Genomic DNA, 70,660 nt, shown 5'->3' on the forward strand with positions numbered 1-70,660 from the left:
CTCAGGCTTTTTGAGTGACTTTCTGGAAAATCACAACCATTCAAATACGTTCTGCACGAATCTCAACGCTCAAATTATACTGCCCCTGAACTGTCCCCGAGTAGGCGAATTCACGCAAAATATGAGATATCTGACGATAGGCACTCCTTGTAACGGTGTCGTGCGACATTCATTGATGTTCTAAAAAATAAATTGACTCTGGATAGCGACGTTGGGAGAATTTTTTATTTACAGAAAAAGGAAATATTATCTTAAAATTTAGAATCATAGGACTGGAATATTTTTTTTTTCCTTTGAGCTTTTGAATTCTTTAGAGTCTATTTGGCAGTCTAAAGAAAACGGAAACGGAAACGAGGATGAAAATTTTTGAAGGCTGAAATACTCTACGTGTGGGCTGATTTTTGCAAACTCTTATGATCTTGAGCAATTGTTACAACAAGTTATACAATGACATTACAAAATAAATAAGAAATTGAATTCACTTATCTGTGTGGGGGAGGGTACAGAGGATTTAAGACAACCTAAAAAGAAAAAAAAATCACATTAACACAAGAAACTTTTCCAGTTCAAAGTTCTGAGCGAAATTTTTTCGATCCATCTATATATCTAAATATCAAGATAGTCTTTCTACTTTTTTCTATTATTTTGTAATATAAATAAAAATCCTCCGACATCGAAGCAAAAATAATGTTGTGGGGTCATGGAGTATAGTGTGACTGTGTGACAAGTGCTCTCGTAAGAAAAAAAACAATAATTAAAAATCTGAACTGCGACATTAGGGCTGTTTGGAAGTTGCTGTTTACGTGGTAAAAAAAAATTCACTCTGAATTTTTTTTTTTTTTCAATGAAGTGAGCATTAGTCTTATTATCAAAATTTTTTTTTTTTTCACGTAAATAATAAAAATCAGTTCAAAATTTTTGTATTCCTATTTCTATTCTCATTCCCTTGATTCTGCCGAACAGGTCCTTAAGACGTGTTTGGCGGCAATAAAGAAATTACCGTTCACGTGAGAAAATAAAAAGTCACTCAGATTGAATTTTTTTTTTTCCCATGTGAATAGTAATCAAATTTTTTGTATTCTTATTCTTGTTCCCATTTCACCGGTTCCGTCGAACAGGGCCTCAGAGAGAAAAACAATGTTTTGGAATTTGGAGTGTAGTGTGACTAGGAACAAAAGGAAATTACCACCTAGTTACACAATTAGTCGAGCACGAAACAGTTTCTGTGCTCTCACTTATGATTGCCAAGTTCGTAGAAAGGGGACTCCATTTGGCTCATCAGTCATCCCAATAACAGAGAGAAAACATTAGATAGCTCTGGATGAATCTGACCGTTCATTTTCCAATCTGATCAAAGTTAATAATATCAGATCTATCGTATGCAACACATACGCAAACCATCTCAGCTGCAAAATTTATATCTTCCACAAGGAAAAGAAACAATAGTTGTACAAAATTCAATACATATATATTTTAATTTATATTTCCCAAGCATGACCAATAATCAATATTACGACCTCATGATAGCTTACAAATAATTCTCTATCCACCTCCCAAAATAGCCAACTTATCACAGAAATCTCTAATCACTCTTTATTTCAATAGTTTAATCGATAACCATTCCAGAAAGCTCCGCGCTTGCTTTTCTAGTTGCGCTCTAGGAAGTGCTGGGCAACAATCCGCCGTTGGATCTTCCCTGTAGCTGTTTTGGGAAGCGAATCGGTGATAAATATCCGTTTTGGTACCTTGAAAGAAGCTAAATTCTTCTTGCAGTACGCGGTCACATTATCTTCAGTTAAATCCGTGCCATCCCTCGGGATCACCGCGCAATTTATCTAGAATCAAATCAACGGCTTAGAACAAATTTTAGATCTCACCATATTGAAAAATGTGCTAAATATTTTTTTTACAATTATCTTAAATACATACAAAATTACTGTTTTTATAATAAAGATTGTCAAATTCAATAATAATTTAGCATTAAATCGGCTAAATATTATTACCTCTTCGCCGTATTTTGGGTCTGGTACACCAAATGCCACGGCTTGTGCTATGTCTGGATGGCCCACCAACACCGCGTCCACTTCTATTGGTGATATCTTCTCTCCTGATAAAGAGTAATTATTTATTTAGTAATATAAAGGAAAGCAATGGAGAATAAAATGAATTTAAAAGTTCTAAAATTATAAAGATCGCAAATGTAACACAACAGTGAGTTTTAAAAAAAAAATGAAGCACATAGACAATTTGTAAAAAAAATATTTTTATTTACAAAAATTAAATTCACAATTGAATCTCTTGGAAAAAAAAATAAGATAATTTTTTTTTAAAAAATAAAAAGGACTAAAATAATTTTCATGAAGGCCAATTAAAAATATTTTTTTGTCCTTGCTAATTTTTTTCTAACTAAAAAACAATCTATCACATTCGATAGATTTTTCTAACTAAAAGACAATATAGTCATTGGGAGGAGAGGTGTGGGTGTCGTTCGCATATATGATACAGAACTCCAAAGAAAATGCTTTTATTTATTCCTAAATTCTGACAAATAGAATTCACTTACCTCCTCTGTTTATCAGCTCCTTGATCCGGCCAACTAGGTGCAGATAACCATCTTCATCCAGGTACCCAATATCGCCCGTGTGAAACCACCCGAACAAAAAGGCCTCCTTATTTGCTTCTGGGTTGTTCTTATACCCCTTTGTTACATTGGGCCCACGTATGCATACCTCACCGGCGACACCAGCCGGCTGTGGGACACCCTTGTCATCCAAAATTGCTAGTTCCTGCCCCACCGGCTTGCCAACTGAACCGGGCTTATGCGGCCCGTCCTGTGGCAATGGGTTTGAACACATTAAATGTGATGCCTCTGTCATGGCGTATGCTTCCAAAACCGGTGCATTAAATGCCGATTCGAGGCGCTCTAAAATGGCTGGTGCAAGAGATGCACTACAACTGCGAATGAATCGAAGTTTTGGAAGGCCATCTTGTTCAGGTTTTGTGGCATGACGATCAAGTAGGATTTGATGCAGGGTTGGTACTGCTGTGTACCAGGTAGCATTGGTGGCCCGCATGTCAGCCCAGAAAGTCGAGGCTGAGAACCGACCTTGGGACGGCAGAAAGACTGACCCACCAGCAGAGAGTGGTGAAAGGAGCCCGGCCAGGAGACCATGCACATGGAACAGAGGCAGAACCGCAACGGTTGAGTCAGAGTCTGTAAACCGGTACACTGACTTGATGTTTTGTACTGATGCAGCTAGGTTATGTTGGGTCAGGGGAACCCCTTTGGGCCGGCTCGTAGTGCCGGAAGTGTGCAAGAAAAGCGCCATATCAGATGGATCATTCGAGAAATCTTGCACCAGATCATGATTCAAATCACCGTTAAGGGTTGGCACAGAGATATGTACCGGGCCAGTCGGGTCGGCTAGAGAAACTGGGACTTGAGTGATGCCGAGTTTTGATGCTGCGGCTTGTGCTTTAGGATTACCTACCGAGTCTATCAGCAGTAATTTCGATTCCAAATCAGAGAGGTAGAATTCGAATTCCTCTTGTGTGTATGCAGCGTTTAATGGGGCAGCTACACCTCGTGCCCGTATCACTGCTAGAAACATAATCACCAACTACAAAAATAGTAAATTAAAGGAATTTAATATTGAAACATAGAATACGATATTCTTTTCTGTGATTATTTTATTTTCAGGTCTATTGTCAGGACTCAGGAAGTCGACACCTATACTGATACAATTCTCAATCGACTATGTAACCACTTCAATACCAGAAATGTAACGAAGAATTGGTTGAAAAATTATATACCTCGATTGAATTGGGGAAGGTTAACGCGACAACATCGCCAGGAGATACGCCCGCGGATCGAAGAACAGAGGCGGAGTAGTCGATCAGCTCCTGGAGACGCGAATGGGAGATTTCAAATTTTCCAGCGAAGGAGAGGGCCCGCTTGTCAGGGAAAGATACGGCGGCCTTCTTGAGAAGTCCAGTGAGCGTGGGGGAGGCTTCGTGGATTATTGCCATGGTGCGCTATTTTGATGATTTTATTTGAGGGGTTAAAGTTACGGGGTTGATATATTTATAAATGGAGAGGAGCAGGGGAAGGTTCATCTGGGTACGTTGTCAACTTTGAATTCGCATCCTATGAGATATCTCATATTTTGCGCGACTTTTTGGAAAATCTCAACCGTTGCAATACGTTCTGCGCGAATCTCAAAGCTCAAATAATACTGGCCCCTACGTCATCCCCGAATAGGCACCGGCCATGTCGGTCACGCAAAATATGAGATATGTCAGAGGACACGGACTCGTCAACTTTATGATGCGTTTCGCTTTCGTAATCATCTACGTCGATACGGTATTTAATTGGTGAGCAAAAGTCCTTTTTAAGCATAGACGAATTTTTAATTTTTAATTTTAACGGATTTGTGACTAGCATAGGAACAATAATATCTGTGAGCTCCGTCTCAAAATCCGACCTGTTTAATATTTAATTTTTATGTAGGTAGATTGTAATTAAAGCGGATCGAACAAATGGAATGAACTTAGAATTCATCGAATTTACAATAGATATGATATTCATTTAACCTAGTGCTCTCATAAGTTTTAACCGGCCATTTTTATTAATAACCCAAAAAAAAAGTATTTAACAAAATAACCCAAAATCCTGAGTTTTTTCAAATCTGACCAAACCGCCAGAATCACTGGCGGTCCAGTTCCATACCAGACCGCCAGGAACATCGGCGGTCCAGTAGGGACCAGACCGCCAGAATCACTGGCGGTCCAGTTCCATACCAGACCGCCAGGAACATCGGCGGTCCAGTAGGGACCAGACCGCCAGTATCCCTGGCGGTCCAGTATTCATTTTTTTTTTTAACCCGAACCCTCCCCCCCTCTGTCTCTGTTTACTCCGCACCACAGACCCGCGAAAAAAAAAAAAACCGACGACGCGCGCCCGCGCCGCCGTTGCCCGCCGCCCGGCTCCGCCCAGGTGCCTCTCTCTCTCCCTCTCTCTCTCTTTCTGCCTCTCTCTCCCTCTCTCTCTCTCTAAGCCATTTTGACTCTTTTTGCCCCTCTCTCTCTCGTAGTGGTGTCTTTGTGGTGCATTGACCGTGATTTGGTGATTTCGGAGAGGTTTGGAGGCGAAGCGAAGGATCTCGAAACCGACTGCAACCCGCTGACTCGTTGTGTGTTCAAGCTCTATCAGGTAATTATGTAAATGAAAACTCGTTATGAATTGGTTGTTCCGAATTGCTTGTGACCTTGCCGGGTTGTTGATTTTCCCAGAAGGCGACCCGATTAGGGTTTAGGGTTAGGGTTAATTGGTTAAATTTGTAAATGAATTGTGTTAATTGGTTGGATTTGTAAATTAATCGGTTGAATATGTAAATTAATTGGTTTAATTCAAAAGATTGTGGTTGGTTGAATTTGTATGGAATTGGGGCCATGACTTAATTGTTGGGCTATACTTTATTTTTATGGTACACAACCTTCCACTGTTGGGTTTTCGATGGTTCAAACCCATTGATTTAGATTAAGGTGCGGAAAGAGTAAAACAAAATTTTTTTACATCTACCTTAAGCTACGGATTAAATGAATCAAGAAGATCCATTTAATCCTATTTACAGATCTACTCCATAATTGATTTTCTTTCATATGCTTCATTAAGCAGTCGTGGAAAGGAAGTCTTGAATACGAAATGTGATCTCCATTAGTTTATGTTCTTATCAGTACCTCTTTGATACGCTTAGCTTTGTTAAGCAGTCAGTTCTTGTAACTGACTTTGGACATTCTTACAGACACGTGAAAGTCGTCTGCCAGAAAGACAACGGTAAGTTCCTTCACAAATCTTTCTTTGACATCACGTTCTTTCACGGTTCCTTGAAAGCGATAAATCTAATTTATTCATTTCATATCAAAGCAGTAAATCTAATTTACTTATATACAGGACCAAGTCAGGTATATTTATTTATCAGTTCCTAATTCTTTATTTTGCAGCTATGCTCAGTTCTTATTCATACCATTTTAAAGCATATAAACAGTTTACAGGTTTTAAAATCAGATATTTTTTTCGGTCCATAAAGCAATTTGGTCATGTGACAAAGTTCCTTTTCGGCCAGCCATTAGGACATGTAAAAGGGGCTCCCAGGAAAGATCGGGGTCACGAGGACCGCTTAGACTCAATCCTTCCTAGACAGAACCATCTCTTTTACGGTGTGGAAATGATAGCTCTTACTAAGGTACTTTATTGCTTCATCACATTCTTCGATGAACTTTACTTATCCGAAGGTTTTCGAAAAGGTAAAATGTTACACTAAATTTTGCCATTTCAAAAGCGTTAAAGCAATTTGGTAATGTGACAAAGTCTCCTTTAGGCCAACTATCAGGACACGTAAAAGAGGGTTAGACGAAAAGCCGAGACTTTTCTTGTCATTAACCTTGTCTTTTACGGGTGGAGATTAACAGCTCTTACTCAGGTACTTTATTGCTTCATCACATTCTTAGATGAACTTTAACGCAATCAAAAGTTTTGAAAACGAAAACATAAAGAAAGCATAAAATCCTATTTTATCTTTCTCGGTCGAAAAACTGATCCAAGAAATGTAAAAGTTTACATTTCATAAGAAAGCATAAAGAAAGCTTAAATCTAATTTAACTTTCTTAGTCGGTAAAACCGAACCAAGAAAATCTCATTTCTAATCGGTTTTGGACTTGTGCTGCAAATGTAAGAATTTAAACCGATACGCGGTATATGCACCTTATTTGCATAAGTTATAACTTTTAGAAAATCAATCAGCGGGAGAGCCTTGAGCTCTGATACCACTGTTGGATTTTCAATGGTTCAAACCCATTGATTTAGATTAAGGTGCGGAAAGAGTAAAACAAAAATTTTTACATCTACCTTAAGCTACGGATTAAATGAATCAAGAAGATCCATTTAATCCTATTTACAGATCTACTCCATAATTAATTTTCTAAAGCTTTAAATCTATTTACCAATTAAATAGATTAATATAACAATTTATACCTTGTTTCCAAATCACAGTTGGAATGCAGACCGAGCGAGAAGAGCTACACCAGGGAAGGAATCGACTCGGAGTATCACACGTGTGATACCTCTATCGGTTATCCACCAGGACTAACCGGAGAGCGGTTTATTTCTTCTGCCAGAAATACCGTAAACTGCGGAATTCTGCAGAAACACTATTCACCGAAAAAGGGACAGATTAAATATATTTAAGACTCCAAGTTATTCCGTTTCACTTAAAAAGCAAAACAAGAAATACCGCAGAGTTTGCAAAAATATATTTTTCTGAATCTCGTAATAACCGAAATCAGGGAAGAGAGAAATTCCGATTAATGAATTAATCAGATTAACATGTGAATTAGTAAGTTTTCTCTCTACCCTCACCCCTCTATTTATAGTGTTTTGAGGAGGTTCGCAAAAGACCGAAATACCCCTCAAAACAAATCTATTTACCAAAAACCCTTGACACCTCATCCTTTAATATGTGAAAAGACCAAAATACCCCTTCCACACCCTTCCACACTCTTCTCCATGCTTTTACACCCTAAGGTGTCATGCAAGGTGGCATAGGTGTGAAATGACCATTTTGCCCTTGGCCCATTAAGGCATGAATAGTAAAAGGCTTTGATTTTGGGCTTTGACTTTGGGCTTTTAATTTTAATTAAGGCTTTGATTATTTTGGACTTTTAAACCCATAATTCAAATCCATAATTAACAAATTAAAATCCAAATCAAATATATATAATTGTCATATACAATTATATTTCTTTTCGGTTGTTGTTCGGTAACTTTTATACAACGTAACGTGTACGTTTATAAATTAACCGTTGTTTCTGCTTGTCATTCTAAATGCCATTTATAATTTAATTATATCACGTATAATTAATTATAACCATCTTAATATTAATTATAATCAATTTATAATTAATCAGTAAGATTCTCCGAGTAGCTCCTATATGGTGTGACCCAATATGATCTGTGTTATGTTGGTAAACAGAGTTAAAACTGTTTTAACTTCTATAATCATGAGTGGTATCTGGCAACACATCATGACCATCCAATTACACAGATGATGCTGTACTGTACAATATCACGATCCAGTAAACTATTTACTTGTGTCAGTTCTTTTGTCTCATAGCTATCAGATTAGTTTCAAGGTAGATGTGTGTCATCCTTGCAAACTTAATCTTTTCTTGATCTTGAGCAGATTATCAAATATAATTACTCTTGTAATTATACCTCATGCAGATAATCTAACTCTACCAAGGGGCCCAGTGATGCTATAGCTCGTATAGAGATACGAGGGACAATAATACTTTTGGTAGACTATCACTTCCTCAGCTAAGCTATACATATGGGAATGCTACCGTTATGACTGCTTTTTACGGACAACGGTAGATAGCAATCACACATACATATTTCTCAGTGGGAACGATAAATACCTCATACTTTAGAACGTGACACTGAATGAAAACATAAATGACACGAACACAATTCTATTTAATGTCTCATTCAGGGTCTGTCAAATACCATGTTCTTAGAACATGTATCTATGTGATTAAAATGACATCTCGTGTCAGGTGGTTTGTAAAACTTAACCATCTTTTAATCCACATACTAACCTTATAGCGGTAATTAGTGTTCCTGCTAATTACCTTGGTCAGTGACCTTTTAGGAGTATATATCATCTATATTATGGAGTTTCACAATTTCAGTCATGAACTCGAAATGATCCATAAATGCAATAATACTCAAGGCAACAAAATGATAAACATTCAATTCATGAACAAAGCTTTATGATAAATTATCGTATTATTGACTTCTAGATTATTACAAACTAACATCCACAACTCCTCATCTGTATAGGAAAACTCACAAAGTAAGGTCTACCCGCCCCAGCCCGTTGTGTGTCAATTCGGGTAGCCAATTCTAAGTCATACCGGTTGGGATTTACACCAGTCTTTTCGTATACTAGTTGCTTAAGTTCAATAAATGTGGTTCTTTCATTAACTTGCAAGCCGAATGAGGCATCTTTCGAGTAATACACGCCCTCTACACCCTTAATTAGCTTACCGCCCACGTACAGTGCAACCAGCATTTTTTCCTTAACAAACTACATTTAAAAAAAAAAATTCATAAGAATTACAGTATAATAGATTCATTATTTTTTGCAATTTAAAAGTTAATTATAATATTAATTAAAGACTAATTTATAGTATTTACAGACTGCGGGTATAATAATTATTAATTAAAAATTAAATAGAAAATAATTAAATAAAAAATAAAATACCTGTAGCAATCGCCTCTAAATCGCCTAAAATCGCTTCAAAATCGCCAAAATCGCTCTCTCTTTCTTCTCTGTGGTTTAACAAATGAAATGATACTGTGTGCTGGAGAGAGAGAGACAGAGTGGTTATAAGCCAGCATACTGGACCGCCAGGGATACTGGCGGTCTGGTCCCTACTGGAGCGCCCAGGTTGCTGGCGGTCTGGTATGGAACTGGACCGCCAGTGATTATGGCGGTTTGGTCAGATTTGAAAAAACTCAGGATTTTGGGTTATTTTGGTAAATACCTTTTTTTTATGGATTATTAATAAAAATGGCCGAGTTTTAACCGTTGTTTATAGTTCTATGGTAAAAGATGGATGGAGACGAATTTTTTTTATAAACCATAATTAAAAAAAAAAAAATTTTGAAATCAACATGATTATTTTTTTTTACAAAAACTATAAGAAACGAAATGTCATTTCAGTCTTCGGACCGAAATAGCAATTCGGTCCGACATATTTTTACAATTTTTCAACATATTTTTCTCTCGAAATATGTGAAACAACTAGGACCGAATTATCATTTTAGTCAAAAAAAAAAATGGAACCGAAATGGTATCTCGGTTCTTATAATTTTTGTAAAAAACAAAACAATCAAATTGGTTTGGTAAAATCTATTTTTTGTTTCATTTATGGTTTCTAAAAAAAAATCGATGGAGATCGATAGATAAGGACTACAACACTAATTTCGGATAATAAAGTCAGGTGTTATTTATATAGAGGAGGGTTCAAGTGCCTCCACTATGCCTCAATTTTCAAAACGTTAATAACTCAAAATTTAAATTATAAACTTCAAAATAAAACAGTTAGATGTGATCTATGCTATTTTATCTATGTGCTCAAAAAGTTTTATCACATTTCGGTTTTCTTTTTATGTGAATCAATTAGTTGAAAAATCAATGTCTAGAAATTGTCCACATTAGTATGTTTTTACAAGCTCTCGATGACAATCAAAATAAAGTTGAAATGTCATAATTTTTTACAAGTGCATAGATAAAATGATGTAGATCATATCGAATGGTTTTATTTTGACTTTTAAGTTTTAAATTTTGAGTTATTAAAGTTTTTAAAAATAGAGACATGATGGAGCACCAAAAATGGAGGCATTTCAACCTCCTCATTTATATATTGGTGGGGGAAGAATTAAAGGCCAGATGTAGAAGTATTTATTACATTTGCACAAATGCAACAAGCATCCCTAATTTTACTTTTTACTTCTTCTTTTTTTGCAATAAATAGGTTATCTGCCGGATATTTTTTTTAACAAATATAAATATCTAGCTTCTATTTAATTTTATATAAAACTAAATAGAAAATATCTATTACCACATTAAATTTATTGGTCATACGAATTCTCCTCTCAGTTGTTATATGTTACTCTCTATCATCATATTTCTCTATTATATAAAAAAAAATCTTTGTTATTTGTGAAGTTATTCCTCAAATTGTTTATCAATCAAGGAGTCATTTATTTCTTTTTTTAATTAACAAGTTTTTTAAATATCAACTTCTAAATTTATTATCCTTCATTCATGTTTTCTTCTAATTGTATACTATACGAATGAAAGAAGAAAACAAATATTTAGCATGTTACCCAATTAAATTTTGAAATAATATGCCTCGATTGCCACGTAGCTTTTTTGTTTTTTGTTTTTTTTCTATAGATGTAATTGCTTCCTACTTTTAATTATGTTACTCAATTGATTGAAAATTATATTGACAATATTTTTTGTTAATTGTAAATTATATAATTTAATTAAATCTTAGGTAATTTTATCTTTAAATATGATCATTTCAATTAATAAAATCTACAAATTATTATATGTTAATTTAAATATAAGTTTTCTTTTTGTTGATTGATAAATTGATTTTTCAACTCATTAATATGAGTTTTAAATTTTAATTATTGTCTTTCGTTCTTTAGAAAATAATGCATCTAGAGAGAAATATTTTGATTTTGGAAATAAAATGAATCAAAATCATTAAAATAAAGAAAGTATTGATTGCATAATCAAAAAGGCAAGTTATAGCAACAATAAAAGAGGGACAAAATTGTCTATACAAATAGAAAAATTAAAATTGTTGTGTTAATAAAAAAAATAGTTGTGTTAAAATCAGCACCCGGACAAATACAGTGTCAAGTTTGACTGACCAAAAGAGAAGTAAAAGGATAAGACGTTATTATTCTCGAATTGTAGGTTGTTAGCGCTGCAATATTTAATTAATTAACTCGTCGATTCAGTTAAAATCAGACGGCGACCTCTTGACCGTATAACATAAGAGGAGATATCCAATTATGACATTATATGTTTATAAATTATTTTTGTGATTTTATAATTTAAACAGTCGATCTGAACCGTTTAATATGATCTCATATTGAAATGTACTTGAAGATCAAATTTTACATTTTATGAAAAAATTTTAGTATTTATTTAGAATTTTTAAAGTTGATTTTTTTCAATGGTCCAGAATTATCTAGAAATCACAATTTTGTACACATCTTAATAAATATTAAAACATTTCAAAAAATGTAAAATTTGGTCTCCAATTATATTTTAATATGAAGATCATGTTGAACAGTTCGGATGGACTGTTGAATTTTGGAATCGCAAAAATAACTTATAAACATATGGTATCAAGATGGTGTAACTCATAATGATAATTGAATATATATATTTTTTTGAAGAACTTAAAATAATGTTTTGAATCAACGCAATTGTTTATTTTATTATGTTATTATTATATTGATAGTGTTAACCCCCAACATCCATTTTCTTGTAAATGCCTCTTGCAAAATAGAAATATGTGTCTTTATGCAGAAATACAAAGCCCATGATCACTATGCTAAGTCTAGGATTCGAATTATGTTTTTATTGCTACTTAAATTATCTTATGTTGAATTATAAAGAATACACTAAATACACTCTTGCATAAATATTGTTATTTTTAGATTACTATTGAGAACTTCTTTTATAAAATGTTTATTTTTAGCTAGTAGTCTAGGGGCACATATTCTAGCTATTGTTAAGTTTTGGTGTTCTAATAAAAAAATATAATGCACTTGAGAAACTAATATATATGCTACCTCGTGATGTTAAGAGTCTATTAGAAAGTTTGCTTACTATCTCTATGGAGGATGAATATGATACAATCTTTATGCTTCGAATAGGGCATTCGATGGTGGACAGGTTTGAAGATGAAGGCCTAGAAAGTTGAAGACAAGGAAGTTTTGTCATTTTTCACTAGTACAAGGGCCTTTTTGCATAACTGTGTAATAAGTGGTAGTGTTAGTAGGTGCTAGTTATATGTTTTCTTTGTAAGTTTCTTTTGCTGGTATTGCCTTAATGCCGCGTTTTATTGATCTCTATTTTGTTTGTAGTTGTTGTTTGTGATATCAGTGTTGGTACTAGTTTCACAAATACAATGTAATGTGATTTTCATTCTATTAATAGAAACCGATGAATCTAGACCCACTTCTTTCAAAAAAGAAAAAAAAAAATTGTGCTACAATATTTGTTAAAATGTTTATTTTGGCTTTTCAGGGTTCCATAGGACGCGAATATCGCAATGGTGCGAGTCAAGAAAAAAAATTTGAATTTACGGGAGAACGAGTCTTTGCAATAATGCAAACGAGGTCCCTACAAATAATACAGACTAGACCACTGAGCGTCTGAGTGTTACGGAAATGACACGTGGGTTTTGACAAACGAATGGATGAGTAAACCGTAAACGGAAGAGAGAAAATTGAACTGAACTACTTAGAGTTGCCACCTCCACCGGAAAAGAACTTCGCAAGTCGCAACATAAAAATCTTGCCAATTGCCATGTCACGTGCGCTGCCAATGTCATTGTCGGTAATTGGCATTGGCACACGAATTTTATTAAAAAGGGCACTAAATTTTTTTATATACAGATGGTTTGTTATGTGTCCCTTGTTCATTTGGTCTGTATGCATGATTTTAAAAATATCATATCACTTTCAAAAGTTTCTACTTGGATTAGATCTGTTTCACTGCTATTATTAGTCCATAAATTAGATGGAATATAATATTATATCATATTATGATTATAGAGTGAGGATTTGGTACTATGAATCTCACGGATTAGTTTATACTATGAATCAATATTTTTGTTTTTAAAGTCAAAATAATCGATTTGAATCATCAATGTGATTTCTATATGAAAATGTAGTTACAAATAAAATTTTATATTTTTAAAAATACTTTACTATTTCGTTAGATAGGTAATTTACTGGATGATCTAAAATCATGAGATCAAGTGATTTTTTATCTATCTTAAAAATAATAATAATATTCTTAAAAATATAGAATTTTATGTACAAGTATATTTTTGTATGGATACTATATTAAACGGTTCATATCAATTGTACAGATTTCGAAAATTAAGATATCAATCCTTAGGTTAGGGCCTTAGGCCAACATAAGCTATGCATATATAGTGGACTTGGCTACAGTGCTATGGGTTGCATAGAGGCCTTCCATGCTACGGCTCAATATTCGAGTTTTCAAAATCCTAACGGTCGATCCGAACCGTTCATCTTGTTCTCCATATTAATATGTGTTTGAAGACCAAATTTTACATTTTTTGGAAATTGTTTACTATTGTTTTAGATTTATTGAAAATCGTTGTTTTTCAGACAAATATGGACCATAAAAAACAACGATATTCAATAAATCTAAAAAATAGTAAAAAATTTCCAAAAAATGTAAAATTTGGTCTCCAGGCACAGATTAATATGGAGAACAAGATGAATGGTTCTGATCGACCGTTAGAATTTTGAAAATTCGAATATTGAGCCGTAGCACGGGAGGCCTCTATGCAACTCATAGCATATTAGCCAAATCCCATATATATAGTACCATAACCTCGTGATTATATATTGATTTGAGATTGTATGTAAAAATTGTCCATGTTACTTTTATTTAATTTATTATGACACTTATATTAAAAGCTAGTATTCATTAAACTGATATGTGCTTGTGTGGATAACTACGTCATTTATAACGCATATTGAAAGTGTTCATTATGAGTCTATGGCACTTACTTTTTTTAGTTTTGGATTTTGTACAGGCATAAGCGGATTCACTTTAGTACTGTATCATTGTACGCAATTTCAGTCGAACGATGATTTTTTTTAATCAATCGTAGATACACGGAGATTCTTAAAAATTTTACCAAGTTATTTAAGATTTGTGCAGGTTTAAACAGATGACCCAGGTAGAGTACTTTGTTGGATCTAGTGAATTGAAAAAACCCGGACGGGTCAGATCCGACCCGGTCGAACCGGTTCGACCCTAGCTAGTCCCTGGACTGGACCGGAGTAACTCTAGAGTCGGATCTAGCAAAGATTTGGACCAGTTTTTTGAACTAGATCTCCGAAAATCCGATCCGCCCAAACTCCCAACCTGACTAGCCCCAATCCGGACCAACCCGAGACCCGCCTAAACCCGGACCGGACCAAACAAACAAGACTAAACAGTAACCATAAACAGTCCACTATTTTTTTTTTAAAACAAAACCAGACCCGGACCCGACCCGTACCCAATCCGGACCGACCGATGCTAATTTTGGATCAAGAATCTAGCACGAGTTTGGTCCAACACTCCCAAATGGAATTCGACCCTAGCTAATCCGTAGACCCGCAAAACGCGAGGACCGTGGGAACCGTGGCCTGGACGGGTTCGGACCGACGGAACCCGACCCGACCCATTGGGTAAACACTAGTTGGATCTAAATCTCAAAGAGACAGTGTCCTTAGATAAAGGGAATGCGATTTTTTCATTTTTGATAGTAACTCGGTTTCACTTTTTCACCAGCTGCTGATAGAAAAGAATTGGTAACTTCGAATCATGGTTGTAGTGCGAAAGAGAACAAATTGAAGGATTTTGAGAGTTCAAAATAGACATGATAAGGTATTATTAGTATATCGAACACATTCTTTAAATAGACAAATTTGTCCTCTATGAGATATTTTTCTTCGAAACAGATGCTTCAAGTTGTTTTCAATAAATTACAATTTCATACAAATTATTTTTTGAGTTATTGGATTTGGTCGATTACTAAATAATTTCTTAGTTTTTTTTGTACTTATTTTTATCAGAGTTCTAAATAACTAGCCATAGTTGTATTATAGTATTTTTTGACCTTAAAAGTTATAGTGCTATCAGTTGTTTTCAGCACTATAGTTAGTTATTGTAACTATAGTTGTTATTTTAGTTTTTTTGTAATAACGTGATAATTGTTATTTAAAACTTTGTGTTTTTTAATATCATTTTTTTTAATCAAGTTTTCGTATTTGTTATTCCGATCTTTTTTTTTTTAATAAAGTTTTCATAATTGAAAGATCTGGCTCAGAAAAAAAAAATTAGAATCACTCGTTCTTTTGAAAGAAATAAATTGCAATTGAGATTTGGTTTGGAACATATTGAACGGTTGAGATTTTCCAAAAGGTCACGCAAAATATGAGATATCTCAGAGGATGCGAATTCAAGAAAAATGAGATGTGTTGTCGTTTTAAGTACCTGTCGAGGCGCCACCTGAGACTGCTGCTCTTGTAATGTTCCATCACAAAAAGAAGAAATAAATAAAATTGCCTAACAAGTTTGACCAGACCTATCGATATGTCGATTTTATATCCTTCAAAAAATAAAAATTACAAACATGCCTCTGATTCTGATATTTTTTTTATTTTTCAGAACTGTCAGAAATTGAGTAATAATTGAGTGGTAAAATTAATGAGTAATTGAGTAGTAAAATTGTTCATCAATCAATTGTTTTAATGATTGATATCAATCTTATAATAAAAATTCTAACTAAATGATAGAATAAAACAAAAACACTGTATTAGTTCAATTAGAAGATGAGGAGCATCTTTCTTTTTGATGGGAGTATATTAATGCTGCAACAATTGTACCCAATTATATTATATAATCCTTGTGTAATAAAAGAAATATAAACTTTTTCATGTTATTGATATGGTTCATGCATGCTGAACCATCTAAGTTATGTGGGAGCTTCTAAATCATGCATGCAACTTTCTGTGTAAAGTGATGTTTTAATAAATGAATATCTACGAACTTAACTAGCACCAAATATTACTTGGAACTTTTACAACAAAAGAATCCACCTTCCAATTTTTTCAGCAGAATGTGTTACTTGGTACTCCTGCCTCAAATATTACGTACTTTAAAATGACAAAACTAAAAGCAAGCAGTTTTTTTCATGCATGACTCTTGGTCTGGCACGAGAACATGGACTTTTATTAATTCGTGCATTGAAAACTAATTGATGTGTTCTTAATAAGAAAAAGAAAAGAAAAATAAATGTTTATTACAGTTAGGTTGGCCACAAATCCCTAAAGCAACTATGAAAGTAGACAAAAAATATGCAGCTTGAGATGCTGGGAATTTTATACTATACCGAGGTATTTGTCTGTTGTTATTGTTGATCCAAAACTCAATTCTTTTCCCTAATTCCCATCATAATTCCAAGTTTATCCTATAAACCTAATTCCTTCTTCAACTTCGCGAGAGCAGCTTCCACTTCATCAATGGACTCCTCAACACTCGGCTGCCTCTGCACATCCTCCTCTTGTCGCCTTTCCCTTTGTGACCCTGTTGAATACCGAGGTATTTGTCTGTTGTTATTGTTGATCCAAAACTCAATTCTTTTCCCTAATTCCCATCATAATTCCAAGTTTATCCTATAAACCTAATTCCTTCTTCAACTTCGCGAGAGCAGCTTCCACTTCATCAATGGACTCCTCAACACTTGGCTGCCTCTGCACATCCTCCTCTTGTCGCCTTTCCCTTTGTGACCCTGTTGAATCATCCTTGAGATTTGCTTCTTTTATATTCAGCTCTTTCTCTAAGAACTCCACGAACTCCTCTCCTATTTCCTGAATGTTTGCCAAAACTTTATCAGACTATTCTGATAATGCTGGGAGTAAATTACAGAAAAAAACATTTTAGGTATTGCTTAATTGGAAAGTAGGTAGTGATAAAAACCTAGAGCTAAGAATTGCCATTTTGTATGAAAACCTGTGCAGTTTTCTTTTTATATTATGAACAAACCCAAACGTATTCTCCTGATTCAAGTAATACGTACTCTTATATGCTCTTATTCCCAAGTTTTGTACAACATCAGACTTTGATTCCCAAGGTCAGAGAAAATTAATATTACTACATAAGTATCTACAGTTTAACTTAATATGTAACTCACTTGTTTCTTATTTGTATATTAACAAATAGAATCATTAAATTGTATAAACAAAAGCAAGCACAAAAGTGAAAGTGGCATGCAAAACAGAGATTGGGCCAAGCTTGGCAACTGTAAGGGGAGCTGGCATAAAGGAATGGTCAGCTCTTTAATATTCAATTTTTCACCAAAAACAGCACTAGACCTAAAATCATCAACTTCTAGCATTTAAAACAATCACTAGGAATCCTCATAGATCAGAGTTTAGGCACAAATCCATCTAGATTTGTAAAGTAAGCAGAGAAGGGAAACCCTCCGACAAGTAGAGGTGCTGGGTAGTATAGGGTCCAGAACAACCGTACGTGGTAATTCCTTCCAATTAACTTCCCAAAATAGTTAAGTTCCATTTAACCAAATAGTTAGTAAGGAATCAGTCTATACAGGACCACATACATTTATGTCCTAGATTGAATTTTCAATTAGGTATCAGTCCATACAGGACCACCTGGATGGTGAGTCGAGAAAAGAATAGTCAACTTGCCATGTAATCTCAAGGACCTGGTCAAAATAATGAAGGATTGGATTGGGGACTGTGCCATTTGTTTTCAAGCAATCAATGTGTGAAAGCAAAGCATTTGGTTATGAGCCCAGAGTGATTGCTGTAAGTATAATTATTAAGTTATTGCTAGGTTAATTAAATACGGGTCATCTGCAGATAAAGATATATTAAAGTTCTTTGTGATTGATAATTGTGTTAATCAGCAATGGAAATACTACACAGCACAAACGTTACCAAACCCTACATGCGCATATGTCTGACCCAAACATGCACAAAAACCTGGTAACATGTCAGGTTAAACTCACGCCTTGGACAAGTTCTCAAACCTATTTCACGGGTCAGTTACTATTCCTGGAGAGACTAAATCCTACATTTACAAAATTGACAGATGCTATTGTATCCAATAAATGCAGCTCTTACCATCCATATTAATGGGAAGTTCGCATTTAGTGCAGCAATATCTTCGACAGACAAGTTCCCACAATCCCATTTAAGTGTTTCAGACCATCTTATAGTAATTTCAACAAGTAAAATATAGGGGCGGCAATTATTGCCCAACCCAGCTCATTTACTTTATTTAAATTTTCTGGTGTATTTAAGAGTGGGGATAGTCTGCCTAGGAGCTGTATAGACCTAGAGGCAAAAAATATTTTCTTCCACTAGGAATCGAACCTAGGAAGAGTGGGATGGGAGGCAAGACCCTTACCAAACATACATTTTGTATTAATATAAAGTAATAAATAAACTTGAACTCTATCTTCAGTCTAATCGGGTCAGGATGACTTGTGACCCGGCGAGTCAGAAAAAAGGTAGGTCATCTATGACCTGAAGGTGGCGCGGGTTGGGCAGAATCCTGACCTTCGTAAAGTAATAGTAAAATATTATTGACCCAATCTGACCCGAACTTTTGCCTCTCCCATATAGAAGATCCAATAATCTATCTATCATACTTTCATTTGAGGTGAAGAAAGGTTTGGACTCCATGAACCAAATATCAAAACATATGCTGATAAAAGTTAGCTTATCGCATCATTTGCTTGAGCAAAACATACATAGATGATCTGAAGTAACCTTTTTGTTATTAAAGTTGGTACGTGTGAGTTCATCTATTAGATTTTTTTTTTTATTCGTTAATGGGAAATCCTTTGGTATTTAATGGAGAGACCCCCAAATCCAGACAAACATTTATTGTTCTTTTTAGGAAATACTTTCTATCTCACTGGATCTTTAAGGAGGTCAAGATGAAGGTCAAAAAGCATACAAATTTGAGTTGCTTAAAACTTTGGAATCTCATCAGGTAATTTAGTACCAATCAACAAGATGCTTTCAATATAGATATTTGAACCTATATGCTATAGTCAGGTAATAAGCTGCAAACACTGTCCGAACGCTACTAATCATGTCTTTGTGAACAATACACTTAAAACTAAATTTAGTTTATCCGTGATTTTCTAATTAGTTATGTTGGTTTCACCCATCAAAATGTTCAACAGAGGAGAACTATCAGTCATTGCTGTAACAGTTTATTGAATACAGGCCACACGATTATCGCTAAGCAGTTATTCGCGTATCGTAGTACTCAATGCACAAAGGCACCATTAAAAGAGGTACTTAAAGAACTTACTGCTAGTTCTTCCCACAAGCTTTTGGGTTTCTCTTCTCTATTCAAATCTGCTTCCCAGTTCCGAAATTCTTCTTGCAAATCTTTTAAGAAATCAACTGCAATCCACATTTGCTCGAGTCAGAATACTAATAAAAAAAGTTGATCCAAGAATATCCTACAAAGGTAATTGACCAGAACACGAATCAATGAACCAACACCTACCAATAGAAATACGAATGCCACTAACAAATTCACCTGCAGTGTTTAAGGACCTGAATCAATTTAGAAAGCAAAAGAGATTTGGTCTGTATCAGTACCAAATCAATACTGCACATACGACTGTGAACATTTCTTGACTGGTTAACAGCAATTAAGTCACTTACATAGCACCAGACAGGAAATGGAAATGCATTTGACATAACTCGATTTGACTAATTCACAGACCATTTTACCAGAAAAAAGGAAAGAAAAAAAAAACAGAAAAGAGCAGGCACATACCAAATCCATAGAACTGTTCTTCTTGTGCAGTTGATTTTTTATCATAAGGTGTGGAATAGTTTGCACGAGTGGAAGTAGCGTTGTTGAATCGAGATTCAGAGTTGATCAAGGTATTGTATGCATGCTTGATGCGCATGAATCTCTCTTGAGCATTTGGCTTTAAGATGAGAATTAAAGAGAGAATCGAATATCAAATGTGAAAAGAAGAGAAAGATAGAAAGAAGCATAGGACCAAGAGCTCACCTCCTTATTGACGTCGGGATGGAACTGGAGAGCAAGCCTGCGGTAGGCGCGTTTGATGTTGCGCGGCGTAGCGGAGGGAGGCACCCCCAGCACCCCATACGGCGACTCCCGCCACGAGGCCCTCACGGCTACCGCACGTGACCGCCTCTTGGGGCCGCAACCGCTGCCGCAACGGAAGCGATAGGTTTTACTTGGGATGGTGAAGGAGAGGGAGAAGGCGAGAGATATTGGATTGGGATTGCGATAGCGATGGAAGGAGAGGAGAGGCCGGGGAGAGCAGCAGAAAAACAGAATACCATTCATGGTCATGCGGTCGTGGCAAATGGCATGCCTAATTCAATTGGTTTGCTACAGTCAGTCTCCCGATTTCAACCCAAACACAAATCCAATTCATCCACTCAAAACCATAAACATGGTTATAATTATTCAATCAACAATTAATTATTATCAAATTGAAAATTATTAAATCAACAATTAGTTATGTCATCTACAGTGGGAAAAATGACAAGGGAGAGCTGGCTTCATCGTGGAACGGTACGGTTACAGTACTATATGCATACCAATTAGTTACGTGTTGTGACTCGTAATTATCTTTTAAAACTTTGACACGACATATCACGTCACGTGAAAGATCTAATTATGATACAACACATAGTCACATGTAATTAGAACCATTAAATAATTATTAAATGATGAATCTTGAGTAAATTAACTTAAATTATGATTAAATGGTCACGCAAGTCATGCAACACACATTTGTTCACAACACGTTTAAGCGCGACATGACTATTCGCATACCATAACCACCCCTTGATATTTTAATCATAACATGACACGACATGTAAACGATTAACTTAGATCACGGCAGCGTATTAGTCGTGTCACATTTTTTCCACTGACACCTGCGATAATAGCTAGGCAAATTGATATTTGGGAAAGGATGCCGTCACGGACAAGTATGGATGGATGCATTTTGACAATGTTTTGTTTCATGCGTGATATAGTAAACACTAAATTCATCATATCCCAAGGAAACTAAGATTCTTCGTCCGCTACCAACGTCTCCATATATATGACAAATGATAATGTTAAAAAATGTTATATGTCACAGAAAAGAAAAAACTCTCAGCTCAATCTCAGTTCCTCTAAGGAGCAGACGGGCCCGGTCCTGGTCCCAACAACAGAGGTGGAGCACCTTTCTTCTTGCCTGCAGACTCAGAAACATTGCTCCCATCCTCCTTTGGAGCTGAACCTGCACGCAACGCCGGCTCAAAGAACTTCCCGGCAACATCAGGAGGTTGCTTAAAGGTGTCCTCTCCCGGCAGCACCACCAAACCCTTTTCTCTCAGACTCGATGGCTCATTATAGCACTCCTTCCATAGAGAGTCAACCAGTTGCCTCTCCTCACGAGCCGCTTCAAGTTGGTCCTGTGACATCTTGCTGATGCCGTCAATACGGCTCTGCAGGACAGATTTTAGTTTCTCTTCATCAGCTAAGGTGCTTGATTTCTTGTCTTTGGCTAGCTCAAGCAAACCACCCAAAGCCGCCTCGCGCACGTCAGGGTCGGTGCTTGAGGCGAGGTGCACCATTTGGCGTGGGATCCCCAACTCAGTCACAATGCTACAGTCCGCAGAGTTCTCATGTAAAAGATAGTTGATCAAATTTAGTGCCTTCCTGTCAAACAGAAATGGAAGTTTAACATTAGCATGACCTCTTCTTGCATTTATAGTGACCAAACATCTAAATTTCTCAAATTTTATTAGCAGAAATATTTTCTCAAACATTTTCTGAAATATTTGTGACTACCACCAAAATGCTAGGCCAGTATGATTACGATGATACACTTCTAAGAAATTTCCCACCTCTCTAATGAGCAAAAAATGATGGTTGTCTTTTGCAACCAACCAAAAAAAAAAAATTCTCGCTTTTGGTTCACAATGCAGGAATGAAAAGATGGTGGTTCTTTTTTGCAAATATGAACAAAGTTTCTAGGTATGATTTGCCAATATTACATAAATAAAATATTCAAACTAAAGTTCACTAAGAAAATACGTTATTTCTTTGGACTAATTGGCAATGCATGACATTGTCCTGTCCTCAATCAAGCACAATAAACAAAATTTCCTATACTAAAGAAACAAGCACAGTGATATGTTGGTTTTACCTCTGGAACCTGACATCATCTGAGCTGAGTGCATCTTTTAATGCAGCATAGCCATTTCCAAGGCGAAAAGCAGCTACTCCCGGTTGGTTATGTCGAATTAGTGCTGATACAAGGAAAATGAATTGTACCATTGTCACACGATAAAACTATCAAAAATTTCATAGATTACATAATTTCTAAGCATATGTAGGTTCAGGTTAACAGGAAACATCACACCTTGCTAGTACGTAGCCAGCCTGGAAATAGGTAGGTAGAATAACAACCAAAAAATGGAGGAAACCAGATGCTTGTACTAAAAAGTTAGCCAAGAAAATAATAATAACATAATTTTACCACCTAGGCAAGTGGGTAAACGTCATCTATGCGTAGTTGAAACATATTAAGATTCTGGTAAGAGATAACTGCACCTTTATGGTCATTAAAAATTATGTACTAGTATTTGCCCCTACAATGCAAATACAGTACATAATCTATATGGTTATGCTCTAAGTCCCATAAAAGAATACGAGAGACATTAAGAAGAGTACTCACAAGATATTGCACCAAGTGCTTTTGTGCGTGCCGTGATACTAGAGTCAGACGCAAAATTCATGAGGAGAGCTTCGAGTCCATTGGCCTCCATAACAAGCTGCTGGCTCTTGGGGTTGTTTTGCACAATGGTGGCAACGACATCTGCGGCCTTGGCTCGGATGTTGACATGGGAGTTTTTCAGGTAACCGAGAAGAGGGACCAGCCCGCCAATCGTGTGTAGATCTGTGAATTAACTTCGTTAGACAGCCAAACTGTCAATATTGATCATGTAAATGATTAATTGAATCAATCAATTGGATGAATGTAGGTGTAGTTACCGTTAGCCATATCAATGGACTCGACATGGTCCTGGAGCTCATCGAGCATGTCTTCAATGTTGTCGGGAGTAATGCCTTGAGCCTGTAAGACGTCTTCAGGGGTGGTCATGACAAGGGTGATCTCCTTCATGCGCTTGATCACATCCACCGTCTGCGATTGCATTGCCTCCACAAACCATTTCCGGTCTTCCTCACTGTATTTTCATTTCATAAGTTATGGTTCAACCAGTAGCAGTATATGCATAAGAGTACCACATTACAAAAAAGATAAATAAATATATAAAGGAGAGAGAAAGAGACCTGAGCTGGCGAGTAGGCCTGGTGCCCTCGGAGTTGGCCAGGCTCCACTTGAGCAAGCCGTCCCAATCCAACCCATCCTTTGCCATGCTTTCTTGCTTGCTATTAGCAACAATCGGATTCAAGATTCAGCTCAGCTATCTGTTACAACAAATTTCTTTATCTTATACTAGTCCTACCGATGGACCTGCTAATGAACAAAAGCCCTGTTCATGACCGGTTCAGATCAAAATTGAATGGAACAAGCCCTGTTCATGATCGGCCCAAAACAAAGTTCTTCAAGCCCATGTTCAGCCCATTCAGTGTTGTTCAAAACTGAGCCCTGTTCGGAACAAGCCCAGTTCAGTTGAACTGGGCTGAACCATGGACAACCAATCGGGCCCAACCTTGGACAACTTATGAACCAAATCATAAACACATCATCAACTAATATAAAAATACCAAATCATAAACACAATCGGGTCCAGTTCAAATTTTTCTAACATACAGCATACAACATAATATATAATGGAAATTAGGCAGATCTGATTTTGTCAACAAATCCGAATATTGTTTAAAATGGAAATTAGACTGATCTAACATACATCATAATATATAATAAGAGTTTAAAATTAGACAGATCTAACATACAGCATAATAGAAAATTTCTACGAAGTACATGAATTTTTTCCAACAAATCCGAACTCCAATTCTGTCAACAACAAGAGTTTAAAATCCAATTACAATTTCAAACAAAATATAATTTGCAAATTGTTTCACAATAATTAAAATTCAATCTCAAACATTAGACAAATTATCCTAGATAAACAAATCTGAGTTCATCTCTTTCAACAAATCCAAGTATCCAATCTCAATGCTGACTAATGTAAGTACATACGCTGAAAAATTACATTAGTCAGCATTGAGAAAATTTGAGTTCGTCACTTGTAAGCACCTGTAGGTCAGTCATTAATCACTTGTTTAGGGGACTCAGTGAATTGAAGATTGAGAAGGACGGAAACAGAACTGGTACAGGACAGGGTTGGCAATATGCTGTTGTTACACAGAGTAGTACTTACACTATCCTTACACTATCCTTTTGTACTTACACAGAGTAGTTCATCATAATTTGCAGTTGAACCGGCTATGTAATTGCAACTCTAAATTTGGACTTTGTAAAACAGTAAGGCTTTGTACAACAGTAAGGAGGTTGGACTTGGATGAATATCTTGCGCTACAATAAAAGAAGAAGAAGTATGCACGTTCAAAAGAATCTGACTTTTTATTTGATTTGTCCAACTCAAACCATTTGAAATTTTATTCATTCCAATTAAAGTCAATTCGTTAAAAAAAATGAATTCATCTAAATAGTTGACACGAGACAAAGTCAATAAATTATCAGAATCTATGGCGGTCTCTCAAGCGTTTAGTCAAAGAATTAAAAACAGATATTAAATTTTGTTCAAACACTTTAGACAAATTTTATTTAAAGTCCTTGTGATTTATGTCAACCATTTAAAACTTAATAAATTTAAACAGATTTAAATTGTTTGCAAGAATTTTAACACTGGTTGAACAGTTGACAGAGGCATTCAAAGCTCTAATTTGAACAAAATTTCCACCCTTTAAACAAAATTAAAGAAGAATAATAAGAATATAGCGAATGGAATTGGACTTTTTTTTATCTATGACTCTATGAACACCACATGCCTCTGAGTCTCACACCATTGTGTGTAGATCATGCATAACAAAAGAGAGAGACGATCTTGACACGAAAATTCAAGTTGGTACCCAACAATGGTACACCACAACCTGAACAACCCAACAATTAATGGTACCCATCTGATCTGATACGGCTTTGATATGACGGAGAAGAAAATTACCTGGAGAGAGGAGATAGGCAACGGAACAGCGGAGGAGGAGGGAGGCTGAGCAGAGAGGCGACGGCGGAGAGGCAACGCGACTAGGTTAGAGGCGATATCGCTAGGCTGAGTAGAGAGGCGACGGCGACGGCGACTAGGTTAGTGGGCTAGTGGCGAAGGGAGAAAGAGAGAGAGATCGGACTCCATTAGAGGCGGTATCGCTAGGGTCTGTGACTAGGGCTGCTAATGGGTCAATATTCGGCCCAAACCGTAACCGGTTCATGAATTTGAACCAAATAACCAGATTCTGTCCAAACTGAATGGATATATGAAATGGCCGGGCCCTGTCCAAACCAATCTCAGCCCGGGCTCTGTCCGTTTCAATTAAAGTGCAGGTTCTGTCCATTTATGCCCGGACAATCTTAGTTTAATTAGTTGTGCGTGTACTTTATGTCCGATTGGATAAAACGCTTCAATTGTCCGCTAAATTTGAGTTCAAAATATTAAGTATATAACAATATTAAATATATACACTTTTAATCTGGCCAGAGCTTAATCTTCTACGAATTTCCTAGTTGAAATTGATTCCTTTAATCCAAGTCAATAGCCAAATAGTGGGGAACATCAAAACAAAATTTTTGTGAAGAACAACATAGAAAAAATCATATAATTTTTTTTAACACTCATATAAATTATAAATTTTCATATTGAACTAACCAATAAATTTTCATATTAAACTTAAAATTTACACACAAAAATATGTTAAATATTAGCTCTCATTTTATACTGACGTTTATCAGTACTGTATGCAAGTAGAAACCTGTTTATGACATAAACCTGATTAATAATAAAAGGAAGAAAAACGAGAACAAGAAACACAAAGTCTCTAGCTGTGTTCCTTTTACCTCCACCTGAAATTACCAAATGAAAATATAACTGTAAGATCATCCAATAATATTATTTTGCTTATTTATTTATTTTTTATTTTGCTTCCAACTCCACCTAAATAGTAATTCGCACAAAACAAAGCAAGATTCTCCATTTATTTTAGCCATTTTTAAAGACCAATAGGGACTAATAGAAGTTAATAGTGGATTCTCTGTTGTACACATGCCCCCAATTTTTTTTTTAATATGGAAGAAATAATTCAACCTGACTACAAATTACAGAGAGTTTCAGTCCGAATCTGCATTATCTAAAGTCAAACCACATCACCAACATCTCAATGACTAAAACATTATACCCAAACTAACCCTCCTTACTTTTTTTTTCACATGAAGAAACCAAATAAAAATAGTTGGATATCATGCTTTGAGCAAACGTACCTGTCCACACTGATCTTCACACTTTGATGTATATTTTGTATCCATGTAAACCCTTAAACATCCACCTAAAAATAAATTAGTGACATAGCTAAGGTGAACATCTCACAACCATTTAAATCAAGTCAATTTGGTACATTTTGGTTGAAACCAATAATAGCACTGAATACAAGTGAATAGAGCAATTCATAGTTAAAATTCTGCGATATGTAATGTGGTATATTTATTTATTCTCATTTGAAAAATTAATTTAGCAATTGTCAAAATCAGAAACAGTAATTTATTTATAATAGCAATCATGTCAGGTTATTATGTATCTTAGAATTAATAGCATCCTCAAAAATTCTAATACATGAATATCATAAACAGTAACAGATGTATAAAATCGAGCTGCACACAAAATTATAGAAAAGATCAAGTTCATATAATTTATACTTGAATATAATAAAAAAAAGAGCCAACAAAACCAGTGTGCATCTTCTTTTGAAAATTAAAATCCTTATCTATGTAATGTGCTGTTAGACACATATAACCCAGATGCACGCTCGACGTCCATATGTCACTCGTGAAACACACACGGGAATTCAATCCTTCAAACTCCTGCATTGCTAACTCCTTTCCCGTCTGAAATACTCTCACACAATCATTTCTCAACGTTTGTCGCCCAATGGATCTATATTCTGGTCTCAAAGACCTCATAGCCGGTTCCCAAAATCGACTTTCAATAGCGTTAAATGGGATCTTTGCATCGATGAAAAGCAAAGTCATCAAATTTCGGGTCAATTCGGGATTAAAACTATAACCGGGTCCAAATAAATCACCGTCTTTGCCCAATTTAAACCTCTCCTTTTCTTCTTCATCAATTTCTTTGCATCCAGTTTTGATATGTCGACGCAAGGTATTTGTTCCTTTATTATTACCAGTTTTAAACTTCATGGAACAGTGCCTACACTTGGCCCATTTAACTCCTTCTTCATCGTCTTCTTCAACAAAATGAAACCACACTTGTGATCTTTTTCGCGATATGCTTGTTGATGCGGTCTCGGACTCGGCACCAATACTTGTCTGGAATTGCGACATACCTATACAAGTAATTAAAAAATTAAACACTAGACTAATTAGCTTAAAATAGGTCTGAAATGGTCTAACAAGAAAGAAGAAGGTAAGAAGGGACAGGGACAGAACTGTCATTTGCACAGTATTTTCAAATTTTCAGAAGTCCAACTTTGAAATTGCCTAGAAAATAGTAGAAAAACCCAAATGATGAAAAATTTGACTCTAAACCATTTGTTTTTCTGTGCTTTATTTAACTGTTTAAACATATTTTTAGTTTGGTCTTCAGATCAGTATGTCCGGACTGATATGCCAAAAGGGATTATTTCATGCATTTCTAGCCATACCCTATGTCTAAGGCTCTGACAGCAAACTTAGTTAATTGCATATCAGTCCTTGTGTTTGACAATAGCATTAAAGAAAGATATTTCCACCCTTAGAAGAGCTAATTAATAATGACCACTTGTATCAAGTTTCTATATAATTAACATATACAACTACGCTTAATTATGAACACTTCTTATAGCATAAAGTTTAGGAGCAATCACCTCTTTTCTCAACGAATGTATCAAAACCAATGTTCAGATTAGAACTGATACAGTCCTAAACAGAGCGCTTGAAAAGCCTCTGAAATATCAAGACAAGAGAAACATTAATCACATGTCAATCAATGAACTAACGAATGGCAAAAACACTATAGAGAAAGCTCAATGAGCAAATAAACTAAGTGTTAACATTACATGCTAGTCAATATATGCAAATGCTTACCAAAGTTCGATAAAAGACCAAAAAGGGACTATATCTAAAAGAAAAGGAAACATAAAGCGTGAGAAATCCTACCAGGCTGTGATCGTCAAAATAAACCTCTCCACCTTCGACACGGCTGTAAGAAGCAATTTCACAAGGCTGTAAAACATAGTATTAGTGCAGTCAAAGAAAATCCTACAATTACACAAGGCCGTAAAACATAGTATCAGTAGAGTTCAGTAGCTAGTTTATGAGAGGTCCTCATGGGTTTTTCTAGGTTCAGGGCTTAATTTCGATTTTTTCAGTAGTTCCTCACCGTGTGCTGGTTACTAGTAATTAATTAATACAACGGGCTGTATAGCAGCCTTTGTTTTAAAAAAAAGTAATAATAATAAGGAATTGCAGTTTTAATAAGGAATTGCACCTTTCTTTTTGATTGAACAGAATACAAGCCTAAGTACTAAATTGGAGTTTTGAACTTATGGGGCTAGGAAAGAAGCTAACTTGCAAGAAATTGAAAACATCCAACTAGGTAGAAATCCTTCCTCAGCAACTCCAGTTTATGTCCTGAAATTTTAATGGCAGTACTTGAGAGAAAAGAGAGAAGAAGAGAGACGAGAAGAGAACTTATTGAGAGAAATTGATTGTAACCAACCTAGTAGAAGAAGCAGTGGAAGCGGAAACGAGCGAAGAAGGTGCGTTAGTAACCCAGAAGCGTGACATGCGGCGACGGCACGATAGAGAAAGGCGGCGCCATGGAGTCAGAGAGGCGAATAGAGATAGTCGATAGAATGGTTTGCTAATTGCCAAGCGAAGATTTGTGGCTGCTCAACCGGGCTTCAACTGGGCTCTCAAACGGGTACTCAACCGAGCCGCTCATAATTCATAAATTATATTTTTGTTCGGTTATTGTCCAGGTTCAGTCCGTGACCGGTCCGTACTTCTTATTTTCAATTAAATCTGAACTGGATATTAAGTCCATTTATATTACAGCCCGTCCAGACTTTGTCCAATACTTGTCCAGCCCGATTGTCCATGGACAAAACTGTCCAATTAGCAGCCCTATCTGTGACGCTGCTAATTCGATCTGTTCAAAACCTACTCAAACGGGCTGCTCGAAACTGTCCAAATGGGCCACTAAATGAACATAACCAAACTTTGTTCAGGTCATGTTCAGATTTGATCCAATAATAAAATTTTTATTGAACCTGAACTGAACATTGAGCCCGTTCGTATTATAACTCATTCGAACTTTGTTCAGCAATTGTTCAGCCCAGTTTGTCCATGAATAACCCTGTCCAATTAGCAACCCTACCTACCGATAGAAGGTAATTAATATAAAGGAAATGGAAGGAAAAGGAGAGGAAATCAAAGGGTTTGGACTCTGGAAAGCGCTAGAAGGTGCTTCTGCCTTCTGCTTCGAGCGACGACCCGACTCCAAAGAAAGAGTCGGCAGCCGGCAGGGGCCAGGGAGTACCGCTCTTCCATTTTCGGTTTGGGCTGGGCTGCCTTTTGGGCCTTTTCTACTTCTTTTTTTTTTACTTTTGGACCAGAATGTATCAAATGTCCAAGTTACTGTTCCCGTTTGCAAATAACTAATTTGAACCTTTTTTTTCTTGGGGAATTTGGTTCTATGCCACCTCAAAATGTTGAATTTAGAAAAATGCCACTCCAAAATTTTGGTTTTGTTAAATGCCACCCCAAATCTCATTTATTAAGAAAAATGCCACAGTTAACAAATTATTATACATTTGTAACAAAATATATTGTATTTTGAGTAGTATTTTTGTATATTCCAAAAATACCCTTACCCTTTCCTTTGTAAATACTCGATCGTCCTCCTGTCTTTCTGTTCGTCTCCTCTCTTCTGCACGGACTCAGCTGCTTTGGCGAACACCTTCAGGCCAGGGAAGAGCTTACAGCGGGTGGAGGCGGCTGACTGGAGAGCATACCCCGACCTCATTCAAATCGCCAACTTACTGACGGCCAATCAAATGATGAGCTGCGAGTACATCGCTAGAGAGGAGAATCAAATAGCCGATAAATTAGCAAATCTGGCTCGTGTTAAGAAGATGGATTCAGTTGGATTTACTTTTCCTCTCTTTCCAATCAACATTAGCAGCAACTCCTACTATTAGTTCCAGGAATTAGGAGTAGAGAAGGGGTCTGTTATGAGCTTAGAATGAAACTCCTGATTCTATTGTAATTGGTAATAGGGGGCCTACGGGCATTAAGCAAAAAAAAAAAGAAAAAAAAAGAAGAAGAAAGAACAACACTGGTACGACTCTAGTAAAACTGGTACGAGTGAAGAATGGTAATGGCAAAGAGTCGGATAAACCTTCTGCTAGGCTTGGAGATACTGGTAACCAATTTAGCGCAACTGAGGAGAGGACAGAAGTATGATATACCCCTTATAAACTTCAAAATTACTTATTTCTCCTTCTAAACTTCAAAATTACATAATGTCCTCGAAATTTCATAAAATCACAAATTTATCTATTTTATTGTCTTTTATATTAAAACTCATTTTAAATTTATAAAATACTAAATTTATTCTTTATTAAAAATATTGAAAAAATTATAGCTTGCTTAAGAAAAATGTGGATTTCATATAAGGATAAAAGGTATAATGGGTATCCGTTTTTTAAGGAGAAAATATTTTTTTTATAAAGATATAATATTTTATATTTTTAATAAAAGAAAAGATAGGTATTCTATAAATTTAAATTTAGTTTTAATATAAAAGACAATAAAATTGATAAATTTGTGAGTAAAAGTTTAGAGGGTGAATACATAATTTTGAAGTTTAGAAGGTGATTACGAATTTTGATGTTTTTGAGGGGTATACTTGAAATTGTCTCTTTTTCTGTAATATCTTTCAACTTCATTTCTCTTCATTTTTGTATTTAATTATAATTTAATTGTAATTCTCTTATTTGTCAGACTTCAACTTTATTTAAGCTAGCAACACAATTTCAGTCCTTGCAATGGCGGATGCTCCTCGCTTGACAGTTCTCGTCACCGGCGCTGGTGGCCGTACAGGTTCTCTCTCTCTCTCTCTCCTCTATCGACACTTGTACTCGTTATTCTTTCCTCCATTCCAGCGGTCGCATGCACATGTTATTTAGTTTGAAGGTGCTTTATTTCAAAAACACAAAAAAGGATAAATTTCATAATCTTTTATGTTGATGGACCAGTTTGTTGGATTTATCTCATTTTAGGTCAAATTGCTTATAAAAAGCTCAAAGAGCGGCATGAACAGTTTATTCCCAGAGGCTTAGTGCGTTCCGAAGAGAGCAAACAGAAAAGTGTAGGAACTGATGCCGATGTTCAGGACATATTCATAGCTGACATAAGAGATGCTGACAGAATTGTACCTGCATTTCAAGGGGTGGATGCTGTAATCATCCTCATCAGTGCTGTTCCAAAAATGAAGCCCGGTTTTGACCCTACCAAGGGTTGCAGGACGGAGTTTTATTATGAAGACAGTCAATTCCCTGAGCAGGTTGTTTAACTAATTTCCCAAAAAGAAAATTTAGTGTTTTGTTACAAACTATTGGAATACACACATCTCTTTAAGTCATCCATTTCTCTTATTTTCTTTCAATAAAAGGATGGAGGAGATTCTTTAAAGTTGCGGTGTTTGATTTATGTCATATTTATTGTGACAAATGTCCTCACAGATGCATACCAAAAACAATGGGAAGCATAAAAATTAAACCCAATGACTTGGTTCTGCACTTTCTGGTTCAGTACTAGTTGGTAATGGTCAGCAATGTTCTAAAAACCTGACGGACTGGTACTGTATTAACACCGATATCTTTTGCCTTGAGTAAGTTCCTTTCAACTGAAAGGAAATGAAGTTTGTATTACCAAATTCAAATTTTTTCTTTCTTATTGGATTGTTCAAGATGTTTACTTGCTTTGATTGCTAGTTTGATTAGATTAGCCAAAAAAACCAAATTGATGCCGGTAACACATTTTCTCTTTTTATTATCTATATAGCTCAAGGTTTTGATAAAGTATCAGTTTGACATTATGTGGGATAATTAAGGCTCAATTCCAGCCTTAACTAGTCGAAAAAACATTAAGAAAGCTTGTTGTTACAATTGTAATTTGACAGTTTGGCCCGGTCCTTGTGTGCGGTGGTTTGGCTAGTATGGTAGTGTGGCATTCAAGTATGCTAGTTTTTGTTAAGAAGTTTCATAGTCTTTCAACTTTTGTTTCAGCGAAGACAGCTGGAGTTAAGCATGTTGTGCTGGTTGGCTCGATGGGAGGCACCAATCCTAATCACCCGTTGAATAGCTTGGGGAATGACAACATTTTGGTAATTATCTGCTTCTGAAGCGATCTCTTTTTCTGAATTTTGATATCCAATCTTGTGAAACATCTTGAATGAGGAGCAATTCAGCCATAAAACGTTTGATGGAATTTGTTATAGTAAGTTAGGGAAAATATTATTCACGATAGGAGGATGTGAATGTTTCTCTTTTCTTTGTAGGTATGGAAGAGAAAGGCTGAGCAGTATTTAGCTGAGTCAGGCATACCTTATACCATAATAAGGTACAAGTTTGTGTATCTATTAATTCTTCATATGTTAAATGTATTTTACCGAAATTTGTCAACAGTACCCAAACATTTTGTGATGGAACTAACTATTCACACCAAAAGAAGTACTTAATCACATATGACATTTCTTATGAATTCAACTGAGGTCTCATAGCCAGGTGACAAACTTGATTGTTTTTTGTTGTTCAATTTGGTTTTCAACATTCAAGTTAGTGTTTTGTATGGTTTAGGCCAGGAGGGTTACTGGATAAAGAAGGGGGTGTGCGGGAGTTGGTAGTGGGGAAGGATGATGAACTTCTTCAGACCAATACAAAATCTATTCCTAGGGCTGATGTGGCAGAAGTCTGCGTTGAGGTTTATCTCCCCCACTCACTTTCTCATGCATTTATGGGGTAATGAGTATATATAGTGTGAATGGGTGATGAACTTGTATTCTTTATACAGGCTCTGCAGTTTGAGGAAGCAAAGTTCAAAGCATTGGATTTGGCATCGAAGCCTGAAGGAGTAGGTACACCGACTAAGGATTTTAAGGCACTCTTTGCACAAGTTAACTCGCGATTTTAGTGAGGCTTTGTTTTACATAATGAGATGCCTTGTTATCTTCTTAGTTTTTCTTATATTATCATTTATGAAAATTGTGTAGTTATGTCTTATTTGAACACTGTTATAGCGTATGAATCCCTTTGAATTTTGATCTAAATAAAAGCAACAAGTGATTCTAGAAAAATGTTCCAATATATTGACAACTTTGCTAATTGCGAATGAAATCTGCTCAAACTATTTGATTATGATCATATGTGAAATTACAAAATGGACATATATTATTGGAGATGATGTCGGAAGACAACAAATATACTAATTCCTATCCCCGATCTGCAATTTGGAGTTAATATATATTATATAATGATATGGACTTTATCTCAAAAAAAATATATTCTCTCAAAAAAATATAATGATACGGACTATCTGATCCTAGGGACATCTTGATCGGACTGCAGAGATGCATTAACTCAAAGTTTGACTTGATGGGACGGTAGAGATACATTAACTCAAAGTTTGACTTAATGCAGAGTATATGGATTCATTTAAGAGGACTACAGGAGGGATTCAATACCTCACCATACTTTATATTTTATATTTTTGTTTTCAAAATTCAAACTGCTCAAAATGATATTTATATTAAAATATACTTGAGGATGAAATTTTTTACTATGTTTTTAAGACGGATAGAAAATTATTATTTTTGAATGGTATAAAAATAATGATTTTGTATCCTTTTTTTAAAAAAAAAAGTAAAAAGAAAATAAAAAATTACAAAATTTCATCTCCAAACATATTTTAATATAAATATTATATTGAGCAATTCGGATCAATAGTTTGAATTTAAAAAATGAAGATATTGTTACACTTAGGGGCACCTCTAATTGCTCAAAAACTGAAATTAAATTGCAATTGAAAGTAAAGAGATGAGTTTAGAGAAATTTGACACGCGGGGTGATAACGGAGTTCGGCAAAACAAAGGCCTACGTCTCCGGGGCTTCGCAACCTTGTGAGGTGCGCCTTCCTATTACCCAATACGAAAGGATTACAACTTGTGAACCGTTGAGCCCTTACACACCAAGCGGGAAGTCAAACGGCCAACTCAAAGAAGTGAGAACAAGGTCTCGATTATCTAGGAACACAAGAGAAACACTCAATAGCTTACTCTAACCTAATCTATAGCTAGATTGGTGAAGTAGGTTGAGGTTGCTTGAGGGATTTTAAAGTTATAGGCTCTCACAACAATGGTGGATTCTAAGCTCTCAGAAAATCACTTTTGAAATAATTAGGGTCGGCTAAGGTGCTTTTGAAAGTGATCCCCTCAATCTATTTATAGTGGCAGCTCAAAAATGAGCTGTTTGATATAAAACGTTACCAACGTTTTATAAAACGTTACCAACGTTTTATTCAAATGCGATTTAGGGTTTTAATTCTCTGACAGCTTAGTAAAACGTTGCTCAACGTTTTACAAAACGTTACAACGTTTTATAAACGTTATAACGTTTTCTAAACGTTCCAACGTTTCTAGTTTATACTGAACACCTGTTCTTCAGTTGTTCTGAGCCTGTTAAACGTTACAACGTTTCATAACCGTTATAACGTTTGTAAAACGTTACAACGTTTTATAAAACGTTCTAACGTTATAACTTGGTTTTCTTTTGATATTTTTGAAGCTTCTGATCATTATAAAACGTTACCAACGTTTTGTAAACGTTCATAACGTTTTATCCCACTTTGATCAACCTCACACATACTTTATCAATCTTTTGAATTTACATTTTATATTCTTGATAAAAGTCTTCGTGATTTCTTCAGTCCAAGCATATTTCATCGCAGTTCTTTCTCTTCTTGGACCTATATGTTCTTAAAATAGAAGAAATCGTAAAATTCAATAATTGTATGTTTTTGCAAATTAGTCAAATAGACGTAAAAGATTATTGTACGAACAACAATCTCCCCCTTTTGGCGATTTGCAAAAACATACAATGTGAGTAAGTGTATAAATCGAAAATTTTCAGAAATTAGTTAATCCAGTTTTGATTTTGCATTTCAATCCATTTGTACCAATTTCTCCCCCTTTTGGAAATCGACGAAAGGGTTGAAAATTAGCACTAATTTAAAGTGCTCCCCCTCAAATTATGCACTCCCCCTCAATTTAGTAATATAGCAACAATAATTTACAAACAAAAATAAAGTTGAGGGCATAACTTTTACATGCAAAAACAATTCAATTTCAATTCACCATATCAAGTTGTATATATCCATGTGCATAGCTCATGCATATACAACATTTCAACTCATGCAATCCAAGTAATTCAATAAAACTTGTCAAGGCGCCAAGATATCCAATTTTTGCAATTTTGCAATGTAGCCCCTTACAAGTTAGCAATTCATACACCATTTTTAAGATATCAATATCTCATACATATCTACACCAAATTTCAAATACCACAATTCAATCAAATCATGCAATTCAATCAATTTAAACTAGTTGAAATTCACCAATTTAACAATTCAAAACATTTCAAAACAACAATTGAACTAACATAACAAAACAACAATTCAACTAACATAACCTAAATCAAAGCAATTCAAACAATTCAAATTAAACATGCAATCAACAAACAATTCATGCAAATAACACACAATTTAAGTTATCAAAAAAATACGATCTATTCGTCATTCATGGGGTCGTTTGGTTCTTCGGCCATTTCTTCTTGACTTTCAACTGGGATGTCTTCTTCTTCATCATCCAGGTCTTCTTCCTCAACCAGACGCTCACGTGCTCGTGCCGGGCTTCCAGAGGGACCATATTGCTTGATAAAGCGATTGGAGAGGCTTGATTGTGCTTCATCAAGCGTATTGAGAGCTCGAGCATGTGCTCGCAGTTGTTGCCTTATCTTCATTTGCCCCTTTTCAAGCTTGTCGAACCTCCTATTCATGGCTTGATGATTCTGTTGAATCTCAAGACGTTGGTTGTGCATTTGTTGACAAAGCCACATCATTTGTGCTTCTTGACCTTCTGGAGGGACAAACGCACCAGCTTGTGGCACAAATTGTGGTTGAGGTGGAGGTTGAGCCGGTGCAACTTGTTCTTCCGGATCCCAGTATTGATTGGGTAGTGCCTCTTGATGGTTTATCCATTGGTTGATGGCTCTTGCATCGGGTTCATAGCGCCTCAGACCCGATTCTGAATGACCATAGACCCACCCGATTCTTGTCAGGTGGTCAACCAAATTTGTCGGGAAGGATACTTCTGCATCTTCAGGTAGTTGGATACCGTTGAGACGGATGATTTTGTGAATGAGGTGGGCATAAGGCAGAGAGTGGACCGAGGTTGTAAATGCACCATTAATGTGACGAAGAAAGAAGTAGGGTATATTAATCCTCTTTTCATCCATTTGAATGAGATGACGAAGAAAGTACATGGGTCCCCACTCAAGATTGGTTTTGATTGTGGCTTTGGGCATAAGGATGTTGTTGATGAAGAGAAAGAGCAATCGATGTAGAGATGGAAGGTGAGAAGCATAGATTTTAGCCCCGGATATGTAGTTGCGGTCAAACCATTTCTTATAGTCAAGTGAAGTTCCATCGGCATAAAGAGGCCAACTTCTCAAGGGGTAGGTTTCCTCCCCGTCATTCTCAACCCCAAGCCATTGTGCCACAGTATCCAGAGATAGGACAATTTCTTTCCCGCCTACCCAAGAGATGATCCTGAAGGGTTCATCACTAGTTTGGATGTTTGCATAGAACGTGCGGGTAAGAAGGTCATTGTAGGGTTCATAACAAGTGACAATAGGTTCCCATCCCCAATGATTCACATAAGCAATTATCTTGTCATCCTCGGGTTGGGAGAAGGTAACCGCGGCTTTGTTAAACCAGTAGCAATCGGTTATTTTCCTATTCATAAAAGAACCCACATAATTCTCATAGGCCACAATATCCCGGAATAGGTATCTATTTGACCGGTGAATGTTCCAATTTGGTTCCAAATTTCCCCCACTTCCTTGACCAACCTCCGAGTCCACACGTCTTTTCTTACTACCCTTAGGCACTGCATCTTTCTTTGGAGCCATTAGATTAGGGTTAAAGAGAAAGTTTACCGATTGAGAGGTGAAGTGCTAAACCGAGAAGAGGAGAGCCCTAGAAGTGCAGTGGTGAAGCCGGATCGTCAATCCAACGGTCGGATCGCCGGATTTGCTCCTAGGGTTTTGGCTAGGGTTTTGGAGAGAGAGAGATTGAGAGAGGGAAAGGAGATTTGGAGAAGAGAATTGAGTAGTGAGAAGAGAGGAGAAGAGAAATCAAGAAGAATTTCTTGATTTGGTGAAGTAGATGGCTAGAATGGGTAGAGAGAGAGAGACAGAGTCGGAGTAGAGGAAGAAGGAGAGGTTTGAAGGAAGAAAGAAAGAATAGAGAGGAAGGGACGGGTTTGGAGGCTTTAAAACCATTTTTCGCTATAAAACGTTACCAACGTTTGTTTAAAATACATTGTTTTTACCTAAAACGTTATAACGTTTGTGTAACGTTTGTTCAACGTTTTTGTGAAGCTTTCGGACTTTTTGAAGTCTCATAAAACGTTACCAACGTTTGGAAAACGTTACAACGTTTTCACTTGTAATTTTTGCACTTTTGGTCCCTTGTCAGACAAACGTTGCAACGTTTGTATAAACGTTGTGACGTTTTGAAAGCGTTGGAACGTTTGTGCAACGTTTGTCCAACGTTTTTGTGAAGCTTTCGGACTTTTTGAAGTCTAATAAAACGTTACCAACGTTTTCAAAACGTTTACAACGTTTATATTGTAATTTGTCAATATTTTGGCTAAGTATTGGAAGTGAAAACGTTTATAACGTTTATAAAACGTTATGTAACGTTTTTATAATGCTTTCGGACTTTTTGAAGTTTCACAAAACGTTAGGAACGTTTTCAGAAACGTTATAACGTTTTGTTTCTTTAAAACACTCCTTAAATGACCTATTTTGATTGCAAATAATAATTTTGAAATAAGTTATGAATATGACTATTCTCTAAGTTCAAGCATGCCTAATTTAAATCTCAATTCATTGTGTTGTTGTGTATTTAGGGGTTTTGTGAATATATCGGCAATTTGTTCTTTGGTGTCGATATGTATGAGTTCAATTTCACCTTTTTCTATATGATCCCTAATAAAATGATGCCTTATCTCTATGTGCTTGGTTCTAGAATGAAGGACCGGATTTTTGGATATCATAATGGCACTAGTATTGTCACACATAATTGGTACGTTGCGGAAGCGAATTTCATAATCATTTAGGGATTGAATCATCCAAAGAATTTGTGTGCAACAACTACCGGCCGCTACATACTCGGCTTCCGTTGTGGAAAGGGCAACCGAGGTTTGTTTGCGACTTGACCAAGATACAAGTGAACCACCAAGAAATTGGCATGTACCACTTGTGCTTTTTCTATCCATACAGTCTCCGGCAAAATCAGCATCGGCATATCCTATCAAGTCTAAATCCGATTGTTTGCCATACCATAATCCCAAATTTAAACTACCCTTGACATATTTAAGAATTCTTTTAACGGCTTTCAAGTGCAATTCTTTGGGATTTGCTTGATACCTAGCACATAGACATACCGCAAACATTATATCGGGTCTACTAGCAGTTAAATAGAGTAGGCTACCTATCATAGCTCGGTATTGAGTGATGTCCACCGATGTGCCATTTGGATCCGAGTCAAGATTTGCATTCGTAGCCATTGGAGTTTTGCTTGTATTGCTTTCGGTCATCCCAAATTTCTTGATCAATTCCTTCGCATACTTGGTTTGGCTCACAAATGTGCCATCCATGAGTTGCTTGATTTGAAGCCCCAAGAAGAAGTTCAATTCACCCATCATGCTCATCTCAAATTCACTACTCATAAGAGAAGAAAATTCCTCGGCAAGTGCCGCATTAGGTGAACCAAAAATTATGTCATCTACATAGATTTGCACCACCAAAAGTGATCCATCTCTTTTCTTAGTGAAAAGAGTTGTATCATTATTGCCTCTAATGAATTCATTGTCAATTAGAAATGAACTTAATCTACCATACCATGCCCTAGGGGCTTGTTTGAGTCCATAGAGAGCTTTGGTGAGTCTATATACATGATTAGGAAATGTTGGATCAACAAAGCCTTGAGGTTGATTAACATACACCTCCTCATCTATGAATCCATTCAAAAATGCACTTTTAACATCCATTTGAAATAGTTTGAAATTTTTGTTTGAGGCATATGCTAAAAGCATTCTAATGGATTCAAGACGAGCTACAGGTGCAAAGGTTTCTTCAAAGTCAATACCCTCTTGTTGTTTGTACCCTTGAGCTACCAACCTAGCTTTGTTGCGAATTACATTTCCATCTTCATCCTTTTTATTTCTAAAGACCCATTTGGTTCCAATAATCATTCTATCATTTGGCTTAGGTACAAGTTCCCAAACTTTGTTCCTTTCAAATTGAGCAAGTTCATCTTGCATGGCACAAATCCAATTTGGGTCTATATTTGCATCTTTAAAATTTTTAGGTTCTATATGAGATACAAATGCACAATGACCAATCATTTGATTTAATTCGGATCTTGTTTTAACTCTTTCCCTAGGATCACCAATTACATTAGAAAGAGGATGAGAAGATACTTCCCTTAGGTCTTGAGGAATTTGATACTCAATTCGTGAAGATTGCATCTCTTCGGTTTGCATTCCTTCAACTATTGGATCCATCTCGACAATGTTGGTTGCATCCATTTCGGGTTGAGTTTGCTCGGGTTGATCCTCAATTGTATCGGTTCTTGTCTCAATTTCATCTTGATCAAGAATTGGCACTTCAACACCTACAATCTCAATACCTTTCTCGACCTTTTGATTAGCATTTTCATCAAATTTAACATGCACGGATTCAATTACAATTCTTTGAGATGGAATGTAAATTCTATAGGCTTTACTTGAATTTGAATATCCTACAAACATTCCCTCAATAGATTTAGAATCAAATTTAGTTACTTTAGGAGATTCATCAAGAACAAAGCATTTTGAACCAAATACTCTAAAATGAGATATCTTAGGCTTGTACCCTTTCCATAGCTCATAAGGTGTTTTATTCAATATGGTCCTTATGCTTACGCGATTTACCACGTAGCATGCCGTATTTACCGCTTCGGCCCACAAGTGTTTGGGTAAGGAGTATTCATTTAGCATGGTTCGGGCAAGCTCAACTAAGGTTCGGTTCTTCCTCTCAACTACCCCATTTTGTTGAGGTGTGCGAGGAGCCGAATACTCATGTTTGTATCCCCTTTTAGAGCAAAGTTGATCAAATTTTGCATTTTCAAATTCCCCCCCCATGGTCGCTTCTAATCCTAATGATTTTTGACCCCTTTTCATTTTCAACACGTTTGCAAAATTCAATGAAGTTGCTAATTGCATCATCCTTGTGTTGTAGGAATAAAACCCAAGTAAAGCGACTATAGTCATCTACAATTACATATGCATATTTCTTTTTGGCCAAACTTGGTACACTAATTGGTCCGAATAAATCCATATGTAACAATTGCAAAGGTTGATCGGTTGAAACCATGTCTTTGGATTTAAAACTACTCTTGGTTTGTTTACCTTGAACACATGCATCACATAATCCTTCAAGTTCTAATTTATGTGTTGGTAAACCACGCACAAGGTCTAGTTTAATCAATTTCTTAATGGTATCTATTGAAACATGACCTAACCTACGATGCCATAACCATGATCCACTAGATACGGCACTTAGACAAGTTTCACCGGAATCAAAATGAGTAAAATACAAGTAATACACATTTTTCTTTCGTTTACCCGAATAGATTAGAGCATCATCCGAAGATCTAACTAAGTGACAAGCATTAGCATCAAATTTGGCATAGTATCCCGAATCACATAACTTACTTACACTAAGTAAGTTATAGTCTAATCCATCAACTAGATATACATTGGATATGGTCAAGTGTTGGTTACCAATTGAGCCTATACCAATAATAGAGCTCTTCCTTTGATTGTTTCCAAAGGTAACCGTACCTCCATCATATGGTTCTAAGAATTTAAAGTTTGATTTGTCACCGGTCATATGGTGTGAGCATCCACTATCAATGATCCAAGCACTTTCCTTTTGAGATGAAATCAAACACACCTACAAAGTATATATTAGTTATTATTGAGTTAGTAACTAACATATACCTTGCTTTTAATCTCCCCCTTTGTATTTGGCAATTTTAAAACTTTTAGGGGAGATTAAGTGTGAACCTAAGATAGAATAGATTTAGGAACCCAAACAACATTATGTTTGTTGTTTACATTCCTAAATCCACATTCTAAGGAAGTGTGGCCAAATTTACAACAATAGTTGCATATTGTAGTCGATTGCTTAAGTGTAGTAGAACCTTGTTTGAGAATGGATTGGTACTTCACTTCACATACACTACTCTTATTACTATCATGTGACCTATTTGCAACTTTGAATGCAACACTTTTGATTTTGTTAGAATTAAATCTATTGTGATGTTGGGGAACATCTCTAGCTACACCATTTCTTTGAGTTTGGTTTTGTAAAGCATTTTTATTTTTAAGTTCATAAAACCATCCATCGGGTCCTTTGAAATAAGTTTTGTTTGACCCCTTTGGATTAAACATGTTCTTATCACTATTTTGAAAAGTATTTTTGTTCTTGAAATTTCTTTTATTATACTTATATCTAAATGCATAATTAGGTGACTTTTTATCTTGATTAGCATTTGAGGCATGAGAGGACTTCAATTTGGATGACTCCTTGTTCAAGGGAGTCAAACCATTTTTGGTAAAGAATTGATAATTTGAATATTGTTCACAATTAAACTTTAGCTTTTCATTTGGAATACTTGAAGTTTGAGAATGTTCCCCTTTTTCTTTAGGGCTTAGCACGTGATTAGATTTAAGTGAGGATTTACCCTTCTCAAATCCAAGACCAACTCTATCATTTTTATAATAGGATTGATCATTTATCAATTTGCTCACATAGTAGGGATCTAGACTAGTGACTTTTGATAATTCACTAGGAGATTTCAATGCCCGAATTTCGGTTTCCAAAGTTTGAACTTTAACTTTTAAAATGCCTATTTCACCTAAGTGAGATACTTTTAATTTTTTATTTTCAAGTTCTAGCATGTCATTTTTTGCAATTAATTTTTGGATAATACCTTCCTTCTCAACCAAGGTTCTATTTGACTCATCAAGGAGTGATTTCAACCTAGATTCATTATCATAGTGCATTAGAATTTCACTATTGAAAGTGCTTGCATCATTGGTATCTAACCGATTCATATTCAAGTCATTATTGGTCTCATTTGTGATGATACAATTTTCAATATCAATTTCACCACTATATTCTTCACCACCTTCATTTACAAATTCAAGTTCGGTCTCATAACCATCAAGACTAAGAGTTGAATGTACCTCACTAGCAAAGTTTGTTGAGGTGTTGACTCCTTCATCTCCCTTCTTGGCATTCCTTGATTTAACAAGCTCCATGAGAAAGTTGATGGTTGTTTCATCGGTGATGTTCTTGCTAGCTATAATTGAGTCTATGTCAATCTTTGAGGAATCTTCATCTACACTTGCCATCAATGCAAGGTTGATCTCCTCTTCATTATCCGATTCCGTGTCGGATTGTTCCGTCTCACTATCCGAGAACAAGGCTTGCAAAGCTTTGGCCTTCTTCTTCTTATACCCGTCATACTTTTGTCTTGGTTTTCTATCTTGTTGTGTTTCGCCATCCGTGTTCTTCAATTGTGGAAATAGCTTGAAACATGTTTGAATGGAATGCCCTTCTCTATGGCATGTGAAACACATTACCCTTTTGTTCTTCTCTTCTCGTTCCTTGTTGTATTTTCTTTCAAAATCAAGCATTCCTTGAAACATCTTGGATAAGAGAAGAGCATCCTTGGATGTTTCATGATCAATTTTGTTGATAAATTGATCATTTGAGAGACGGGTGTTTGAGGAGCTTGGAAAGTTTCGGTTTTGTGCCGGAAAAGCTACGGTTTTGGACTTTGAGCTTTGCTTCAAATCACCGGATTGTCGAAGTTTTTCTTCAAAACTCCTAAAATGAGCATAGAGGTCATCAGGTGTGAATGTGTCGTGCGTGCCTTGGATTGCCTCTAGAGCACTCACCAACCCGGACCATTTATCCCTCATGAGCATCACCCTTAATAGCTTACCTACAAGTTTATTGTTAGAAAGTGGTTCTCCCAATTCGGTAAACTCATTTTGGATATGCATAAGTCTATTATACATATCCTCAATGCTTTCACCATCTTCAACCTTAAAGGTTTCAAATTTTGCTTCTAAACCGGTTATTTTGGTTCGTTTGATTTGGGTATTCCCTTCATACCGGTTTACAAGAGCATCCCACATTTCTTTCGCACTTGATGCACTACCAAAGAGTGAGGCTACCGATTCACTAACCAAATTGAATATGGCATTGGTTGCTAGATCATTGTCTTTCTTGGTTTGTTTGGAAACGATGGTCTCAATTTTGGCATCGGTTGAACCCTCGGTAGCTACACTTGTGTATGTTGGTGTATACCCTTGTTCAACCACATACCATACCTCAAGGATATTCAAGTAATTGATCATGGTTTTCTTCCAATGCATGAAATTTTTGGTAGTAGTACCAAAAATTAGGGGTTCTTTCACGGATCTATAAGGTGCCATTTGTCAAGTTGATCTAATCTCCAATTAAGTGTGTCTTAATTCGAGTAACTTGCTCTGATACCACTTTGTTACACTTAGGGGCACCTCTAATTGCTCAAAAACTGAAATTAAATTGCAATTGAAAGTAAAGAGATGAGTTTAGAGAAATTTGACACGCGGGGTGATAACGGAGTTCGGCAAAACAAAGGCCTACGTCTCCGGGGCTTCGCAACCTTGTGAGGTGCGCCTTCCTATTACCCAATACGAAAGGATTACAACTTGTGAACCGTTGAGCCCTTACACACCAAGCGGGAAGTCAAACGGCCAACTCAAAGAAGTGAGAACAAGGTCTCGATTATCTAGGAACACAAGAGAAACACTCAATAGCTTACTCTAACCTAATCTATAGCTAGATTGGTGAAGTAGGTTGAGGTTGCTTGAGGGATTTTGAAGTTATAGGCTCTCACAACAATGGTGGATTCTAAGCTCTCAGAAAATCACTTTTGAAATAATTAGGGTCGGCTAAGGTGCTTTTGAAAGTGATCCCCTCAATCTATTTATAGTGGCAGCTCAAAAATGAGCTGTTTGATATAAAACGTTACCAACGTTTTATAAAACGTTACCAACGTTTTATTCAAATGCGATTTAGGGTTTTAATTCTCTGACAGCTTAGTAAAACGTTGCTCAACGTTTTACAAAACGTTACAACGTTTTATAAACGTTATAACGTTTTCTAAACGTTCCAACGTTTCTAGTTTATACTGAACACCTGTTCTTCAGTTGTTCTGAGCCTGTTAAACGTTACAACGTTTCATAACCGTTATAACGTTTGTAAAACGTTACAACGTTTTATAAAACGTTCTAACGTTATAACTTGGTTTTCTTTTGATATTTTTGAAGCTTCTGATCATTATAAAACGTTACCAACGTTTTGTAAACGTTCATAACGTTTTATCCCACTTTGATCAACCTCACACATACTTTATCAATCTTTTGAATTTACATTTTATATTCTTGATAAAAGTCTTCGTGATTTCTTCAGTCCAAGCATATTTCATCGCAGTTCTTTCTCTTCTTGGACCTATATGTTCTTAAAATAGAAGAAATCGTAAAATTCAATAATTGTATGTTTTTGCAAATTAGTCAAATAGACGTAAAAGATTATTGTACGAACAACAGATATGAGATATGAAAAACATGAGATATTGAAATACTCCTCCACATTTAATTATTATGTTGGTACAACACTACAGCTATTTATTTTGGTTATCCCTTTTCTTCTCATTTGAAGACAATAGTGCGCACAAGAACCAATAGATCTTCGTTAGTTTTCATTGACCTATTGAAAGGCTACGAAGAATATTAATATTTTGCGAATATATTATTAGTCTGATTCTTAGAGGAGCGCAAGCATGTTAGATGAACAATTAAAAGTTTCCTTATATAAATCAAATATTGGCATGGGAGATTTTCAAGTAACTGAGAAGAGGGACCAGCCCGCTAATCGTGTGTAGATCTGTGAATTAACTTTGTTAGACAGCCAAACTGTCAATATTGATCATGTAAATGATTAATTAAATCAATCAATTGGATGAATGTAGGTGTTGTTACCGTTAGCCATATCAATGGACTCGACATGATCTTGGAGCTCATCGAGCATGTCTTCAATGTTGTCGGGGGTAATGTTAGTGTAATAATCTAGAAGTCAATAATACGATAATTTATCATTAAGCTTTGTTCATGAATTGGATGATTAATATCATTTTGTTGCCTTGAGTATTATTGAATTTATGGATCATTTTGAGTTCATGACTGAAATTGTGAAACTCCATAATATAGATAATATATACTCTTAAAAAGTCACTGACCAAGGTAATTAGCAGGAACACTAATTACCGCGATAAGGTTAGTATGTGGATTAAAAGATGGTTAAGTTTTACAAACCACCTGACACGAGATGTCATTTTAATCACATAGATACATGTTCTAGGAACATGGTATTTGACAGACCCCGAATGAAACATTAAAAAAAATTGTGTTCGTGTCATTTATGTTTTCATTCAGTGTCACGTTCTACAGTATGAGGTATTTATCGTTCCCACTGAGAAATATGTATGTGTAATTGTTATCCACCGTTGTCCGTAAAAAGCAGTCATAACGGTAGCTTTTCCATATGTATAGCTTAGCTGAGGAAGTGATAGTTTACCAAGAATACTATTTGTCCCTCGTATCTCTATACGAGCTATAGCATCACTGGGCCCCTTGATAGAGTAAGATTATCTGCTAGCAGTATAATTACAAGAGTAATTATATTTGATAATCTGCTCAAGATCAAGAAAAGATTCAGTTAGCAAGGATGACACACATCTACCTTGAAACTGATCTGATAGCTATGAGACAGAAGAACAGACACAAGTAAATTGTTTACTGGATCGTGATATTGTACAGTACAGCATCATCTGTGTAATTGGATGGTCATGATGTGTTGCCAGATGCCACCCATGATTATAGAAGTTAAAACAGTTTTAACTCTATTTACCAACATAACACAGATCCTATTGGGTCACACCATATAGGAGTTAATCGGAGAATCTTATTGTGATTGATTATAAATTAGTTATGATCAATAGTAAGATGGTTATAATTAATTATACGTGTTATAATTAAATTATAAATGTTATGTAAAAATAACAAGCAAAAATATTGGTTAATTTATAAACGTTTGTGACACGTTGTATAAAAGTTAACCGGTTAATTTATAAATGTGCAGGACACGTTGTATAAATTATCGAAACAACAACCGCAAGAAAATATATATAATTGTTCAGAATAATTATACGAATATTATTTGTATTCGGGCCGAGGGCATTCGGGTCTTTTCATATTCGTCTTATCCGCATGACATGTCATCGATCCTATCCAGATGACACGTCATCGATACCGAAACAAACAACCGCAGAAAAATATATATAATTGTTCAGAATAATTATACAAACATTATTTGTGTTCGGGCCGAGGGCATTCGGGTCTTTTCAGATTCGTGCTTATCCGCATGACATGTCATCGATCCTATCCAGATGACACGTCATCGATCTTATCCACATGACATGTCATCCTTATCCATTCAATGGAATATCTTGTAAATAGGCATAAGTTGAGGGGTATTTCGATCTTTTGCGAACCTCCTCAAAAGCCTATAAATAGAGGGGTGCATGTAGAGAGAAATTCACTAATTCACTTGTATCGTTTCGTGCAGAATCGAATCGGTATTTTCTCTCTTTCTCGGTTTCTCTCCTAAATAGTGTTTCGGTTGAGAAAAGAAAGTTATACGTAGTTGACGTATAATCTTACGGGTTGTTGTGGAGAATATTTACGGGATCGATGAATAGTGTTTTATCGAATTTAGCGGTTTGTCAGTTTTGCATATTGATGAAACTGAGCAACCGAAAATTCGTGTTTACGGGTTTTCGTCTTTTCCCTGTGAATAGTGTTTTTGCAGAATTCCGCGGTTTACGGTATTTCTGGCAGAAGAAATAAACTGCTCTCTGGTTAGTCCTGGTGGATAACCGATAGAGGTATCACACGTGTGATACTCCGAGTCGATTCCTTGGTGAGGCTCTACTCGCTCGGTCTGCATTCCAACTGTGATTTGGAAACAAAGTATAAATATGTTATATTAATCTATTTAATTGGTAAGTAGATTAAAGTTTTAGAAATCAATCATGGAGTAGATCTGTAAAAGGATTAAATTGGGTTTTGATGCCAAAGGAATACTAAAGGTGGACCGCCTTGGAAAGTTTCCTGACATACCCCGTTTAATCCTGAGCTTAAGTTGGCTGTAGAAATTTTTGTTCTACGGTCATTCCGCACCTTAAGCCTAAACGGGTTTCCGGTTAGCAACGCGTAAAACCCCAACAGTGGTATCAGAGCACAAGGCTCTCCCGCTGATTGATTTTCTAAAAGTTATAACTTATGCAAATTAGGTGCATATACTGCATATCAGTTTAATTCTTACATTTGCAGCTTAAATCCAAAACCGATTAGAAATGAGATTTTCTTGGATCGGTTCTACCGACTAAGAAAGTTAAATTAGATTTAAGCTTTCTTTATGCTTTCTTATGAAATGTAAACTTTTACATTTCTTGGATCGGTTTTCCGACCGAGAAAGATAAAATAGGATTTTATGCTTTCTTTATGTTTTCGATTTCAAAACTTTCAACTGCGTTTGAGTATATCTAAGAATGTGATGAAGCAATAAAGTACCCAAGTAAGAACTGCTAATCTCCACCCGTAAACGACAAGGTTAATGACAAGAAAAGTCTCGGCTTTTCGTCTAACCCTCGTTTACGTGTCCTGATAGCTGGCCCAAAGGGGACTTTGTCACGTTACCAAATTACTCTATGCTTTTGAAATGGCAAAATTTAGTGTAAGTTTTTCGCCTTTTCGAAAACCTTCGGATAAGTAAAGTTCATCGAAGAATGTGATGAAGCAATAAAGTACCTGAGTAAGAGCTGTCATTTCCACACAAGAAAGAGATGGTTCTGTCTAGGAAAGATTGAGTCTAAGCGGTCCTCGTGACCCCAATCTTTCCTGGGAGCCCCTTTCACGTGTCCTAATGACTGGCCCAAAAGGAACTTTGTCACGTTACCAAATTGCTTTATGGACCGAAAAAAATATCTGATTTTAAAACATATAAATTGTTTATGTGCTTTAAATGGTATAAATAAGAACTGAGCATAGCTGCAAAATAAAGAATTGGTAACTGATAGATTATATACCCGACTTGGTCCTGTATATAAGTAAATTAGATTTACAGCTTATAGTAAATTAGATTTACTGCTTTAAAATGAAAAATGGGTAAAATTAGATTTACCGTCTTTCTAAGGAACCGTGAAAGAAAACTTTATTTGAAGAAAAATATGAATGTGGGATCACATTTGACATTGTTTCTTTCTGACTTCCTTTCCACGACTGCTTGCTGAAGCATATGAAAGAGGTCTTTTAAGAAAATGTAAATGAGATCATATTCACTATTCTTTCTGTCTGACTTCCTTTCCACGACTGCTTACTGAAGCATATGAAAGAGGTCTTTGAGGAAGATAGGAATTGGATCACAATCGGTATTTTTTCTAACAAGCAACTTTCACGTGTCCGTAATGCTAACCAAGGTCAACATTACAAACTGAAAGAAATATATGTGACTCGGTCACATATATAGATAAATCAGATTTACTGCTATCATATAAAAACGTATATATTAGATTTACCGTTTTTATAAGAAACCATATAAACTACCTCTACAAGATAGACGGTAGCTAAAGTCAGTTACAAGAACTGACTGCTTAAACAAAGCTAAGCGTATCAAAGAGGTACTGATAAGAACAGAAACTAATGGAGATCACATTTCGTATTCAAGACTTCCTTTCCACGACTGCTTAATGAAGCATATGAAAGAGGTCGCTATAAAGATACGAATAGAATCACATTAATCGTTCTTTCTAACATAAGATAAGAAAAGAAATGGAGATCACATTCAGTATTAAAGACTTCCTTTCCATAATTGCTTAATGAAGCATATGAAAGAAGTCGCTATAAAGATACGAATAGAATCACATTAGTCGTTCTTTCTGACATACCCCTTTGGAGATTGCTGGCACTGTTAAGCATAAACACCAACCCATTAAATATTAAGTAGTATGCCCTTCCCACTCTATCCTCCTCAAACCATTGTTCATTGGTTGATGGGTAAACTACTCAGTAGACATCGCCTTTTACCTTTGGTGGTCGAGGGTTATGTCCGACATATCAAACCAAATAGAGTGAGGTTACTTACCGATGATTTCCAAAACAGTTTTGGGCTCGGGGCAAAGTCTTCGTTAAATACACGTGATGTTTTAACGAAACCAAGAATCACAAAGAGATGTGATTAGCAAGTTTGCTTACCTAAGATAACTGATAGCCATGATATGCATACACTGCCTTGGTTATTAGTGAAAATATGGATCTTGGTTCTACTGCAAACGGGAATAGAACAAATTTGTAGTGGGAGTTTTATTATTGGAATAAAACATTACATGAACAAAGCTAAAATCTTTACTTTAAACGTTGTAGAAATATGGCTAAAGAAACGTCTTTCTCTTTACGCTCTCTATTCGAAAGGTAGACATACGTGAGAAAAAGGAATATATCCTAAATACACCGGTCCTTGCTGAAATAGTAGAGAGAAGCTTTGTCAATACTCACATGCTTCGTATGACAAGCGATGATGAGAAACTGGAGAAGCTTAACTGTCCGTTGAGCCACGAGTTGGCCACATAAGTTATCCTGAACTCATTTCCTCTCAGCTATTCAGAGTTCATTGTGAACTCCCATAAGCAAGAGTTGGATAAGAGCTTGCAGGAGCCCCAAGGGATGCTGAGGATCACTGATAAAGACATCGACAATAGCTCTCATGTCCTCATGATCCAAGAAGGTGGGAAGAAGATCAAGAAAGCAAAAGGAAAAAACGGCTATTAAGTACAAAGGCAAAGGGAAGTTGGTTCCAGGAACGAACTCTCCCAAGATAAAGGTTTATGCTAACTCTGACTGTTATTTTAGCAATAGCAAAGGTCACTGGAAGAGAAACTGCCCGGAGTCTCTTGGAGATATGAAGTTTGAGAATGTCTCAAAAGTCTCAGTCTCAAGTATTTATGTTATTGAAATTAATGTTGCGACCTCTCTTAATGATTCAGTACTGGATACCGGATCATGTGCTCATATTTGCACGAATATGCACGCACTAAGAGGAAGTTACGCAATAAGGAAGTACAACTCTGAGTTGGAAACGGAGCACAAGTTGCAGCCGTTACAGTCGGTAGGATAGAATTGTACTTGCCTAGCGGGTTTATTCTGAAACTAGAAAATGTCTATTTTGTTCCTACCATTTCTAGAAATATCATATCAATCTCGTGTTTAGAGATGAATGGTTTCTCGTTTGTTATAAAGGACAATAGATGTTCTATTTATAAAAATGAGACATATTATGAATCATCTTACTTGTTAAATGGTCTTTATATGCTAGAAATGGAAAATCCCGTGTTTAACATCAATAACAAAAGACTCAAAACGTTTCATGAAAGTATTGACTTACATGAGACATAAGTCTGAATCCTTTGACGAGTTCAAGGAATTTAAGACTAAAGTAGAAAATCAACTGAACAAAAGTATTAAGGCATTACGGTAGGACCGTGGAGGCGAATACTTGAGTTATGGTTTTCAAAATGTACTTAAAGGAATGTGAGATAATCTCACAACTCACACCTCTAGGGACACCGCAATGTTACGGTGTTGCCAAGAAAATGAAACAAACCATGCTGGACATGATTCGTTCCATGATGAGTAACGCCACCCTTCCAAAATCATTTTGGGGACACGCACTAGATACTGCCGCACTAACGATAAATATGGTTCCATCCAAGTCAGTTGAAAAGACTCCATACGAGTTATGGTTTGGGAAATCCCAAATATGTCTTATCTTAAAAATGGGGTTGCGAAGTATTTGTCAAACGCTAGACGTCTGACAAACTTGATCCCAAATCTGACAAGTGTTTTTTCGTAGAATATCCTAAGGAAACAAAAGGATATTACTTCTATTACCAGTCCGAGAACAAATTAGTTGTTGCTCGTCATGGTATACTTTTGGAGAACGAGTTTCTTGCAAAAGGAAGTAGTGGGAGTAATGTAATACTTGAAGAAATTCAAGATACATCACACAATACAATATCTGAACTAGATCAGATTAACCCACCTCTTGATTTTTGGCTGATGAGCATCTGGAAGTACCAAGTCCACAAGTAGTTGTGGATGAGGTTCTAGTCTCGAGCTCAAGTGCATCAACGCAAGTTGAAGTAGAACTGGATCCGCAGACATTTGTGGATCAAGTTCGACAGCCTGAAGAACAAGTGCTACGTAGGTCAATGAGAACAGTCCATGCACCCGAGAGGTACTTGGGACTGCACGAGGTCTCAGTTTTTGACACTGAAGATCCTCTGACCTATGCGGAAGCAATGGATAGGCCTGACTCTGATAAATGGCTGGAGGCCATGAGATCCGAAATACAGTCCATGTATGACAACACGGTTTGGAACCTAGTTGTACCACTTGATGGGTTGAAGCCCATAGCTAACAAGTGGGTTTTCAAAGGAAAACAGACATGGATGACAATATGACTATTTACAAAGCACGGCTAGTAGCGAAAAGGTTTCAAACAAATTCTGGGAATTGATGAAACTTTTTCACCCGTGGCTATGTTTAAGTCAATTCGGATACTCCTAGCAATTGCCGCATTTCATGATGATGAAATATGGCAAATGGATGTCAAAACCGCCTTCTTAAAAGGAAATTTAAGAAGAGGATGTGTATATGACACAGCCTACGGGTTTTGAAGATCCAGAGAATGCTGGGAAGGTATGCAAGCTTCTTGAATCCATTTATGGATTGAAGCATGCATCACGGAGTTGGAATCTTCGATTTGGCAAAGAAGTCAAAAAGCTTGACTTCGTTAGATGCGAAGAAGAATCTTATGTGTACAGAAAAACTAGTGGGAGTGCCATCGCCTTTCTTAATCTTATATGTAGATAACATACTCTTAATAGGAAACGATATTCCTCTATTTGCAATTAGCCAAGTCTTCATTAAAGAAAAGTTTTCTCGATGAAAGACTTGGGCGAGGATGTCTATATACTAGGCATAAAGATCTACCGAGGTAGATCAAAGAGACTTATAGGATTAAGTCAAAGCACGTACATTGACAAAGTGCTGAATCGGTTCAGCATGCAGGATTCTAAGAGAGGATTCCTGCCAATGAATCATGGTACACAGCTTAGCAAGACTCAGTGTCTTTCGACAACTGATGAGCAAAGCACTATGGAGTAGAGTACCATACGCTTCGGCTATTGGCTCTATCATAAACACCATGTTGTGTACTCGCCCTGATGTCTCGTACGCTTTGAGTGTAACGAGTAGATATCAGGCTAATCCAGGCATAAAGCACTGGAATGCAGTAAAGAATATCCTTAAGTTCTTGAGGAGAACTAAGGATATGTTTCTCGTCTACAACGTTATCACCTAATACGAGAGATCGTAAACATCATAAGATGCTTATAATTAATTATAAAAAATATAATTAATATAAAGGTGATGTAAAGATAAGTAGAGTTGACACAGTCAGCAACACAGCTGATCCACTCACAAAATCTCTTCCTCAAGCCAAGCACGAGATGCTTAATGCTTCTATGGGTCTGGAACACATAGAAGATTGGCTGTGAGATTTTCTCAGGATCTATGAGATCTTAGAGAATATAGAGTTTTGTATATAAGTAGGGCCTATGATGATTGGCTCCTAGCTTAAGTGGGAGATTGTTAGTGTAATAATCTAGAAGTCAATAATACGATAATTTATCATTAAGCTTTGTTTATGAATTGGATGATTAATATCATTTTGTTGCCTTGAGTATTATTGAATTTATGGATCATTTCGAGTTCATGACTGAAATTGTGAAACTCCATAATATAGATAATATATACTCTTAAAAAGTCACTGACCAAGGTAATTAGCAGGAACACTAATTACCGCGATAAGGTTAGTATGTTGATTAAAAGATGGTTAAGTTTTACAAACCACCTGACACGAGATGTCATTTTAATCACATAGATACATGTTCTAGGAACATGGTATTTGACAGACCCCGAATGAAACATTAAATAGAATTGTGTTCGTGTCATTTATGTTTTCATTCAGTGTCACGTTCTACAGTATGAGGTATTTATCGTTCCCACTGAGAAATATGTATGTGTGATTGTTATCCACCGCTGTCCGTAAAAAGCAGTCATAACGGTAGCTTTTCCATATGTATAGCTTAGCTGAGGAAGTGATAGTTTACCAAGAATACTATTTGTCCCTCGTATCTCTATACGAGCTATAGCATCACTGGGCCCCACTACACCAAAATCCACTTCGGGCAACCAAAAAATTGGTTGCAATAGCTATTATTTGGTTGCAATAGATTGATTTTGCAACCAAAATAATTGGTTGCGGGTCGTTGCAATAGATTTGGTAGCAATAGATTTACAACCAACTCTTTGGTTGCAATAAAAATTTGTTTATTGCAACCATAATTTGGTTGCTATACCAATGTGGCAATAAGGTTTGCAACCAAATAAATGGTTGCTATTGCGCATTTATCACAACAAAAAATGGTAGCAATAAAATAATATTCACAACCAAAAAATGGTAGCAATAAAATAATATATTGCAACAAAATTCGTGGTTGCAATTGTGTAATTATTGCAACCAAACTTCGGTCGCATGAAATTCGTAGCAATAATCTATTGCTACCAAATAAATAGTTGTTATTGTGCATTTATTACAACTAAAAAATGGTAGCAATAAGATAATATATCGCAACGAAATTAATGGTTGCAACTTGTACGATTATTGCAACCAAATTTTAGTTGCATGAAATACGTAGCAATAATCTATTGCAACCAAACACATGGTTGCTACTGCGTATTTATCGCAACTGAAAAATAGTAGCAATATTATAATATATTGCAACAAAACATTTAGTTGCAATATGTAAAGTAAATGCAACCAAATTTTGGTTGCAATTAATAAATCTATTGCAACCATAAATATTTTAATGCAACGAAATTAGTATGCATATGTACTTCTAATGCAATGAAATTTTGGTTGCAATTAATAAAATCTAATGCAACAAAATTAATATGCAGATGTAATTCTAATATTGGTCGTAATTATTTATTATATTCATTCTAATTTGATACTCTGGAATTTCTAATATAACATATAGCTATAATATAAATAGAGACAATAATTAAGAAAAAAAGACTTTCATGAACTATTAATATATATTATTCAAATTTACATTGATAACAACAAAAGAGAAAAATCATGCTGACATATAAAGAGAAAAAAAATAGGCTAAGACATTATATATCTAGTTCAAATACAATATCTTAATCCTCAGTAAAGCTCTGTCTCTTTGGCCAACAATTGTAGAAGTTTTTTGTTTTGCTTTGTCAAGATATAGTAAGAACTTGTTTAATTCTACGCCTCTTCTGTTGGGCTGCACAATATTAAAGTAAATTACAAGTTCAATATAATTTGTAGGCTAATAATCAAAAGATTGCTGCCACAATATATTTTGAAAATTATTAATTTAAATAATCCCAAACAAAATAAAATTTGCAAATTGTTGTAAATCTGCACATATTTATATATGTTAACTATGACCATATGTGATATTCTTTCGACTCAATTATCCAACAAGAATATTGTGTATCAAATTATAATTTATAATATTGCACATGCAATGGGTGTACTATTGTTTCTTTTACTGTAGAGAGATACATATGTGAGCAAAATGTATTAATACTTGTCTTTCAACACAGAAGGAATGGCATGAATCATCTAAAGTAACTAAAAAACATATTTTATTGTAAATAAAACCTTGCTTTCATACAATATAAATCTAAAAAGAGATAGGGAAGAGAGACCTGAAAGAAATTTTCGTCAGGAGTAGTGCAAAATTCCAAGGCAATGACTTTGTCTTAAGTGCGAGCTTTCTGAATCGCAACACCAAATGACCCCATACCTTTTGAAAAAAAAACGTCAGTAACTTTTGTACATAATGACCCCCATAGTCCAAAATCCTGCCTCTGTCCCTGAGTAACAGTTCACTTCAGCATTGAAGACCAAATTAATTATTAAACAATCCCAACATTACTAAGGTCTACTGTGTGTGCAACCCTGAATAGTTTACTATCCACAAGTACTAAGCATAAAGGAAGCACCTGATTTACTACATATAAGGAACTTAGCATAAGTAATCAAAATTGAGATAACAGAAAAATGTATTTCACTTACCATAATATCCGTTTAGGCAAGGAAAGGTGCCACAACCCGAATTGCACCAACAGTGCCAACATCACTAGGAGTTAGGTACCTATGAGATATGATTCTAGTCAAATATAACAGTAATAGATAATTATTTTGAGTGAAAAAAATAAAAATAAAATACAAACACTAAATTATTTCAAATATCCGGCACTCCATGTTATTTTTTAGTGAGCAAAATTATGCAAAATTGAGTTGTAATGTGGCTTGATTACACTACTGAGTACAGACAATTAAGATTAATCTCCTGATAATAATTACCTTTATATTCATTCGATGACTCAAAGAGTTTAGAAAACCATGATAAGAGTATTTCCAGTCCATAGTTTAGACCCAACCCCAATTACCTGAAAGTCCTCTGAGGAAACAAGTTTAAATAAAATAACAAAATTATTACCTTCTCAAGGACATAACAATCATTTAAATGCCCATTTACATACATATCATTGTCCACTACATCGAGCACAACTCGGAGGCCAATGCGATTGAGCGCCTGAAATAAAGGCATAAAAAATATCATTTCAAGCATTCCTTCTTTAGAGTCTGTACTCCTCTGTTGCATGAGATTAAGGGATAAAAAATAAAGAACAATATACAACACCTTCACCATTTGTCGAAATTCCAAAATATGGCTATTGAAGGCAATTGGAGTGGGGTGATCACATCATTATCCTCAATAATCTCCTATTTGTGTGGAATTGAGCATCACAGCGACAGAAGGGTTGAGGCCATGGGAAAGGAAAAGAGATGTCGTTGTATCCATATCAACGCCTTGAAACATGCGGAGAGATTAGAGAGGGCGTCTATTCAGAGAGAAGAGGAACATGGGGGAAAGACTAACCGTCTATTTAGAGAGAAAGAGATGCGTGTTCTGGGGGTAAGCAATTCGTGAAGCAATATATAGTTCGGTCAATTAATTTTAAGCAACCAGGAGAAATAAAATCTGCTGTTATTTGACAAGAATAACAGGCCCTGTTATTCCAATCCCAACCGATCAAATTTTTTCATGTGGGAATCTCAAGTAATAAATGTTTTCATACACAAATCTCAATGAAGATCAACAGTTAAAATAGGAATAACAAGAGCCTGTTTTTCCAAAGAAAATAACAGCAGATTTATTCCCATCTGGAGACATCCCGCCGCCGTTCTATTACGGACGATATAACCAACCATTTGTACATATATCATGTCGATATAACCAACCGTATACACGTCGATATAACCAACTTAGACAGATAGGTGTAAATTAATTATGGAGTATATTAAATATTTTATTACACACGCTCTAAACATGCAGCAAATTGAATTTGATGTAAATTTGAAGATTGTTTCGGCACCTATATATCAAGCATATGTATATGTATATGTAGATGTATGTAGATATATATCTGTATAAATTATACTAAATTATATCTGTGCCAACTAAATTATACTAAATTATGCTAACTTATACTAAAATATACTAAATTATGCAAAGTATACTAAAATAAACTAAATTATGATACATTATTCTAAATTATGCTAATTATACTAAAATATACTAAATTATGCTAATTATACTATATTATACTAAAATAAACTAAATTATGCTACATTATACTAAAGTACGGTAATTATGCTAAAATAAACTAAATTAAACTAAATTAAGCTAAGTTATGCTAATTATACTAAAATAAGAGCTAGGCTACGGTGAGTTGCGAAGTAAAGCGACTATTTTACTTCACGCTCATATTTTGCGATTTTAAAGTTCAAAACGTCAATCTCCGAACCGTTCATCTTGTTCTTCATATTGAAATGTGCTTGGAGACCAAATTTTACATTTTTTAGAATTTTTTTACTATTTATTAAGCAATTTTGAAAGTCACTGATCTGATGGTCCAGAAAATTTTACTGTTTTTACTGTTCACAGCAAAACAGCAATTTAAAAAAATGCTTAATAAATAGTAAAAAAATTCCAAAAAATGTAAAATTTGGTCTCCAAGCACATTTCAATATGGATTAAATATCTAACGGTTCAGATCGGTAATTTGGACTTTCAAAATAAAAATACAGCGTGAAGTAGAAACATGTTTTACTTCGCAACTCACCGTAGACTACCTCCTAAAATAAACTAAATTATACTAAATTATCCTAATTATATTAAAATAAACTAAATTATGCTAATTATATTAAAGTATACTAAAATAAATTAAAATATGATAATTATACTAAAATATACTAAATTATGCTAAAATATGCTACATTGTACTAAATTATGCTCATTATACTAAAATATACTAAATTCTACTAAATTATGCTAAATTTTACTAAAATATTTTAAATTATGCTAATTATACTTATTATACTAAAATAAACTAAATTATGCTAATTATACTAAATTATGCTACATTATGAAATTATGCAAGTTATACTAAAATATACTAAAATAAAGTAAAATATGATATTATACTAAATTATACTAAGATATACTAAATTGTATTGAATTATGCTACATTATACTAAATTATGCTAATTATAGTAAATATACTAAAATAAACTAAATTATACTAAAATATACTAAGTAGTGCTAAATTATTCTAATTATACTAAAATATGCTAAAATATACTAAATTATGCTAAATTATACTAAATTATATGAAATTATGCTAATTATACTAAAATAAACTAAATTATACTAAATTATGCTAAATTATATTAAATTATACTAATTATATTAAAATAAATTAAATTATACTAAAGAAATTACGTTAAATTAACTTTCATTTAGAGCTGTTTTTCTGCTTAAATCAATTACTTATTCAAAATTGAATTACAGTCTACTAAAAAGATTACACAATCAAAAATATTACATTATATACTATTTCACAGAAAAAATAAAAATATCAGACTGCCGAAATTTTGACCGGCTAGATTAAAAAATTATGTACTCTAATTATTTTATATTTTAATTATTGTTGATAATACAATACTGATCTTGATATTAGGTTTATTTAAAAAAAATTGGCGTTTACCGCCAAGTTAATTTACTCCGATTTTTTTATTTATATCCAAAAAATAAATAAATTTTTTAAAAATATCTAAATCCTAAGCGAAATTCGAAAACTATTCAAAATGGTGCTCCAATAACCGGAATAGGCCCTTTTTTCCTGTTAACCAATTCCCGAATTTTAAGAAATGGTCCGGTTAATGGTTAACCGGAAATGACTAACCGGTTATTGGTATACCGAACTATATGTCCGGTTAATTGTGCACCAGTTTTTTTTTTTTTTTTTTTTTTAAATAGAATTATTTTTTGTATTAAAAATTAGAAATGTTGAATATATTTCTTTGAAAATAGATGGAATACAATATAATTTGATTTATTAGAAAGACTACAACAAATAACCCGGATCAATATTTTTCAGGCTGGATTTTTCGCGGCTGTAAGAAAAATTATATATTTATTTATGTGTTATTGGAAAAAAAATAAAAATACTTGGATTGTGAGTTATTGATCCCGGTTCAAAAGTCACTTCTAGGTAATTCAGAAAATATTGTGATCTTTCTAGTATATTTAATTTATTAAAAGTTGTATCTATTTTGAGAATTCTTTTTGAAAAATAATCATTAAATAAATTAAAGATTTTGTTTTTTTCAAAAATAGATACAACTTTTTATAAATTAAATGTACTAGAAGGATTACAATATTTTCTAAATTACCTAGAAGTGACTTTTGAACCGGGATCAATAACTCACAATCCAAGTATTTTTTTTTCCAATAACACATAAATAAATATATTAATTTTTCTTACAGCCGCGAAAAATCCGGCCTGAAAAATATTGATCCAGGTTATTTGTTGCAGTCTTTCTAATAAATTAAATTATATTGTATTCCATCTATTTTCAAAGAAATATATTCAACATTTCTAATATTTTAATACAAAAAATAAAAAATAAATAAAAATTTTCTGTTTTCAAAAAAACAAAACAAAACAAAACAAAACCGGTGCACCATTAACCGGACATATATTAAAATTTCGGTATACCAATAACCGGTTAGTCATTTACGGTTAACCGTTAACCGGACCATTTCTTTAAATCTGGGGATTGGTTAACCGGAAAAAAGGGCCTATTCCGGTTATTGGAACACCAGTTTGGGTGGTTTTCGAATTTCAGTTAGGATTTAGATATTTTTTAAAATTTTATTTATTTTTTTAATATAAATAAAAAAATCGGTAATTTACTAAAATTGGCGGGAATTAAAATATATCCTCCATATTGAACTTCTTAATCTGGTTTGGCGCGAATGTAATAACTGCACCTAAAATTTTGCTTTTAAATTAAAATTTAAAATTCGCACCAATTCTATCATTATAATCAGGCGCCAAATTATAATATTATTAATTTGTTTTGGAATTTAATATGCAGTTATTACATATTCATTACAAAATATAATTTTCTTAAAAAAAATTAATCACCAATATATCCAGACTTTTAATCAAAACAAACCAACAGAAATATATATTCCTCTTTAAACACATATAATTCTAAAATAAATAGATCAAAAAGTATGAATACATATTAAAAAAATTAAAAATTACTAATACAAATAATTATCTTTATCCACACAAATAATTACCCGAAAAGTTAAAAAGAAAATAGGAATGCGGGTATTATCCGTATTTGTTCCGTATTCAGAATCTCCTAAAATCACCATACACTAATGTTAAATTTCACCCTAATTCTAGATGTATAATAAATATATTATATGAATTATATTTATAATGTTAAATTTTAAGTTTATTTTTTCTAATTGTCAAAATGTTTCAAGTTAATGACTCCTTATTTTTAGATTATATAAAGATAAAAAAATGGCCCAAAAAATATTTAATTAAAACAATAGTTCATATGATAACAAATTATAATTTCTAAACTAATATCAATTACGATAATAAACAATTAAATTCATTGACTCTTGGATTTAATGTCACACCCCAAATCCACCGGGTCTGACAGCCTGCCGCGTGTATCTATCAGGGGTCACATATACACGCAAGGCAGTGGATCTTTTATATGCATTGCCAATATCCTCATCTGCTGCGTCCGAGCAACAAACCTGAAAATAATCGGGAGGGTGGGGGTGAGAATAAATTCTCAGTGCGAAATTTGCCACAGTTTAGATTATTGGACTTGCAATCAAACTCTATATTCAAAAATGAAACCCAAACCAATAACAGTTCAAACAGATATATATTCATAAACATAAATAACAGAATGCCAATGCACGACAACAGTTAAATCAACCTGCAACACAGTTTATGAAATTTCCAAGATGAATTTCAAACACAACATATATTCTGGCTTAACTCGATTCATAACTCAGTTCATTAGGGCTTGTAGCAATTACAGATGTTCTTTCGAGCTGAACCTTTATCAAACCCACATCTGTAGGGTTACTGACAACTACAGATGGCCAACCGCTGGACCCTTTATCTGACACCCATCTGCAATCGCTTGGCTTAACAGTTTATTAAGGTCTGGTTCGAATCATATAAAGAAAATCCACTTTGGAATCATTCCAATAGTCGTAATATTCAATTGACCTTTCAAATGCATTAACACGTAGGAAAATGCCACCGAGCCATAGACGTTACACATGTCAACCACGATTTCCAATCACACATCTCATAACATAATCACCCTCCCTCGTCCCAACCGGTACTGGGAATATCGAGGGCCGTTCACCTAAGGCCATTTAGGATCCTGGGAATCCAAGTCAGCATACAGCCCGACTTGGCAAATTCATTGGATCCAAGTGCTTAACTTCGTAAATCCATTCACATACATTCACATACACAGTTCGTGGTGACTTTCAATCAAAATCAGATCACAATAGATCAACATAACCTATAACCATACCAGCATGCAAATCATTCAATTCAGATCAATTCGAGTTTAATTTGATTGGGCTATGCAAATGCTCTACGCAATTCAGTGATGCAATCAATGATATTCAACATGACAAACGAATAGATAGTTTAATTCCTGAAAATAAAGTATCAAACAAGTCCAAGAATCCCGCACCTTATTATGACGAGCGTACCGCTTAATTTAAAGATCAGGCGTCTCGAATTGCCTCGCAAAATCTGGCTCGACTGAGCCTACACCTATATTATACGATTACTTGGTTTAGTTCGGTTACATTCTCAAAACTTAAATTCCAAAAGTCGTATTTCAATTCGTCAATTCTTTTATACCTTTCGGCTCATTTATAATCATTTTAATTCAAGTCCAATTCCAAATTTACATATACACCTCATGTCATATTCATTTCAATATTTCAGGGCTTATGAAATTTCAAGCCCAATTCACCTTATTTATCCAACTAAACACTCAAAGGCCCAATTTACTCAATTATTTCACTTTGGCCCATTTACGGATCAATTATTTATTTCCAATTCAATTTAATTAAAGACCCAATTTAGTAAAGGTTTAAGCCTCCTATTTAAAATTTACAATTCATTTCAAGTTCATTATAACTATTTTCACTTTCAAATCCCATGTATAAAATTCTCATGCATGTCTTACATTTTAATCCAATGGCCTACTTATTTAATTTATTTACATTTTTGGTCCCTGTCAAGTCAAGAACTGGTACACACACAAAATCAGCACCATTTACCGGGAAAATCAACAACCCGAGCAAAGGTGTAATTAACTATAATTCCCTTTACAAAATCCTAACTACAATTCCCTTTAATTCATACAATCATTATGTTCATATATTTTACCATTCCGACCATTAATAAAATCATTTTTCAATATAACCCCTTATACTTAATTTATTCGAGCAATTCGATCGAGTCGGGAAAATCAACAACCCGTACTCGAAACTTAACAAATTCACATCCTACGACATTAATCAATTCATCAATACATAATTCACGAATTTTAGAAATTAACCGAAGGAGAAAAATGTCGGAAGAAATTGATCGGGTCCGAGGGTTTCGTCTCGCCTTGCGGCCATCTCACTCGAGCACAAGCAAGCACCAAGGCAGCACCAAGCCGAACCAGCACGGCATCCCGCGAGCACCGGGTCAGTACCGAGCCAACCCCTCAACCCTAATTTCTAGGGTTTCATGAGAGAGGGGGGGCAGAAACCGAGAGAGAGAGGGGGCGGCTATGGCTCTCATGGGCAGAGAGGAAGAGTGGAGAGATCAGCGGCGGGTTCGGTGGGGTTCGCCGGCGACGGGAGGGGGCGGAGCCCCTGTCCCTTTTCTTCCTTTGGCGCAACAGAGAGGAAAGGGGGGTGTGTCACGGACAGGAAGGGAGAGGAGAGAAAGAGAGAAAGGTTTTATTATTTGGACTGCTTTAAGATTCGTGCTGAACATATCTAAATGGCTTGAGATTTTCCAAAAAAAAGTCACGCAAATATGAGATAAGTCAGATGGTGTGAATTCCATGGACCCGAATTCTTTATTCAATGGGTTTAATTCCCTTCACTCATCAATTCAAATCCATGGATAGGATGCCTTTAGGATTCGTGCTAGATTTAATCCAAAGGTTCAACCAATTTCATAATTTCAATATGAACTCATTTAATTCAAATTCAAAGGTTGAGATAACTTCAATGTCTGTGCTATGATAACATCCAATGGTTAAAACAAATTCAGAATATAATATAGTTCATGAATTTGAATTTTAAAGGTTATGATGATCTAAATATTTGTGTTAGATCGAATCGAACAGTTCAGACAAATTCTGATTTTTAATATATGGTCTCAATTGGTTATTTTAAGACGTTCTATGTTACAAAAATTAGAATCAAGTCTCGTAAAATTTATCATATATTCGTTATAATATTTCAGGTGTTAAATTCTAAATTTCAGATTCGAATAATTCGATCTCCTTTTATATAATTATATATATTCAATTAGTTCTCTAAAAATTCAAAGGAATTGTAACGGATTTTCTAAGTTTCTAATTTACCGAATAATTATAATTTTATTCCTAGGGATATATTCTATTTTATTTCTAAATCTCTAAATTTTATTATACTTAATTTCATACATTATTTATATTACGAAATTTTAGTTTCGTTTTAGTCGGTCAGAAAATTTCTGAACGATCGTTAAGTTAATTAAACTTTTTATTTAAGCCAATTGATCGATTTAATAATTTAATCATGTTTTCAAATTTCGGATTGTAACATTTAATGTCTATCATATAATTATTGACATTTTATTTTTTTCAAATAAATTGTATCATTAACAAATTTCTTGGAGATAAATTTATTACAAATAATTATTCAAAATGTTGAAAAAATAATTATTCCAAAATTTTCGAAAATAATCATTCCTTTAAATAACATTATGACATATAATTTCACTTCTAATTTGAAAAAAAAATATAATTCTTAAATAAATATTTGTAAATATATTGTTTGTATTTTCTATCAACTTAGATCAGATGAATAGTAGCGTTTCAAAATAATATTGCACGGGATGAACCATTACATTCCAAAGAACATCCGAAATTTTTAAAAATACCCTAATCCAAAAAATAATAAATCAAAACACCACATTTTCTGAAAAATTCGAATTTTGACACGACCGCATCCCCTAGGTGCGGCCACCTTTTTGCGGGCCGCATCCCCTAGAAGCGGCCACCCCTGTTTTTTTTTTTTTTTTTTTTTTCAGACTGAACTGCCGCACGAGTAGGAAAAAAAAAGGTGATGCGGTCACCAAAAAAGTGGCCGCTTTCCCTAGATGCGGCCATGCTATTTTTTGAAATTCCACAGAATCGGGGTCTTTTGGTTTATCATTTTTTGAGGTATGATATTTTTAAAAATTTCGGAAAGAACAATGAATTGAATAAATCAATTTATTTAAACATTTTCTTCTCTATATATTGTTGCATATTTAACATTTTCTTCTCCAAAAATGTTCTTTTAAATAACATTATTAATGCGCAATAATTAAATTCCAATTTAATTTTTCTCATGACGAAAAAAAAAAACTAAAACCGTAAATCAAAACCTCCCAAAATTAAGTTAATAACTGCCTCCTGTAATATTTACCATTAGAGATGTCTACTACTCCGTCCGTATTATACTAACATGTTACGCGCGTACGTTTGCAATTTGTATATACACATCACATATGCAGTATAAAACAAGTACGATGGATGGGGCATGCATGCAGTTTCTTTCTCCCAGCGGTTAGACACAAACCGCGAAAGAAAAATTGTAGTTTGGCGCGGAATCACATGACTGCACCAAAAACAAGGGATATGAAAAATATTGCGATAATATATATAGCCTCTGTTGCCATAAATTATCCTTCTTATTTTTCCTCTCCCAGCAAATACTGATCGGCGCTTCACCAAATGTATGCCGTCTAACATTTTTTTAATTTTATTTACAATTGTTCTATTCCATTTCTTAATAAGTGTAGCGTGGTACTTCTATTATAGAATCATATGATTAATTGACTTGATTTTTGACACACAAAATGGTCATAATTTTAGAGGATTCTCAACATGGATTCGATTAAAAGGCAGGATACTTAATTCACTCGACTTATTCTACTATTTGTGATACAATTCCGGTTCTTAATCTTTTATTGGTAGGACTTAAACATACTTTTGATTCTCTCTTTGGAACGCAACTTTGGCGTGGAGGTTATTGTCCTTTCTGACAAGTCCAAGGTATAGATACAGACTTTTGCGGTTTTTCCTTACAATAGCTATAAAATTTAAACTTGATATATTATTATTTATTTTTTATTCATTAAAAATGAGTGGTGCAAAATGAACGGTGCATGTCTTAATCTTGATCAAAGCTTTTTTTTAATATTTGGATTTTCTGTTCACTTTATATAAAAACGACCAAACGGGTGCAAAAAACAGGAAAAAAAAAAAAGGAGTTCTTAATAAAATAAGAAGAGAAAAAAAATTCATTTCGGTTCTGTTATGAATACAAAAGTAGTGGGATAAGTAAATTTAGTAAGGACGGTATTTTTAATATTGCATATGTCCTGATCTGTTGGAGATCCCTAACATAAGACACGGAGGTGCAAAATTGGGTGGTAATTAGAATACCACGTGAGAATTTTATGCCTTTTTTTTTTTTTTTCCAGTTGTACAACATATTACAAGGACCGAAATAATACTGACGGTCCGATGGCAGGAAGAATCATTACGGACAAGGAATCGTTTCTGTACTGCGATTAATGATGGTTAGGATTGGACATGAGCGTTAGCACAATTGGCTGGAAGAGAAAATTCTAAAATTGTGGTTACATAATAGTTGAGTTGTAGCCTCTCTCTCACAACTTCACAGTTTATATGATTTTTTTTTTTAATGTGACTATTAGGATCATACTGTGCATTGACTTCCATTTTGTTTCTAAACTCCGCACCATAGATTCACTTTTTCTTTATTTTCCCAGCTTTTCTCCCCCTTTCTCAAATCTCTTCACTCCTCCATGGACGGTGCAGATCACACCAGCTGACCTTCATGCTACCTTTCCGCGCATCCTCTCCACTGCCTCCCCTCTGCTGCACCTCAGATCAGTGAACTTATTTAAATTAAGTATATATTAATTAAGTATAATTAATTATAGTAGGTTATTTGTAATTTAAATTGTTTTATTTTCAATTAATTTTTAGCAAAAGCTGTCTCAGAATAACAATGGATTAATAATTTCACTAAAAAAACAAGGGATTAATAATGATTTCTTGTTGCAGGTAAGCATGTTATTATATTCCGATGGATAAGAGTTGGTTGCAACTTGATAGAAGCAGCGCTGGTTATGTAAAGGGCATGAAGGATTTTGTTGCATTGCATTTCCCCAAGGTAGCTAAAGCAAACATAATTCATTGTCCCTAACTGTGTAGAAATGTAGTATTTAAGACACGCAGTCAGGAAATTTTACAAACTGCCCCACTTGTGAAAAATAATATACAATCTACAAAAAATAATGAAAAAAAGAGCAAAAAAACAATCTACAATCCCTTATTTAATCCATGTTTTGCACAAGAAAATTGAATTCTTAGTTTTGTCTAAGAATTTGCAGTACCTTGACATCTGATGAACTAATCTCAAGCAAATGACCTTGATAAATCTTATTTGGGTACCATCTGATCCACCATAGGGGCTTAGAGAAGTACTTAATAGAAATGACCAAAGGGCATATTGGGACTTCCAAGAAAGTTGCCTAATGGCAGTCTCAATCCTTGAAAAACCAATTTGTAAATTATGAAATTTTTAACCCCTCTTTACCGGGGAATAACTAACCAGGCATCACAGGCAAATTGATAAAAGGTATCGGTAGGAACCACTAAGACCTTCCCGTCCTTTATTACGTCAATTGCCTCTTTTATTGCATCGATTGCCTCTTCAACATGGTCCTCAGATGATAGGAGAATGAACTGAGGCTATGATCCAACAACCATCTGTAGTTGTTTTATGCTTTGTGTCATTCTGACAAGCTGTGCCCCACAATAACGCTTCTGAAATGAGGAAGATTGAAATCTCAGTGTGAACCACTAAAGGAACAAGCTATAAATTAAGAAATATATGCATTACTACTTTAATTGTGTTTATACCCCAGTTCTAACTGGTACAGCTTGAACCAGTTTTGTGCATATACTGTGCTGTGAAAATATGGTCATCTAACTCTATATTTGAACCAGTGGCTTTTCAGTGGGGAATTTATACAAACACCTGAAGTGCAAAAAATATTTTACAGCAGCCACGTGCTTTGTAGTTTTGTAAGCAGAGTAAATTATATTTGTTCACTCATTCCTTGATTTTTTAATCATATAAAAGAATAAAATAAAATAAGGCACGCAATTAATACCAAACCAATTATTAATAAAATACTTTAATGAATTGAAAAAGGCATGACATGAATTGAAACCGATCAAACCAACAAAGACTTGTTGTACTGCCACAATCTTCTGATTCTACATCAATTTTCAACCACCCTGATTTTCCATATTACAAAATAAAATAAAAATCCAAAATAGTACTAATCAATACTATTTTTTTTAATCAAATTACTCAGCACATGAATTACAGGTGAAATTAGTTTTGTATTTAATAATGTTTTTTTTACTAATCTAAGAATTTTTCTATTAATAATCCAACACAACTACCAAAAATGATAAAATAAACAAATTACATACCTACAGACGGACAATGTCTATGAGCTGAGCTAAACGAAAGGAAGTAAAACGAAAAAAACTAAAAATAAGATCTTAACTAGGCCTTGTTGAAATTTAGGGCCATTGAGCTCTGCCTCGAGTTTCCCAGATCAGTCTTGTGAAATTATGGCCGGTACCAGTTCTGCAAAAATTGAATATGCAGTTTTTAGGTGAAAGTACCTTAATGTTAATGGAGTCCAGAGATAGCGTAGATGAATATGCCGAAGGAGGAGAGTAGCAGAGTTTTGGGAGATGAGCGAATGAGAAGTAGGAGAAGGAGAGGGTGTGGACGGTGGGAAGGAGGTGGAGTGGAGGGAGGAGAAGGGAGGTGACGGAAGAGAAATAGTCTGGAAGGAGGTGCCGCAGGAGGAGAGTAGCAGTACGAACGGAGAAGGGGGCGAACAAAGTCACGAGGAAGACGAAGGACTTTTTGCATCTTTACCCCCAATGAAAGTTAAAATATGACCACGTGATCCAAAGTATTTGATCTGTACATAGACTTAGCTACCAGCCCATGTGGTTGCAATAAGATAAATTGGTTGCAATAATCTTTCGGCGGACAACCAAATTTACTTGTTGCAATTGGTATTATTTCGTTGCAATAAATATATTCTAACGCAACTAATTATTTTGGTAGCAATATAATTAATCTAATGCAACTAATTAGTTTATTAGTTGCAATAAGTGGTTGCAAAAGATCAAATTTGGAGTAGTGGGCCCCTTGATAGAGTAAGATTATCTGCTAGCAGTATAATTACAAGAGTAATTATATTTGATAATCTGCTCAAGATCAAGAAAAGATTCAGTTAGCAAGGATGACACACATCTACCTTGAAACTGATCTGATAGCTATGAGACAGAAGAACAGACACAAGTAAATTGTTTACTGGATCGTGATATTGTACAATACAGCATCATCTGTGTAATTGGATGGTCATGATGTGTTGCCAGATGCCACCCATGATTATAGAAGTTAAAACAGTTTTAACTCTATTTACCAACATAACACAGATCCTATTGGGTCACACCATATAGGAGTTAATCGGAGAATCTTATTGTGATTGATTATAAATTGGTTATGATCAATAGTAAGATGGTTATAATTAATTATACGTGTTATAATTAAATTATAAATGTTATGTAAAAATAACAAGCAAAAACATTGGTTAATTTATAAACGTGTGTGACACATTGTATAAAAGTTAACCGGTTAATTTATAAATGTGCAGGACACGTTGTATAAATTACCGAAACAACAACCGCAAGAAAATATATATAATTGTTCAGAATAATTATACGAATATTATTTGTATTCGGGCCGAGGGCATTCGGGTCTTTTCATATTCGTCTTATCCGCATGACATGTCATCGATCCTATCCAGATGACACGTCATCGATACCGAAACAAACAACCGCAGAAAAATATATATAATTGTTCAGAATAATTATACAAACATTATTTGTGTTCGGGCCGAGGGCATTCGGGTCTTTTCAGATTCGTGCTTATCCGCATGACATGTCATCGATCCTATCCAGATGACACGTCATCGATCTTATCCACATGACATGTCATCCTTATCCATTCAATGGCATATCTTGTAAATAGGCATAAGTTGAGGGGTATTTCGATCTTTTGCGAACCTCCTCAAAAGCCTATAAATAGAGGGGTGCATGTAGAGAGAAATTCACTAATTCACTTGTATCGTTTCGTGCAGAATCGAATCGGTATTTTCTCTCTTTCTCGGTTTCTCTCCTAAATAGTGTTTCGGTTGAGAAAAGAAAGTTATACGTAGTTGACGTATAATCTTGCGGGTTGTTGTGGAGAATATTTACGGGATCGATGAATAGTGTTTTATCGAATTTAGCGGTATGTCAGTTTTGCATATTGATGAAACTGAGCAACCGAAAATTCGTGTTTACGGGTTTTCGTCTTTTCTCCGTGAATA

At 35.0% G+C, this 70,660-nt stretch overlaps 3 protein-coding genes and 2 pseudogenes across 6 annotated transcripts; 2 read left to right on the forward strand and 3 right to left on the reverse strand.

Annotated features, from left to right (window-relative positions):
* Positions 1 to 1,402: 1,402 nt before the first annotated feature.
* On the reverse strand, positions 1,403 to 4,116 carry AAE3 (AMP-dependent synthetase and ligase family protein). The gene is made up of 4 exons (XM_078326350.1): positions 3,814 to 4,116; positions 2,564 to 3,620; positions 2,004 to 2,107; positions 1,403 to 1,835 (listed from the first exon to the last, which is right to left on the reverse strand). The coding sequence occupies exons 1-4, from the start codon at positions 4,027 to 4,029 to the stop codon at positions 1,647 to 1,649; spliced, it is 1,566 nt and encodes a 521-aa protein (XP_078182476.1). The 5' UTR covers positions 4,030 to 4,116; the 3' UTR covers positions 1,403 to 1,646.
* A 12,555-nt stretch (positions 4,117 to 16,671) lies between these two features.
* Positions 16,672 to 20,892, reverse strand: LOC144576168 (uncharacterized; annotated as a pseudogene). The gene is made up of 4 exons (XR_013518610.1): positions 20,481 to 20,892; positions 20,238 to 20,394; positions 19,761 to 19,855; positions 16,672 to 17,278 (listed from the first exon to the last, which is right to left on the reverse strand). The product of XR_013518610.1 is annotated as an uncharacterized LOC144576168 (transcript).
* Positions 20,893 to 21,462: 570 nt separating this feature from the next.
* LOC144576166 (uncharacterized) lies at positions 21,463 to 30,206 on the reverse strand. Of its 3 annotated transcripts, none has more exons than XM_078326453.1 (6): positions 30,068 to 30,206; positions 23,793 to 23,964; positions 23,493 to 23,686; positions 23,176 to 23,397; positions 22,645 to 22,747; positions 21,463 to 22,154 (listed from the first exon to the last, which is right to left on the reverse strand). In XM_078326453.1, the coding sequence occupies exons 2-6, from the start codon at positions 23,876 to 23,878 to the stop codon at positions 21,626 to 21,628; spliced, it is 1,134 nt and encodes a 377-aa protein (XP_078182579.1). In that variant the 5' UTR covers positions 23,879 to 23,964; positions 30,068 to 30,206; the 3' UTR covers positions 21,463 to 21,625. The 3 variants fall into 3 exon arrangements, with proteins under 3 accessions (XP_078182579.1, XP_078182580.1, XP_078182581.1); XM_078326454.1 differs by lacking the exon at positions 30,068 to 30,206 and adding an exon at positions 25,652 to 25,787 and having other exon boundaries at positions 23,793 to 23,930; XM_078326455.1 differs by lacking the exon at positions 30,068 to 30,206 and adding an exon at positions 25,652 to 25,670 and having other exon boundaries at positions 23,793 to 23,891.
* A 1,441-nt stretch (positions 30,207 to 31,647) lies between these two features.
* On the forward strand, positions 31,648 to 33,974 carry LOC144543641 (uncharacterized protein At5g02240-like). The gene is made up of 7 exons (XM_078291975.1): positions 31,648 to 31,794; positions 31,974 to 32,257; positions 32,688 to 32,724; positions 32,982 to 33,079; positions 33,254 to 33,315; positions 33,552 to 33,675; positions 33,766 to 33,974. Exons 4-7 carry the CDS (start codon positions 33,023 to 33,025, stop codon positions 33,883 to 33,885), a joined length of 363 nt encoding a protein of 120 aa, XP_078148101.1. The 5' UTR covers positions 31,648 to 31,794; positions 31,974 to 32,257; positions 32,688 to 32,724; positions 32,982 to 33,022; the 3' UTR covers positions 33,886 to 33,974.
* On the forward strand, positions 31,740 to 32,266 carry LOC144543937 (uncharacterized protein At5g02240 pseudogene; annotated as a pseudogene).
* Positions 33,975 to 70,660: the final 36,686 nt, after the last annotated feature.

The sequence above is a fragment of the Carex rostrata genome, chromosome 25 (genome assembly GCF_964058835.1).
Source record: "Carex rostrata chromosome 25, lpCarRost1.2, whole genome shotgun sequence".
NCBI classification, from domain to species: domain Eukaryota; kingdom Viridiplantae; phylum Streptophyta; class Magnoliopsida; order Poales; family Cyperaceae; genus Carex; species Carex rostrata.

What these genes read in the sequence shown, in the direction of transcription:
- AAE3 (XM_078326350.1), bottom strand. Translation starts at nt 4,029, where the DNA reads ATGGCAATAATCCACGAAGCCTCCCCCACGCTCACTGGACTTCTCAAG. An exon ending in GGAGCTGATAAACAGAGGAG is followed by an intron (nt 2,108 to 2,563) that starts GTAAGTGAATTC and finishes ACTCTTTATCAG; the next exon opens with GAGAGAAGATATCACCAATA. An exon ending in ACCCAAAATACGGCGAAGAG is followed by an intron (nt 1,836 to 2,003) that starts GTAATAATATTT and finishes ATTTGATTCTAG; the next exon opens with ATAAATTGCGCGGTGATCCC.
- LOC144543641 (XM_078291975.1), top strand. Translation starts at nt 33,023, where the DNA reads ATGGGAGGCACCAATCCTAATCACCCGTTGAATAGCTTGGGGAATGAC. An exon ending in TGGGGAATGACAACATTTTG is followed by an intron (nt 33,080 to 33,253) that starts GTAATTATCTGC and finishes TTTTCTTTGTAG; the next exon opens with GTATGGAAGAGAAAGGCTGA. An exon ending in ATACCTTATACCATAATAAG is followed by an intron (nt 33,316 to 33,551) that starts GTACAAGTTTGT and finishes TGTATGGTTTAG; the next exon opens with GCCAGGAGGGTTACTGGATA.
- LOC144576166 (XM_078326453.1), bottom strand. Translation starts at nt 23,878, where the DNA reads ATGGCAAAGGATGGGTTGGATTGGGACGGCTTGCTCAAGTGGAGCCTG. An exon ending in GTCCATTGATATGGCTAACG is followed by an intron (nt 23,398 to 23,492) that starts GTAACTACACCT and finishes GTTAATTCACAG; the next exon opens with ATCTACACACGATTGGCGGG. An exon ending in GATGATGTCAGGTTCCAGAG is followed by an intron (nt 22,155 to 22,644) that starts GTAAAACCAACA and finishes TCTGTTTGACAG; the next exon opens with GAAGGCACTAAATTTGATCA.